Below are 72,089 nucleotides of genomic sequence, written 5' to 3'. Positions count from 1 at the left end.
GAGTCGATTTTGTTGTTTGGTGAATCTGAGACCTTATTTTGTGAATCTAAGACCTAGTTTAGTGAATCTTAGAGCTTGTTTTGTTAAACTTGGTCATCATAAGTGGTTAGAATCACCTTTTCTACTCTTTTACTTATTTTGTGAATCTTAGACCTTATTTTGTGAATCTCAGACCTTACTCAGTGAATCTTAACAAATGATGATAGTGTGATAATTAATTAAAATATAATAAACAGAAAACTTAAAAATCTTGTAATTTTTCATCACATAAAATTTCGCAGGTTCATGGCTTTCGAATTAACTAAACAACAACATTCAAAAATAAAATAAAATGAAAAGCTGAAAAATTAAACAAGATATGATATTTGTTTAGTTTATCAATCACCCCTATTTGTTCGAGGCAATGCACATAGAGCAATATTGATATAGCTATAGGTGCACCATTCATCTGCATCAGCGAGTGATCTTCCTGCGTGTTTAGATGAATATGGGACTCTTCTACATACTGGAGTGTAGTTAAAATATTTTGAATCAAGCCTTGATGCTACCCATAGAAAGGGCCCCTGAACTCGGGAATAGGTAGCCAGCCATTCAGATCTTGTACGCCCAAATTGCTCGAACTTCTCCTGCAACTTAAAAGCCTGTTTGCAGCTAGTGTCATTTGTGCCAAATTGAATTAGTACTAATCCCATAAAATGACAAGTCTGCTGCACATAATAACAGCACCAAAGACTCTATCTCATAACCTTGGCTCATTAAACAATCTGCCAATTTAGAGAGGTCAGGACAAACATACTTCCCTTTTTGATTCATATAACCTGGAACATTCGCCAAAACACAAGTATAGGGAAATACAAATAAATGAGACATTGTGTGCAATAGGGATTTTTGAAATGTTTTACAGAAGAGAGAAGAGAGGTTATTGGTATATACTATTATGTTTCAGAAATTAGATATTTATAGGCCTGGTATTTGGCACAACTGTCAACAGTGCCTGTTCACATTACCCATATATTAAATTTTTTGATTGAATGCTTGATTGTTCAATGTCCTTTTCTTGGGAATGGAACTGTTATTAACAAATCAACAAAAAATCCTCATACATACAACCTGACCTTTTCTTAAAAGTGAATTCATAATCTTCACCAAAATTTTTTTAATTATTTGAACTAATAATCTGATACTTTATTTAGTGAATCTCGGACTTTATTTGGTGAATCTCAGCCTATAGTTAGTGAATCTTGGGCCTTATTTTGTGAATCTCTATTGTTAAACGTTACTGATGCAATTTATTTATTTCTTATTGTGTGAATCAAAGACCCTAGTTTGTGAAACTAGAAGGTTATTTTGTGAAACTTAAATAACTAATATATACAACCTGGGTAAGATTAAAAACTGAACTAATAATCTGAACCAAAAAGTGAACTTGTGAATCTCAGTCCGTGTATTTGTGAATCCTAGATCTCTTTTTGTGAACCCTTTAGAGGAATGACCTATTCTGCTCTCTTCCTTGCTCAGATAATATTCTCAGACTTAATTTGTGAATCACAGACCTTAATTAGTGAATCTTAAACCTTGTTTTATGAATGTGAGATGTGACTTTGTGAACCTTTTATCTTCTTAGGTATTGATTCAAATGTCAACAACAACTCACACTGTAGTGTGACGCCTCGTGTTGGTTGTGCTGAGGTTCCTTGCTCTAATGTTGGTTCTCGTCAGGATGGTGAGGGTTCTACTGCTGTCTTAACAACCCCTACAATGCCAACTATTTCCACACCTACTACTTTGCTAACTTACACACCGGGTGGCACTGAGCAATGGATAAGTAGGATTGAAGAGAAGTTTACACCCGTGCTTGGCAAAACATTTGTGAACTTAGAGTCAGCAATGTTGTTCTATAAAATTTATGCTATTGCTTGTGGGTTTGAAGCAAGGAAGTCTTCAACTAAGAGGTTTAAAGATGGTACTATTCGAACAAAATGCATGGTTTGTCATCGTCAAGGTTTTAATAACAGGAAAAATCGTCCTCCCAAAGCTGATGCAAAAACAACAACTGTTGAAACTGGTGACAAAACAAAAGCTGGTGCAATAAGTGCAAATCGAAAAACAAAAACTGCTAAAACCAGTACAAAAAAGGGTGGAGTTGCAGGTGTAGGTGAAGCTGAGAGTTCCAATAAGCAAAGTGGTACAAGAATAACTAAAATTAGAAGGTGGGGTTGTGAAGCAATGATAAAATTCATGTACCATGAAAAGATGTACAAGATTGAACAATTCTGTGAGGGTCACAATCACCCAGTAACGCCTGTTAAAAATAGGGAATTTGAGAAACTTGCTCTTAATATAAATCAACTGAACGAATATCATAAGCAATTGATTATCCAAAATTCGAGATTGAATGTCGGGGCTAGTTTAACATACAATTTATGCAAGGAACAAGCAGAGGGTTTCGAAAATGTTGGAGCTACCCTTACGCAGTTCAAGAATTTCCAAAGGGAAGTAAAGTGTCTACTTAGTGACAAGGATGGACATATGTTCATCTCTCGTTTAGAAACCCTCCGAGAAACAAAAGGGTTGGTATTTTCATATGAAACAGATGCTGACAGTGCCTTGACAAGAATTTTTTGGACAAATGCGGAGTCCATCAGATGTTACGCATTGTTTGGTGATGCTATTTCATTCAATCCAACCTATGGAACGAACAAATATAACATGAAATTTGCACCTTTCACTGGCATTGACAATCACAAAAAGTCAATAACATTTGGATGCGTGCTTTTAGATCATGAAGACGATGACTCGTTTATTTGGGCATTTCAAATAGTTCTGAAAGCAATGGGTGGCAAAGAACCCAATTACATCATCAGTGACCAAGATGCCGGAATAATAAATGCAGTTTCAGGTGTGTTTGGAATATCTTACTTTTGTGAAACTGGTTATTTATTTGGTGAATCTTGAAGTTTATTTTGTGAATCATAGAGCGTGTTTTGTGAAAGTTAGATCTTGATTTGTAAAACACAAAGCTAATATTCTTAAACTTTAAGTTGTTCAAATTGCGTATTTTGTTATTTCTCTTATCTTGTGAATCTGAGACCTTGTTTTGTGAATCTCAGACCTTATCTTGAGAATCTCAGACCTTATCTTCTGAATCTCAGTCCTTGTTCAGTGAATCTTTGGGATGGTTATGTGAAACTTGGTTGTGGTTTAAAATCATCAATTTTACTCTTAATTTTGAGAATCTCAAACCTTATCTTGTGAATCTCAGACCTTGTTCAGTGAATCTTAGGGCTTGTTATGTGAAACTTGGTCGTGGTTTAAAATCATCTATTTTCCTCTTAATTTTGGTGAATCTCAGACGTTATCTTGTGAATCTCAGACCTTGTTCAGTGAATCTCAGGGCTTGTTATGTGAAACTTGGTCGTGGTTTCAAATCATCTATTTTGCTCTTAATTTTGTGAATCTCAGACCTTATCTTGTGAATCTCAGACCTTGTTCAGTGAATATCAGGGCTTGTTATGTGAAACTTGGTCGTGGTTTAAAATAATCTATTTTGCTCTTAATTTTGTGAATCTCAGACCTTATCTTGTGAATCTCAGGGCTTGTTCAGTGAATATCACTTGTTATGTGAAACTTGGTCGTGGTTTAAAATCATCTATTTTGCTCTTAATTTTGTGAATCTCAGACCTTATCTTGTGAATCTCAGGGCTTGTTCAGTGAATCTCAGGGCTTGTTATGTGAAACTTGGTCGTGGTTTAAAATCATCTATTTTGCTCTTAATTTTGTGAATCTCAGACCTTATCTTGTGCATCTCAGACCTTGTTCAGTGAATCTTTGGGCTTGTTATGTGAAACTTGGTCGTGGTTTAAAATCATCTATTTTCCTCTTAATTTTGGTGAATCTCATACGTTATCTTGTGAATCTCAGACCTTGTTCAGTGAATCTCAGGGCTTGTTATGTGAAACTTGGTCGTGGTTTAAAATCATCTATTTTGCTCTTAATTTTGTGAATCTCAGACCTTATCTTGTGAATCTCAGACCTTGTTCAGTGAATCTCAGGGCTTGTTATGTGAAACTTGGTCGTGGTTTAAAATCATCTATTTTGCTCTTAATTTTGTGAATCTCAGACCTTATCTTGTGAATCTCAGGGCTTGTTCAGTGAATCTCAGGGCTTGTTATGTGAAACTTGGCCGTGGTTTAAAATCATCTATTTTGCTCTTAATTTTGTGAATCTCAGACCTTATCTTGTGCATCTCAGACCTTGTTCAGTGAATCTTTGGGCTTGTTATGTGACACACAAAGCTAATATTCTTAAACTTGGTCATAAGTTGTTGAAATTGCCTATATTGTTATTTCTCTTATCTTGTGAATCTTAGACCTTGTTTAGTGAATCTTAGAGCTTGTTTTGTGACAAAAGATCTCTGACAATAGATAATGTGGATTTTGTGACTTGCAGCCGTGTTCAAAAAAGCAAGACATCGCTTTTGCATGTGGCACATCATGAAGAAAGTAACAGACAAGGTTGGGAGCACAATTTGCAAAGAGACTGATTTCTTAAGTCGTCTGAACAATGTTGTCTGGAGCGAGGACTTGGAGCCTGAGGAATTTGAACAGAATTGGGCTAAAGTCATTAGCGAGTTTTCGTTAGAAGAGAATAAATGGTTGACTGACAAGTTTACGGAACGAGATCAGTGGATACCCACTTATTTCAGGAATGTGCCGATGGGCAACATTTTAAAAACCACACAAAGATCAGAGAGTTCGAATAGCTTCTTCAAGAGATTTGAAAATAAATATGGGACTCTTGTAGAATTTTGGATGAGATTTGAGAGTGCCATGGACCAACAAAAGCACAATCTAAAGCTTCTTGAAGCACAGAGCCACAACTCAATGCCTGAAACCCTATTCGGGTCAAACTGGGAGGCCCATGCAGTGAAGGTCTATACACATGAAGTGTTCTTTGATTTCCAATAGGAGGTTAAATTTTCGGTAAATGCGTGTAGTGTTTGTGGATACACCCCACCAGATCCAGTAACTAACTTTGAAGTTTCAATTGTTGAGGACGCGAAAAAGTGAAAGAGATATGCAGTTTAGTACAATGGGAGAACAATGGATGTCCGTTGTGCATGTAAATTGTTTGAAAGGATAGGTATCTTATGCAAACACATCATTTGGATTTGCTCGGGAAAGTTTAAGGAAATTCCTGAGAAATACATTTTGCGTAGGTGGAGTAAGAATGCACTCAGAAACCCGGTTTATGATTTGAATGGAAATCTACTGGAAAACAATGATCTTACTGGTAATAGTAAGTTTGGAATGTCTCGGGTGTGGTCTGAGATATATGCAACTGTTGGTATGCTCAAAAGAAAAGAAGAAGAGTCAGATATGAGAGAGTTTGCCAAGCTAATAAAAGAATTCCGAGAGAAGTTGGAGCCAAACCCAAAGCCTTTGACCAAAGAACAAGAATTGGAGGCCCTTCTCAACTGCAAGGCTCCAAAAGAAATCAAGATCTTACCACCTAAAGTCTCTAGAAACAAAGGCAGTGGTAAAAGGATGGTGAGCAGCAAAAATAAGGCAATTATGAAGGCAAAAAAAACCAAAAAGGTTGTGTGCTAAGTGTAAACGCATGTCACACCACGATAAAATAAATTGTCCAAATGAGTATGCAGAGCATCCTCCTGAGAATCAAGTATGTATAATTCTACTCTTGTCTTTCCATTTTAGTGTTGCTTGAAAACGCAACTACTATTGTCTACTAATTCTTTTTTTTTGTAAAAAAAAAAAGTATCTAATAAAGGTTTGATTCTTCACATAGGGAGACACATCGGAAGAAGAGGAAGAAGAGGAAGAGGTTGACAATGAAGAATGATGTAATGAGGAAGAAGAGGAAGACGATTGAAGAAGACCAGTTTTAAGCTCGTTTTATTTTTGTCAACGTTGTGAATCCTGAACCGTATTTTATGAAACTGGAACGTAGAATTGTGAAACTTGGTTCTGAATCTACCATCAAGCGTGTTCTGTGAAACTTGGTCGTGGTTTAAAATCATCTATTTTGTGAATCTCAGACCTTAGCTTGTGAATCTCAGACCTTGTTCAGTGAATCTTAGGGCTTGTTCAGTGACACTTGGTCTCATACCTTATATTGTGAATCTCAGACCTTGTTCAGTGAATCTTAGGGCTTGTTCTGTGAAACTTGGTCGTGGTTTAAAATCATCTATTTTGCTCTTAATTTTGTGAATCTCAAACCTTATCTTGTGAATCTAAGACCTTGTTCAAAGAATCTTAGGGCTTGTTCTGTGACACTTGGTCTCAGACCTTATATTGTGAATCTCAGACCTTGTTCAGTGAATCTTAGGGCTTGTTCTGTGAAACTTGGTCGTGGTTTAAAATCATCTATTTTGCTCTTAATTTTGTGAATCTCGGACCTTATCTTGTGAATCTCGGACCTTGTTCGGTGAATCTTAGGGCTTGTTCTGTGACACTTGGTCTCGGACCTTATATTGTGAATCTCGGACCTTGTTCAGTGAATCTTAGGGCTTGTTCTGAGAAACTTGGTCGTGGTTTAAAATCATCTATTTTGCTCTTAATTTTGTGAATCTCAAACCTTATCTTGTGAATCTCAGACCTTGTTCAGTGAATATTAGGGCTTGTTCTGTGACACTTGGTCTCAGACCTTATATTGTGAATCTCAGACCTTGTTCAGTGAATCTTAGGGCTTGTTCTGTGAAACTTGGTCGTGGTTTAAAATCATCTATTTTGCTCTTAATTTTGTGAATCTCAGACTTTATCTTGTGAATCTCAGACCTTGTTCAGTGAATCTTACGGCTTGTTCTGTGACACTTGGTCTCAGACCTTATATTGTGAATCTCAGACCTTGTTCAGTGAATCTTAGGGCTTGTTCTGTGAAACTTGGTCGTGGTTTAAAATCATCTATTTTGCTCTTAATTTTGTGAATCTCAGACCTTATCTTGTGAATCTCAGACCTTTTGCTCAACTCATTGACAATGTCAATGTCAAACTTGGTCGTGCTTTAAAATCATCTACTTTACAACTATCAAAATATCTTTACAAGAGTTGATGAAGGCAACAATCTTTACAACTATCAAATATCTTTACAAGAGTTGAAATATCTTGCCTCGAACCATTTTTGCTCAACTCAATGTCAATGTCAAATTAGCTACATAAATCACATAAGTGACCCTGAAAAATTATTACGACTTTACAACAATCTTTACAGGAGCCTCGACCCACTTTTGCATATTATGACTTCACGGACAATTGTCTTCTTTAATTAAACACCTATACAACCAAAAACAAGTACAATCGAGTTATTTAAGAAAAATTGCCCAAGTTATGAAGAAATGAACTTCACATCATTTTTAAGACAATGAAGTGTACCTTTGTAGTATTTTTATCCCATCTAAGTAGTTCCAATATGATCGATTTTCGATATTGTGTCAAATTCTGCCAAGAGCAACATATATTAATGAAGTATATAGACAACGAACCTATCTTTATTTGGAGAATATCAAATCTTGTTTTGTGATTCTCAAACCTTGTTCAGGGAATCTCAGAGCTTGTTCAGTGAATCTCAGACCTTGCTGATTTTAAACCACTTATAATGACCAAGTTTCACCAAAAAAGCTCTGAGATTCACTGAACAATGTCTGAGGTTCACAAGATAAGCCTTTATTTACCTCAAAATATTCACTTTTGGTCCATAAACTATCATCATCCAAGGCACTCAACCACTTCAACAGAAAAACTCCACAATCATAACTAGACAAAAAAAAAAACAGTAAATGGCTCAAAATAATAACTATTGATCTGTTAATAAAAGGGAAAATATACATGCTTACATACCTTGTTGTTTGTTGAGGGACTTTGAGATTGACAAATTCGTACGTGTGCATGAACTCCAAAGATTTATATGACTTTAGCAAAATAGCTGAAACATGATGTACCTGAAAAAGAAAAGGCAATAACAAGATCAAAATATATTTTGGAATATACTTTCAAGAGAAAAGGCAATAACAATATTTTGGAAAAAAAAAATCATACAATCTCTTTGGCATGCTTGTTATCAGGATCCACATTAACAGCCACGCATGAGTCAAGGATGAAATTTTTTCCATGCTTTATATCACAGACACAAGCCCACCAATGCTGCGGCTCTGTGTTACTATGGAAAGGGATAAAAACCTGAGATCGTAAATGTCCAGGATTCACAAAATAAGGTCAAGGATTCACAAAACAAGGTCAAGGATTCACAAAAACAAGGTCAAGGATTCACAAAACAAGGTCACAAACTAAGGTCAAGGAGTTCACAAAAAAAGGTCCAGGATTGACAAAACAAGGTCCAAGATTCACAAAACAAGGTCCAGGATTCACGAATTATGTTCCAGGATTCACAAATAAGTTCACAAAATAATCTCCAAGATTCACAAAATAAGATCTAGGATTCACAAAATAAGGTCCAGGATTCACAAAATAAGGTCAAGGATTCACAAAACAAGTTCAAGGATTCACAAAACAAGGTCACAAAACTAAGTTCAAGGAGTTAACAAAATAAAGGTCCAGGATTCACAAAACAAGGTCCAGGATTCACGAATTATGTTCCAGGATTCACAATTAAGTGCACAAAATAATCTCCAAGATTCACAAAATAAGGTCCAGGATTCACAAAACAAGGTCAAGGATTCACAAAACAAGGTCAAGGATTCACAAAACAAGGTCACAAACTAAGGTCAAGGAGTTCACAAAATAAGGTCCAGGATTCACAAAACAAGGTCCAGGATTCACGAATTATGGTCCAGGATTCACAAATAAGTTCACAAAATAAATCTCCAAAGATTCACAAAATAAGGTCCAGGATTCACAAAAAAAGGTCCAGGATTCACAAAACAAGTTCCAGGATTCACGAAATAAGGTCCAGGATTCACATATAAGGTCCAGGATTCACAAATATCTGACCTTGTCGATATGACTACCAGCAAGTGGAGTGTAACTGTCCTTTATGTGTGCAGCCCAAATTTCGGGGTTGTTTTCTCGATGAAGACTCTACAAGTCACAAGAAGGCAATTTTAGAAACAAAGCAACTTAAAGAACGCAAAATACTCGAATATCAACATAGGATTTGAGACTAACAAATATTGTTGTTGGCAAGTAGAGTAAATTTCTTCTACTGAATGTGCACTTAATTCCAAATATATCAATGACCTACAAAATTAAATTTGTTAGGAAACATACACATCGAGTGACGTGAACAAAATGAAAACATGGGGAGTAAAAGGAAAATAATACTCAGGGGTTACTTACCTCATCCGTAATAAGGCCTTTCGGTCCAAGGCTACGCAAAGATGCTCTTGTGACATCCATCCACGGAGTGGACACCATAACGTCACTTCATTATTGATAAAATTCAATTAGTAGGTATATTTATTACAAAAAAAAAATCAAAAAATGAAAGCAAAAATATGGCATTACTGTATATTTTTCTTTGCTTTCTTTCGAACAAAATTCATCAATTCATTGTCAGTGTATCGAGGCCATTCTAGTACATCATTTTGTACTATTTCTCTGGATAGGTTCTCTTAATTGCACGCCCTCAACTCCTTACTGGCAGATGGTTTATCGAGGCCGGAAACAATTGGTGTAGAAGGAGGATCATTGTTCCCTACCACAGGAGGAGGAGTAGAAGTTGCAGTAGTAGCTAGAACAGTAACGGTGGGCTGAGTGGGCTCACTGTTCTCAGAACATGTAATAATTTGATCGCACGCCCTCAACTCCTTACTGGCATATGGTGTAGAAGGAGGATCACTGTTCCCTACAACAGGAGGAGGAGGAGGAGGAGAAGTTGCAGGAGTAGCTAGAACAGTAACAGTGGGGTGAGTGGGCTCATTGACGAAAGGGAAATCATCAATATCACTGGAACTTGTTTGCATATCTCTTTCACTTGTTCTCCTCCTATTGTACTCAATGCACCGTTCTTGATTATGATGATCATCCGCTACCACTGTGGGCTCAGAATGGTCAGGTTGTTCATCATTGACGGGAGAGGCATCATCACTGACGGGAGGGAAATCATCGATGCGATATTATGAGAGGGAGATAAAAGATGATCAGGTTGTTCATCAGCTTGAATACAAGATGTTGAAGGTTCACCAAGTCGTATGATTTGGCATTCTGGTTTTGGTGGTGAACGACGTGACTGTATTGGTTGCAAAGCTTCACCCATCACGTCCAATGCCTCCAACAATTCAGCTAGATTATCCCCACTATTACCCTCCACACTCTCCTGGACATTACCCTCCACACTCTCCTGTACATTACCCTCCTCATTATTGTCTTCTTGAGATAACTTAAAACCATCTGCAATACCATCTACAGCTGCAACTAGTTTAGAAACTGTTGCTGAGGAAGGTAGTTTGCTCAGAGCTTGGCTAACAAGATATTTGTACTCCATGAAAGCTTGAGCCATGACCTTTGCGGAAACTGCAAGTTTATTAACAAACTCGATAGTATCTTTGCTGAATTATTAGGTAGAAGAGGATCAACATTTGCGGAAAGAGCAAGTTTATTAATAAACTCAGTAGGAGGATCAGAAGGTTCTTCATCTTCAGAATGTTGTTGTTCACTTGTTCGCTTTGAAGACTGCCTAAACTCAATAGTAGGCAAAGGTGCGCTCGGTGGCTTTGAAGACTCCTTAAACTCAATAGTAGGCAAAAGTGCATGTGCCTTATGTTGAGTGATGACCAGTGGAGGCTCAATAGAACCCTTGCCGAAAGTTTTATTGTCCGAATTTTTGTCATTCACTTCCTGCTTAATTCTCTGGAATATAGCTTCTTTAGTCCAAGTTGAGAGCGTTGGAAACTGTCGGGTAACAAGGCGTGCTTTGTAGACACATCGGTCTAGATAAATAAAAACCAAGACCATAATAGGTCCACCAAACCAATTTTCTTTCAGCTTGTGTTTCTTCCACTCCTCCATTTGCCAAGACTCAACTTGGTCAGCCAATTTACGTTTGATAAAATTGCACCAGTTGAATTCGGAGATCAACTCAGTGTTTACCAAACTTTTAAGAAGTCTCAAACTTGCCATATTGCCTACAACACCGCCTAAAAGAGCATTGAAGATATAAATGATGAAAGTGCGTTTGAAATCATCTCCACCATCTCTTTGTGTAAAGAGCTTTTCCATAATGTGTTTGAGCTCAATGGAACTACCTTTGTATTGACTTTTGAACTCCTCCAAAAGAGACACATAAGAAGGGCACTTATCTCCAATTTTTGCTTCTTCGACAATGTTTGGACCCATTGGCAATCCCATGCACAGATGGATATCTTCCTCTAAAACAAGGAGTTTCCCATCACACAACGATCCTGTACAGGGGTCATAATTTGAAACTAGCCAGTACGCCAAGTCACCCGGAACAACATTTGTTTTAAGATGCAATAGAGAACCAAATCTCATTTCTTATATAGCTTCAATCTGCTTCTCTGATGGTGGATTCTCCTTATTGTTGAGAAAGTGGTAAAGCCCAGCAGGAGACATGCGAGTCCTCAACACACGCAGTCTCTCTTTGTAAATTCTTGTCTTTTTTGTAGGTGGCTCAGAGATTGGTTCAGTAGCTTCAGTAGAATCAGCAGGTGGTTGAACAGGTCGCTTCATTTTTGATGGCTTCCTATTATGCACCAAGTAAGGCAAAATAACATCAGAACTAAAATCCGAAATGTAAACATTTTAAGTAAGTTTGACAACAGAGAAGGTGATTTCATGCACTTATTAACAAGTATAACAATATTATCTTCCAGTTTCACAAAACAGGGTCTGAGATTCACACAATTAGGTCCTAGATTCACACAACTAGGTCCTAGATTCACGAAATACAAATGAGATGTAGCTACTGAAAAACTTAACCAACAATACATTTAAAAACTGGCAATAAATAAGGATAAGATAATGAAAACAGATAAGGTGATTTCATGCACTTTTTAACAAGTATAACAATATTATCTTCCAATTTCACAAAACAGGGTCTGAGATTCACACAATTAGGTCCTAGATTCACACAACTAGATCCTAGATAATCTCCAAGATTCACAAAATAAGGTCCAAAATTCACAAAATAAGGTCAAGGATTCACAAAACAAGGTCAAGGATTCACAAAACAAGGTCAAGGATTCACAAAACAAGGTCACAAACTAAGGTCAAGGAGTTCACAAAATAAGGTCCAGGATTCACAAAACAAGGTCCAGGATTCACGAATTATGTTCCAGGATTCACAAATAAGTTCACAAAATAAATCTCCAAAGATTCACAAAATAAGATCCAGGATTCACAAAATAAGGTCCAGGATTCACAAAATAAGATCCTAGATTCACGAAATGAAAATGAGATGTAGCTAACAAAAACTGGAAAAAACCCTAAACCCTAAACCCTTAGTAACAAAAACATTTAAAAACTGGCAAAGAACATGCATCCAAAGAACGATAAATTAATCACAAAACCATACGCAAAAGAATCGAAATATACTAAAAAAAAAACCTAAACCCTCACTAACAAAAACTGGCAAAAACCCTAAACCCTCAATAACAAAAACCTGCATAATAAAAACAATAATTTGACGAATTAAAGAAGTTGATTGAAAATTATGGTGAAAAATACGAAACAAAAGGAGGATGAATCGAAATTTGAGAAAGTAGATAGAAAAATACCTAATTTGCGGATGATAGCGAAGAAAAGCTAATGGCAGACGAAAAGCTCAATGATAATGGCGAAGAGGAGCAGTTAGTGAATATGGAAGTTGAAGTCAAATTTGAAAATTGCGAAATTGTGAAATTGCGAAATTGGTTAAATGAGCGAAATTGCGAAATTGAGACCACGTGGATCTTTACTTAAGAATACATGAAACTGGAGCATGAAATTGTGAAACTGGAGCATGAAATTGTGAAACTAAGTCTTGAATAGTTGATCTTCACTTAAGATGTTTGTTTCACTTAATGTTGTGAATCCTGGAACTTATCTTGTGAAACTGGAACATAAAATTATGAAACCTAGACCTGAATCCAGCATTAAGTATTTTTGTGATTTTGATCAAAATTTAGTCGATGTCATCGTTCCCCAATTTAGCCTGAATCCAGCATTGTTCCCCAATGAAATAAAACCTTTAGTTGATGACATGAAACATGTAATTGTACATAATACAGAAAAAGATGCGAATCAAATGAGAAGGCGGCTTGCATTAAACATCTTTGTCTCTTAATAAAAGACCGTCATACGAAGTACACCCGTCTCATCTTATGGTCAAATCCAAGTTTCTTGTAGCATTAAATTCTCGACTACTAAATACATTCTCGACTACTCAAATACAAGACTACAGACTAATCAAATCATGGTACCATTACAAACAAACAAGGTCATATGGCCAATTTCACCATTTCACCATTACACTGCTGAAGCAAGGGATGTCCGCCAGTGAACACATATCCATCGAAGAAAGATCATTTGCTTGCAAAAGACTGTCATGTCATCAATGAAACACCTATACCATGAAAAACAAGTAACAATTAACAGATGTTCACCAAAGTTTTGACGAAATGGACTTTGCATTAATTTTAAGTCAAGCAAGTGTACCGTTTTTGTATTTTTATCCCATTTAAGAAGTTCCAATATTATCTTCTTTTGATAGTCAGGCAATTTCTGCAAAAGAGATTTTCATACAGTATAGTATATATTTAATATGTAGCAATGGCAAAGTAGGAGGCAAAACCCGTAAATCTATACCTCAAAATATTCACTGTTGATCCATAAACTTTGATTGTCCAACGCATCCAACCATTTCAGCACAAACACTCCACAATCAAAACTACAAATAAATAAACATTTATGAGTAAAAGAAACATCTCATAATATAGCCTAAAAAACGAAGATACATGGTTACATACCATGTTTTTTTGTTGAGGGACTTGAAGGTTTTCAATTGGGTTCATGTACATCAACCGCAAAGGTTCAAATGCAGATGAACCACCACAAAGAACAGATGAAACTTGGTACAACTGGAACATGAAAAAGCCAATAGAACATAAGAATATGACAGGGATATATTTTTAAGAAACTAAAGATAAATACTCCAAAATTTTATGGGAAAAAATCATACAATCTCGTGGGCTGCGTGGTTATCAGGATCCGCATGTAAATCGGTGCTCGAGTCGAGGATGAAATTTACTTTTTGCTTTAAATCGCAAATGCAAGCCCACCAATGACGACACTTATCGTTAAACATAGGGATGAAAACCTGCAATAGACAAACCAATTAACAATACACATGAACGAAAATAAATAAAAAACAACATAAATAGTAGAAGAGGGATCTTTCACCTTTTCGATATTGCTCCCATCAAATGGAATGTAATCAGACTTCAGGTATTGACGCCAAATAGCTGGGTTGCGTACTTCATGAACGGTCTGTATGTGACAAAAATAGGACCATTTTAATAAACCAGAGAGGAGCAACATTAAGAAAGCAAATACTTGAATATCAACATCTAAAGGATTTGAAGCTCACATATACTGTGGTTGGCAAGTAGAGGAGATCTGATCTACCGAGTGTGGACTTCACTCCAAACATATCAATCACCTACAAAATCAAATTTAACAAAACATAGGCAAAGGATTCACAAAATAAGTTCCAGCATTCACAAAATAAGGTCCAGGATTCACAAAATAAGGTCCAAGATTCACAAAACAAGTTCCAGGATTCACAAAATAAGTTCACAAAATAAGTTCCAAGATTCACAAAACAAGTTCCAGGATTCACAAAATAAGTTCTAGGATTCACAAAACAAGTTCTAGGATTCACAAAAAAAGTAAAATGAAACATGAAAAGAAAAAGGAAAAGAAAATGATACTTACCTGATCCATAACAAAGCCACGTGGTCCAAGGGTCTGTAAAGCCTGTCTTGTGACTTCCATCCATGGAGTGGACACCATAGCGTCACTTAAATATTGAGGAAATGCAATTAGTCAATATCTCTCACAATATAACTTTTATATTGTAAAATCAAAGCAAAATCATTACAATTTAGTTTGTGCTGATTTTGATCTGCATACATAATCCAACAATTGCTGGTCACTGTAAAGAAGTGGTCGAGAGCCACTGCCACAATACGAACATATAACATTATTTAATCAACTAAAGTACTAAAAGGTTTTGCAAGAAAAATATGATAATATTAAAAGAAGAAGGTTCTTACAGCGGTACACGACTCCATTCTAGTGCATCTTTTTTCACTCTATCTCTTAATACGTTCTTACCACATGTAATAATCTGATAGCACACCCTCAGTGCAAAACGCTTCACCTGAATTTCCTATAAATGGAAAAAGGGGAATAATAATGTGTTGCAAACTTATAAAAATTTATATTTATCAATAAATAAATAGAGTTGAAAAAGTAATCTTACAGTAAATATGGTTATTGGACAATCACTTTTGGTTCCTTTGTAATTCTCCAATATGTTCAATAAATAGATGCCATTATCTATTTCATCAGAAGGTAAGTTTGATTTTGGGATAAACACTTCAGGCGTCCACAGAATACTTCTCAGTGCTGGGACCTTTTTTTTTTTGGTAACATGTGAGCATTTGTATTCCATATCTCAAAGAAGTATTACAATATCGTTCAAATCATCTATCATCAGAAATACTAAGTACAAAAACGACAACGTATGTGTAATCTACTTAGCCAAGGACAATCACTAGCCGTCACCACAGTAGCCATTTTGCAAACTAGCCTGTCATGCACATACTGTGAGATTCTTGAAACCAATAATTCAGGTCTGCTAAGCTGAAGAGTAAGCCTGCAAACATTCCTCTCATTCCAAATCATATAGTAAGTAACTATTCTTGCCAATCTGCTAGATTTCTTCCTGATCTTCGAGGAGCAATGATTAGAACCAGTGAAGCAAATATGAAAATATTCCTCAACACCTGCAATGACCCTAGCACTATAATCACACTCAGCAAACAAGTGGTCATGCGTTTCCTTTCCCACCTCACAGAGAGCACAAGTATCAGACAAGCAAACACCCAATCTGTGAAGCTTTACTCTAGTATTAAGAGCCTTCTTCTGAATCAACCAAGCAATAAAAGAATGCTTGGGTAGTAACCAATTATCCCACACATCCTTATACCATAGGACAGGGGGGTGTGAGCCCTGCATCCAATGGTATCCTGAACTGACACTGTAACCACCAGGAGATGCTACCCAGGTATTACCCTGATAGCCACCCTCCAGAATACCTCTAACTCTACATATATTCCTCCAATTCCAGTTGGAATCAGGAGGAGGTTGATAGTGAGCCCAGTCTGCCCCTTTCATATAGACATGGTCTATCCAAAGCACCCATAATCTATCTGCTTTAGTATACAACCAATGAACAAGCTTACCCACACTTGCTACATTCCACACCCCTGCATTCTTAATACCCAGTCCACCCTCCTTCTTACTGAAGCAAATATCATGCCAAGACACCAAGGGAGTCCTGTTATAGTCAGATTCACCACACCACAAGAAATTCCTACAAATTGCCTCTATTCTTTTGATGACTCCTTTAGGAATCAGGAAAATAGAAGCCCAATAATTATGTAAAGTATTGAATACGAGTTTATTAGCACAAGTCTACCAAAGCATAACTTAGCTTCCTTGCACCAATCCCCCTGACTTTAGAAACAATCTTCTCAATTAACACATTGCAATCACCTCTATTCAATCTACCAGGCTGGATAGGAATACCCAAATATTTAAAAGGAAGTTGACCCTCCTGGTAGCCGTAAAATCTGAATAATGTCGGTCTTCAAACTATCGGTGACTCCACAAAACACTACCTCGATTTAGAAGCATTAACTGTAAGCCCGATGCAGCAGAAAGTAGCCGACTCTGAGTATAAGCATGATGGACTGCACATCTCCCTTACTAAACATTAAGAGATCATCAGCAAAGAGCAGATGAGTAAGTTTCAGACTCTTACACAGAGGATGATACCTGAAATACCATTTTCTTGTTGCAAACTCCATTATCCTTGACAGATATTCCATACAGAGGCAAAACAGAAGAGGTGAAATAGGGTCACCCTGCCTTAAGCCCCTTCTTCCTTTAAAATAACCAAACTGTGCACCATTGAGATTAAGAGTAAATGAAGAAGTAGTTACACAAGTCATAATCATCTGCCTGAACTTCTCAGGGAACATAAGAGCACCAAGCATTTGATCTATAAAAGCCCATTCAATAGAATCATAAGCTTTTTGCAGATCAAGCTTAAACATGCATCTAGGAGAAGCATTTCCCCTATGGTAAAGTCTAACCAAATCTTGACAGATCAAAATATTTTCAAGAATGCTCCGGCCTTTAACAAAAGCCCCCTGATTCTTGCTGATTAGATCAGGTAACACAAGAGCCAACCTATTGCAAAGAATCTTAGAGATAGCTTTGTACAGCACATTACAGCATGAAATTGGCCTGAAATGCTTAACACTAGTAGGCCTGTCCAGTTTAGGAATTAAGGTAATAATAGTAGCATTCAACTGAACCAATAACTTCCCTGTTTCAAAAAAATTGATAACAGCTGCACACACATCAGTTCCTATCACATCCCAAGCATCCCTGAAAAACTGGCTAGTATAGCCATCAGGACAAGGTGACTTATCTTTAGGAATGCTAAAAATGCTATTCTTAACCTCTTCACTAGTAACAGGTCTATTGAGAATGTCCCAATGATCCTCATTACAACAAATACCCTTCCCGACAACATTAACATTAACCTCGTAGTAGTAGTACTTGACCCAAGTAACCCCGATAGTAATCTAAAAAAGCCTCGCTGAATAGAATCCCCATCGATGCACAAATTCCCATCCAGGTCCTCAATTTGAAACACTTTGTTGAGCATCATTCTCTTCTTAATGACATGATGAAAGTAGGAAGTATTAAGATCACCTTCCAAGGACCACTGCACCTTAGCTTTTTGAAGCAGAAAGCTATCCCTAGCAGATACTAAATCTCTCAACTCATGAGCCAAAGCAGCTTCTTGTTGAATGAGATCAGTGTCTCCAGGTTTATCAACTAAAGCCTTCTGAATATGTTCCAAAGCCAGACTAGCAACAGAAGTATTATTCTCCACATCTGAGAAACATTCTCTATTAATACTCTTCAGAATAGGTTTGAGAGCTTTGAGTTTTTTGATGACTGAAAACATTTTAGTCCCTCTATAGACAGAAGTCCAAGCCTGAGCAACAGATTCTTTAAAGCTAGGAGCAAGCCCCCACATATTAAAGTATTTGAATGACTTTTTCCCTCCAATATCAGCATTCCTGTCCACAATGGTGCAAGGACAATGATCAAACAAGCCTTCAGGGTGAAAATGAGCAAGGCTATTGGCAAACTCAGCTAGCCACTCCTGATTTCCCATAGCCCTATCCAATCTACTGTAGACCCTATCGATGGTTCTGTTTGTTAGACCAGGTAAACATAGCACCAAAGCATGGCAGGGATATCCTCCATACCACAAATAGACACACAATCTTGAAAATACTCCATTTCAGCATCAGTAGTATTTCCTCCTAACCTCTCAATAGGAGACAAAACAGTGTTGAAATCCCCAAGCCAAAGCCAAGGTGTACAACAAGTAGCAGAAATATTTTTGAGGGTATTCCATAATGCAATTCTCTCTTGCAACCCATTAAAAGCATAGATCATAGTAAGCTGGAATTTCTTATTATCCACTGTAGAATGAACTAACATGTGAATATGTTGAGCACTATAAGATATAAACTGAATATCAAAAAGATCAGGTTTCCAAAATACCCAAATTCTACTTCCCTTATGCCAACTGCAGTTAGTGGAGATACTCCAACCATCACAAATAGAGGTATTCCTATTCAATAAAACACTAGGCTTCAGTTTAGTTTCAAGCAAACCAAAAAGCCCTACCCCATTATTGTGCAAAAAAGATCTCACCACTCTCTGCTTATTCAGGTCATTAAGACCCCTAACATTCCAAAATCCTAAGCTATGCATTGATATTAGGATCTGGGGGGTCCTTACCACTCACAACAGCCTGCTCTTGTGGGACAGCATTACGATTCAGAGCATCCATAAATGTATAATTGCTAAACCTTCCTGATAACCTCACCCCCACCATACCCTCTTGTCTATTAAGTCTAATAATGTTTTTGACAGGAGTTGACTTTATGACAGGAGTAGGCCTACTGGCAGACAGTGGAGGGAAATGTTCAAGATGTAAAGTAGGAGGAGTAACCACTTCCTTAGACTGAATTGGGGGTTGTGTCACTGGCCTCCAAACTTTCTTCTGGGTTGGCTTACCAGGAACCTTAGGACCTTGAGAGTTAACTCCCCTCCTCCTAGGCTTCCTGCACTGAGAAGAATCATGCCCAATCCCTGTACAGCTTGTACAAGAAATAGGCCGCCATTCATACTCTATGGTAACATTAACCACATGCCCATTTTCATCTAAGAATCTGACTTTCTCAATGAGTTGCTGATCCATAGGTAGTTCAATCATAACCCTAGCAAAACTCAAACGAATTTTGTCTTGCGTCTCTATATCCATTTTAACATATTTTCCTACCAGGTTCGCAATTTGAGGCAAACACTTTCCCCAAAATTTCAAGGGAATTCCATATAGCTTCACCCAAACTGGAACAACAGCAACCTTTTCTTTAACCAATTCCATATCCTTAACCCAGGGTTTAACCACAACTGGTTTATTGTCATATAGATAATAACCAGACTTCAATAAAGCATCTTTCCCCCCAGGCTTAGTGAATCTTACGACAAAAACTCCATTATCCAAGAACGAAACACGATCAATTCCAAAACAATCCCATACCTTATATACATAATCCTCAACAAGATCCCAAGGAGGATTTGCTCCCAAAATGTAACAAATAACAGAGTTAGACCAAAAATCTACCTCTGTTTTGATATCTTCATGTGTAAACTGTAGTAAATCTGGGAATTCCTCCTCTTCATCGATAGTTTCCAAGATAGGTATATCCTTTCCACCCTTCCGCAGTGTCCAGACATCGCTTTCTACCGGTTCTCCTTCATTAAGATCCAACACCGGGATGCCCTGAATAACATTAATAGACTTTGTTTTCCCTGTATCAGAAGAAGAAGGACCCAAGTGACCACCTTTAGGGACATGTTTAGTAGAGGAGCCTACGACTGAAGCTTTGGATGAATGTAAAGCAGATTTTGTTGTTGAATTTAATGGTGAAAAGCGATTTGACATAGATTTCAGAGCCGTCATCGCTGTAATAGATTTGTTTAGGGTTTAAGAATTTAGAGCTTTTCTCTCTCTAGCTTTCTCTCTCATGATTTTTTTTTTGTGCTGGGACCTTTGGTTTAAGAAGCCGGATGAGCTTTTCTTTCTGTATGAACAAAAGAGAAATCTGTCTTTCTTAGCACAGGTATAAACAAAGGAAAATCATCTACTCGGACCTTGTTCGATGAATCTTACGACTTGTTACGTGAAACTTGGTCGTGGTTTAAAATCATCTATTTTGCTCTTAATTTTATGAATCGCAGACCTTATCTTGTGAATCTCGGACCTTGTTCGGTGAATCTTAGGGCTTGTTCTGTGAAACTTGGTCGTGGTTTAAAATCATCTATTTTGCTCTTAATTTTGTGAATGTCAGACCTTATCTTGTGAATCTCAGGCCTTGTTCAGTGAATCTTAGGGCTTGTTCTGTGAAACTTGGTCGTGGTTTAAAATCATCTACTTTGCTCTTAATTTTGTGAATCTCAGACCTTATCTTGTGAATCTCAGACCTTGTTCAGTGAATCTTAGGGCTTCTTTTTGTGAAACTTGGTCAACATAAGTAGTTAAAGTGATAAGATTCACAAACCTTAACTGTAGGCTTCACAAAATAAAGTCATACATTCACAAAGTCATTTCCTAGTAGAATCACAATAACACGCATTTTCATAAGCAAAATGGAAACAATAGGCGTGCCAAAGGTTGGATAAAACAAGAATAATCAACAGATCTGCCTTTCATAGGATGGATGATTTGCACTTTGCTACTTTTAGTTCTGAGGTCGATACAAATCAAGAAAGGTGGGCAGGAGGTGGAGATTATTGGAGCGCAAACCTGAAAAAGGACAAATAGTAAACTGAATTAAAAACACAAAAATGCAGTGAATAAAAAAGACAAAAATGAACTTAAGTTGAAATATAAGCAGGCCAAAATCAAAGACTTACAAGTTGAACTGCAGAAATGTCAACATTGGAGAGACACTGGGAACAAAAAAAATAAGATCAGTATGAGTAACGATTAGAAGTCAACATCATGTAAAATACACTCGGAGAATTGGATAAAGTACAGGGTAATAAGACTAACACTTTCATTTCTATACGGCACAAATAAACGAGAAGGGGAAGTCCGGGATTTGAATATCTCAGTACTATTTAAGATCTCACAATACACATCTATGACATGAGATGATATCCGATCGCCTTCAGGCACACTCTTCAATCGGCTCCTAGTCAAAGTCGACATTGACTTTGGAAAAGAATCTCCGTTTCATCATATGATTCGCCAAGTATAAAATCTAATACTTGTTTCTCAGCTTGATTCAAATCCCTAAAAACATTAAGATTTCTTTGCAAATAGGGCGATCGGAAAACTTCAGCTGGAACTACAACCCTCCTCTTACCACGACCCGGAACATCCTCTTCAATTGGTAAGGGAGATAAGGGAAATGGGATTGCAGCAGTAGTTGGGGTTTTGCAAGGAACACGGGCAATCGACTTTGCCAAATGACGGGGCGATCGACGAATATAAACATTACTTGACGGATCGTTCTTGTGCGGATGTTTTATCGATTGTTGAAGCAAGTGGAGTATCTGGTAGGCAAATAACACCAAGAGTTGTCTTCCGTACCCACGGTAGTAGGAGGAGTAGTAGTTTGTTATCTCAATAATTGTAGGCTCACGACGTCCTTGTCGGGAAGAACATCATCCAGAGCGGCGTGAGAGGATGTGTTCCCTACCAAAGGAGTGGGCTCGGTGAAAGGAGGGATGACATCCACAAGGAGGGATGACACGGCGACATATGTGTCGGACTCGGGCTCAGTTGAGACAACAAATGGTCATCATCTGCTAGCAGCCTAAAGGATGGGTATTCTGCATTTGGTGGTGGTGAATGATGTCGCGCTATTGGTTGCAAAGCTTCACCCATCGCATCCAATCCCGCCAACAAATCGGCCTCACCCACCCATAAAAATTATCCACATTCTCCCCACTTTCTCCACATTCTCCCACTTTCTCCACATTTTCCCCACCTTTCTCCACATTCTCCCCACCTTTCTCCACATTCTCATGAATATCGTCAACCACTTTGTCAGCGATATTCCCATCCACAATGTCCGACACCTTTTCCTCATTCTTCACATCGTTCACATTTTCAACATCATCATCTTGTTGAGATAACTTAAAACCTTCGCTATGCCGTCTCACAATGCAACTATTTTCTTCACCGTTGTTGTTGAAGGCGGTTTGGAGGAGCTTGACTAGCAAGTGATTTGAAGTTCGCAAAAGCTTGAGCCATTGCCATTGCGGAAGACGCAAGTTGATGGACAAACTCACCGATGCCTTCATTCCCGGTAGCGGTAATTTTTAGCGTCGACTTCGGATGCTTTATCTTGAATTGTTGACTTGGAAGACTCGACCGAGCTCAATCTTTGGAGGAGGAGGACACAATCGTGGAATATGGTGGTCAAGACCATTGGAGGCTCAATAGAACCCCTGCCAAAAGTTTTCTTGTCCGAATTTTTGTCATTCACTTTCTGCTTAACTCTCTTGGTTATAGCTTCTTTAGTCCAAGTTGAGAGCGTTGGAAACTGCCGAGTAACAAGGCGTACTTTGAAGACAAATCGGCCAAGATAAATGAAAACCAAGACCATAATAGGTCCACCAAACCAATTTTCTTTCGGCTTTTTGGTCTCCCACTCCTCCTTTTGCCAAGACTCAACTTGGGCGGCCAATTTGCGTTTGATGAAATTGCACCAGTTGAATTTGGAGATCAACTCAGTGTTTACCAAACTTTTAAGAAGTCTCAAACTAGCCCGATTGCCTACAACACCGCCTAAAAAAGCATTGAAGATATAAATGATGAAAGTGCGTTTGAAATCATCTCCACCATCTCTTTGTGTAGACAGCTTTTCCATAATGTGTCTGACTTCAATGGATCTACCTTGGTATTGACTTCTGAACTCCTCCAAAAGAGACACATAAGAAGGGCACTTATCTCCAATTTTTGCTTCTTCCACAATGTTTGGACCCATTGGCAATCCCATGCACAGATGGATATCTTCCTCTAAAACAAGCAGTTTCCCATCACACAACGATCCTGTACAGTGGTCATAATTTGAAACTAGCCAGTACGCCAACTGACCCGGAACAACATCTATTTTAAGATGAAATAGAGAACCAAATCCCATTTTTTGTATAGCTTCAATCTGCTTATCTGATGGTGGATTCTCCTTATTGTTTAGAAAGTGGTAAAGCCCGGAAGGAGACATCCGAGTCCTCAACACAGGCAGTCTGTCTTTGTAAATTCTTGTCTTTTTTGTAGGTGGCTTAGAGACGGTTCGGTAGCTTGATGGGTGCTTCATGAGAGTGGTGCGAACTTGATGACGTCCTCGGCACGTCGCTTCATCCTGGCTTGGCTTGATTCCTACAACTCGGTAAAACCTATTATTCACAAAGCAAAGGGAAATAAGTTCACAAAATAAAGAAACTTGGTCAGTAAGGTTTAGATTCTCATACCTTGTTTTTGTGAATCTCAGACATTGTTCAGTGAATCTAAGGGCTTGTTTTATGAAACTTGGTCATTATAAGTGGTTATAATCATCTATTTTACCCATACCTTTAATTGGTGAATTCACAGACCTTGTTTTGTGAATCTCAGACCTTGTTCAGTGAATCTAAGGGCTTGTTTTGTGAAACTTGGTCATTATTAGTAGTTAAAATCATCTATTTTGCTCATAACTTTATTTGGTGAATTCACATACCTTGTTTTGTGAATCTCAGACCTTATTCAGTGAATCTAAGTCCTTATTCAGACCTTCACAAAATAAGTTCACAAAATAAGTTTCAGGATTCACAAAATAATTTCCAGGATTCACATAATAAGTTGCAAGATTCACAAAAGAAGATCCCCAATTCACAAAATAAGGACACAAAATAAGTTGGTCATTATAAGTGCATGGAAGAATATGTAAGAAAACAAATACAAAATTAAATAGAAAGTCAGAAGTAAAGAACATTGCATTATACATAGAAAAGTGATCCATGCAAATATTTAAAACAAAAGTACAACATTACATGATAATTTATGTTATCCAAAATGTTAAACTAAGACGTACGTAATTATACAGAAGCTTGACACTACTACGAAATTATACAAAATAACAAAAGGGCAAAGTTAAAACCTTAAAGTGCAAAGCCCTAGTTACACAGATAGTATATTACAAACAAGGGACAACTCTAGGCTATATATGCATCATCATCAGAGGTAAGTCAAGAAAAGATATATCTCTACGAGTGAGTAGTAAGTCAGCAGCAATGCCAATAGCTATATCTCGTTCTTCACTCGGCGTAGCTTTTAAAACAATCAATGACTCATTAACTGCACTGCGTGCATCATCATCAAGAGCATTGACATGAGTACTCTGAGATGGAATTTTTGCTTGCATATAATGCAGTATGAATTTGGCAATCATATTCTCCGTCATGAAACATTTGCATGTTTGAAAGACTATGCTAGGACCCCTACGAATAGTCCGAACACCATTCATATCATTTATGTCTACAGAAAGCCAATATGACAAGGTGACCCCAGGTGCACTTTCGTGTATCAGAAATAGTTGAGCCCAATTTCGACAAACGAGCGCCATATTTGCTTTATCTTCCCTATGATTAATTTTTGAGAAGATTTTTTCCATAAGATCTTCATTATTGAAAACAGAATGACATGCTTGATAATGACGGCCAGGCACTATAACTTCCTTTAACGGCGAAAAAGAGAAATCCATAGTTTTTGTTTTTCATGACATAAAGTGCGCGAAATGACTTTTGATCTTCGTCAAGAAGATTAACAACACAACCATTGCACCAAGGTGTCATACTTGTCTATGAAACAAGTGAAATACAAATATTAGATAAACAGAAGAAATGTGAAAATACAAAACACAAATTCCTAGGTAGTTGGACTAACAAGTCGGAAAATAAACAAAGGTGAACGAGATTCTCGGACCTAGGAAGCACAAATTCCTCACAAAATTAAATCTAGGAAGCACAAAAACCGGGAAAATAAAAAGGTTTAGATTGTCAGACCTTGTTTGGTGAATCTCAGACCTTGTTTAGTGAATCTCAGACCTTGTTTTGTGAAACTTGGTTATTATAAGTGGTTAAAATCATCTGTTTTGCTCATTCCTTTATTTGGTGAATTCACGGACCATGTTTTGTGAATCTCAGGGCTTATTCAGTGAATCTAAGGGCTTGTTTTGTGAAACTTGGTCATTATAAGTGGTTAAAATCATCTATTTTGCTCATACCTTTATTTGGTGAATTCACAGACCCTGTTTTGTGAATCTCAGACCTTATTCAGTAAATCTAAGGGCTTGTTTTGTGAAACTTGGTCATTATAAGTGGTTAAAATCATCTATTTTGTTCTTTCCTTCTTAAGTTGGTTCTCTGCTTCTTTGTAATCTCAGACCTTATTCATTGAACACTCAAGTAACAACAACAGAAGACAAAGTAGCTAGTGTAATTTATGCAAAACTCTGTAATTATGCAAACCTTTGAATAATCGCAGACCTTATTCAATGAGAACTCAAGCAACAACAACAGAAGTAAGATTAAGTTTGAAGATAATATAACAATAAGCTACTGGTTTCACAAATTTACCTCCTAGATTCACAAAATAAGTTCTAGGTTTCACAAAAACAGCTAAACGAAATCTTAACAAACAGATGACAAAAATTAAGGTCAAGTTTGAAGATAATATAACAATAAGCTACTGGTTTCACAAATTTACCTTCTAGATTCACAAAATAAGTTCTAGGTTTCACAAAAACAGGTAAACGAATCTTAACAAACAGAAGACAAACATTAAGTCCAAGTGAAAAATGAACAATAAAAATGAAACTTCAATTCAAAGAAGTTTATAACCTAAATTTTAACTAATTAATGAAGTTTATAACCTAAACATTAAGCAGGTAAACATGAAATCCGCCATAACTAACAATGAACAATAACAATGAAACTTCAATTCAAAGAATAATTAAGCAGATAAGGAATGCATAAAAAATCGATGGAAGTCGAATGAAGGAAAATAGTGAAACAAGAGCAAAACTCCTTAATTAACCTAATTAATGAAGTTTATAACCTAAAATTTAACTAAATAAGCAAAAAAATCAAAATCTAGTAAAGAAATAGAAAGGAACATACGAAAAAGCGGAGAAATCGACTGCAATTGATTTTATGCGTTCCTCGTGTTCGATTATGCTCACAAAGCGATCAAAACCTGCATAATAACAACAATAATTTGACGAACTAAATAAGTTTAGAAATTAAACCAAAAAAATACGAAATGAAAGGAAGATGAATCGAAACTTAAATTAGTAGATCGAAAATACCTAATTTGTGATGATAATGCAGTACAAAACCTCAGCTCACTGATAACGGAGATCGAAAACTAAAGATAATGGCGGTTGGAAAGCTCAGTGATAATGGCGGACGGAAAGCTCAGTGATAATGGCGGACGAAGATGCTTTGAAGAGAGAGAAAGAGTGTTATTCAACGAAATGCGTAAATGAATGGTTATTCAATGAAATGTGTGTGTGTTTGTTGGAATTAAATAGGGGGCACGCGTGGCGTCATCTTATGAGTACATAATATTTAGATCCATGGTTTAGAATGAGTTCATTCTTTCACCCTAAGAAGGGTCTTTCACATGATTCAATTTACATATATATATATATATATATATATATATATATATATATATATATATAGTCAAGATCCGGTGAGAACGATCATTCGGTGAGAACGGTGAGAACAACCCTACTCCATTGGATGCGAATAAAATAAACGGCTGAGATCACCCCCACAACTCACCCCATAAATCTCATCTCCTTCCTCACAATCAAAACTAACACTTCACCAAAAAAAAAAATCATAACTAACACTGCCTGCAAGTCTGCAACCACGACAACAGCCAAAGGCCGCCGGCAACCAGCGCGACCAACGGCGGCGACATCACCATCCAGCCCAAAAGTCACTGTTGACGTCACAGACCACCTCGAACGACGCTGACGATATCACGAGGCACGCTAGACAACCCCAATCAACCACCCAGTTGTCGTCGTCACCACCGACGACACCCCCGCCCGTTACCAACTTTGTCGGCGACGATTAGAAATTTAATCGACCTGCATCTTTCTTCCTTTTTTTTTTCCCGCATTACGTCGGCAATACATTTTAATTGGGTTAATTATGAAGTTGCAGAGTAGCTTGTAATTCAAGTGGGTCAAATATTAAGCTGCAATAGGATTATAAATAAAAATTATCCTTCTTGAAATGATTTGTTTGGAAAAGAATGAAGAGTGGGAGAGAACTAAGCTGATGGTGTGCTTGTTGCTACCGTTCTATATACATTAGATTGCTGAATAAATGACGGTATTGTTCTTGTCAATGGGAGGATGCGTGGAGGGCGTAGGACAAAACGGGTTGGTATTTGGTAATATGATTAGGAGTTATAGAGTGATTAATTATGCAATTAGGGATGTATTTGCTCTTAGAAACACTAAAAATATTATTAGATGCACTAATTATACTATCAAATACATTAATGGTAATTGAGAAAAAAATGCACCTAATATAGAATAAAATGTATTTGCATTGTTATAAAATGTATCTGCAATTGAATTATCATCATCTGCTAGCATGGCCGCGTCAATCTTGTAACTCTTCTGACAATCATCTCCTATTTGCCCCTCCCATTTGCCCTTTTGTCTCACCTCACAAACTTATGACGGATTTTGTCCGTCACTAATGAGAATTTGTGTCGAAATATATATAGATGTATTTTTTCCATTTTTTTATATACTTAAAACTACTAAATGCGTAAAAATATGTGGTAGATACATCTTTATCATATCCTAGGTACACTTTTTAACCATTCAAATACATTTTTTCATATCCTAAATTCCTAGGTACACTCTCTTGCAATATTGATTTGATTCAGAACAAAATCAAAAATCAAAAAAGATAAATGAATCAAAAATTAAAAGTAACTAAAAGATAGTACATGAGTTATCAAATATTCAAGTGTGAGTGTATGAATTGGGTAACGCTGAAGGTAAAGATACTACTCTTTTATTAGACTGCCTCAGATTTACGCGCTACTATTAGTTTATTACAAACCACCTTATCATATGACTCCGACAAGTTTTCGACGTGGGTGATGACGACCACCCAATTTGATGTCAGGTCTTTTCGCTGGTGGTACGTCGGTGCGTGCACGGGGTTGAAGACGATAAGAGAGAAAGGATAAGGGGAGACGAGGTGTCAGTGATAGGGACTAATTCTCCGGCATATTTGAGTGTCGTCGCTTATGCAGGTCAGTGGTGATGTTGGGCGGCGTTGCCGGAATTCATCGACCGCAGTACTAGTAAGAGTGGGATGCCAGATGATGATGATGAGAAAAGTTGGGGGAAGGAGTAGTCAGTTAAGCGTGGGTACCTACTGTATAAGGGAGTTTTTAGCGGGGTCAATTAGTTAGACTTGGGGTATATATCCGTTCTCACCATTCTCACCGAGTGATCGTTCTCACCGGATCCTAAATCTATATATATATATATATATATATATATATATATAGGATCCGGTGAGAACGAATATTCGGTGAGAACGGTAAGAACGCATATCTACCATTAGATTAGACTAATAATGAAAGGCTGGGATTAATATTATAACAATCCCAAACACACGGAGACCACCCTTTTCCTCAAACATTTCATAATTTACTCCTGCCCCCAGATGTCGGAGCTTCGACTAGACACTCGTCGGAGAATTTCGCTACCGCCACTATATAATCGTCGGAGATCCGACCAAGTCCATCGTCGCCGTCCCCTCTTGTGTGCTCCTCTTACCAGTGTACCACAACTATCGTCCTACCGGCTCCGTCACATCGACAATAACAACTCCGGCATGTGATCGTGCTTCAAGAAGTGCAGTTTCCTCAGATCGAGGCTGAGGTTGCTCAAAGCGTTCGAAGTTGTAGTTTTGTTGTCATTTAATGTTGAATCCTTGGAATCCCATTTTGCGTTTCACATGCTTGATCAATTCATTTACTGATCGATTAAATTATTGAGTGACGAGGTAGCAGGCTACTGAATGTTTTGAATCTTTAGTCGAATTGGTGAACGGCAAACGGCAAGTCACTGGCGACAACCACCTCACATCCTCCCCTTCGTTGATTTCCCCGTCTATTTCAAAGTATCTACACTAATTTTTGATGTATCTAACCACTAATTTAATGTATCTTGACATAGATACACAAAATTAATCTCTAGGTACATTAAAATTGTTATGAGATGCATCAATATAGTAAGGAGATACATCAATTTCGTGTAAGGGTGATGGGAGATTGTTGATTAGTGTTGAACCAAGAGAGAATTTTGGTGGAGACTTCGGTGGTGACTGGGCTCAAGTAGTCGGGTGCAAAGGAGAGAATAAGGCAGTGGAAGCTTGATGCATGGTGGCGCGGAGGAGACAAAATAATGTTCATTTCTCATGATCGTCGAAATTTAATGCACGCCGGCGAGGTGATGTCGGACCTACGATAATGGCAACCCGAGGTGATGGAGTTTGATAGATGATAATGTAGTTTAGTGGAGTATTGTGTTACATACTTGTTCTCACCGTTCTCACTGAATGTTCGTTCTCACCGGATGGATTCGACTCTCTCTCTCTCTCTCTCTCTCTATATATATATATATATATATATATATATATATATATATATATATATATATATATATATATATATATATATATATATATATAATTCGGGAGTCGGAGTGCGAACTAAAGTGCGGTGCGAACTGCATTTAACTAACCAATTAAAGTCATTCTCAGGCGCGCTTTCTTATTTCTCTGCCCAACTAAAACAATTCAACACCCTCACACCACAAACCCACCATAAATACTCTACTTCCATCGCCTCTCACACATCCACCGTCAGCGCCAGTTCCACCGTCGACCACCATTTTCACCGCCGCTTCTACCACCATTCCCAAGGACGCATTTCAGTGTATTATAGAAGAAAGGTTAGTTTCATTTCTTATTTTAATCTCTGAAGATTTATTTAGTATTTTGAATCTATTCCATTGTGATGATTTAAGAAGTGTTTTTATGAGAAAACATAAGATTATAATCAAAAAATTGATTTGTAGTATGGATTCTAATTAAAAATTAGGGTTTATAAAAATTGGTCAAATTTCGTGGGGTTGTGGGGTTAGTTCAGGGATGCTGCTGGTGGTGGTACTGGCAGTAGGGGTGGTGGTGGTGGTGCTGGCAGTAGGTGTGGTGGTGGCCAGTTTGGTTGTCGTAGTTGATCTTTAGATCGTGGATACACGAAATACTAGCCCGGATACACATGGTATTACTACTGGATACACAAATCGATTTGTGTATCTAGTAGTAATACTATTTGTATCCGGTAGTAAACTTGTCTTCGTTCTCCCCCATTCGTATATGCCACTACTACCTGACTTCTCTCCCTTCATCCACTACCACCCCCACCACCACCCATCGGAGCTTTCAGACGACCACCGGAGGTGGTGCTATCCATCACCTGCCGCATAAAAAATAACAGCAAATCACCGCTCTTCTTGTTCACTCTCTTCGCCGGCGATCAAGTTAGGCGCTTTAATGTTGATGAAGACAAGTTTCAGGTTCTAAGCTTCTTAACTACTTCGCCGGTGTAATCAATTTTCTGAAATGTTAACTCGTTTGTCGTAGATCTGGTATTTAGATTGAATTTCAAAAAAAAAAAAATAACTGATTCCGGCGTACTGTTGTGCTCTTATTCCGACAGGATTCACGAGCTTGATTTCTTGATTTTGTTGTAATGTACTGATTTAATATGTGGAAAGTTAATGATTGAGATGTTGAACTTAGTTCCCTATAATTTTGATTATTGTTTGGCATTTCTAGTAATTTTGATTTGTTAGTTGGAGCCTGGAGTTAGCTTGTGACTTTATCAAGTGTCAACTTAAATTATTGATATATTGATTGATACTCTTTTTCATGCTGCTTGATTATAATGTAGTGATTAGGTGGTGGAGAGTTTACGATTTGGTTTTTCTATGTGTTTGTCACTTTGTTGATATGATCAATCAAAAGCTATGAGGTTGCTAACTAGGATTTGAGATAAATTTGTTTTACGTAAAATTGTCCGCTGAAAATGCAGCAATTTAGTTGGTATCAGTATTTGTCATCAGACTCACTAGTGATTGGCCTACTGTTTTAGCTACAGCAACCTTGACGTCATTGTTTAGAACTAGGTTAGCTAGGAAGACTGCCATGGATTTTTTAGTTTCAGGAGTTCCTGCAAGGATTACTTCAAGTAAACTGATCAAAAAGCAAACGTAAACTATTTGTCGGGATATACAGAAAAAACAAGTAAAAAACCTCTCAGTATTAGCATAAGAAGAGGCTCCAAGCTACCACTTTCAGCCATCTGCCGCACATTATTCTCGCTTTGTGCCAGATTATCCAGCATTTTATCAGCTTTCTAAACATTCCTCACATTTTCCGACTCACTGCCACTTATGCTAACTAAAATCAGTATTGCTCCTTGTTCCGAACCAATTTTTTAGCAAAGATTTTGGGATTTGGACAGCTCATAGAGCAAAGATATAGCTTCCTCTTTCTCCCTTTCTGTGTATCTAGCAAGCTAAAAGAGTGTATCTAGCTCGTCAGAGATGTGTATCTAGCAAGCTAAAAGAGTGTATCTAGCTCGTCATAGATGTGTATCTAGCAAGCTAAAAGAGTGTATCTAGCATGTCATAGATGTGTATCTAACAATAAAAAGGAGTGTATCTAGCGTGCAAGGTATATGTATCTAGCAAGCTAAAAGAGTGTATCTAGCATGTCATAGATGTGTATCCGACAATAAAAAGCAGTGTATCTAGCGTGCAAGGTATGTGTATCTAGTAAGGTAAAGGAGTGTATCTAGGATACGATGTATGTGTATCTAGGTTACCATAGATGTGTATCTATCAAGGTAAAAAAGTGTATCTACGTTGCTAGAGATGTGTATCTAGCAAGGTAGAGGAGTACATCTAGCTTGCAAGGTAAAGGTAGGACGTTACCTTTAGATAGACATATTATTACCCTTGAATACGTTACCTTTAGATAGACATATTACTACCCTCGGATACACATTGTATTAATACCAAGATATACTCATCAGTCATGTAACATACATAATGGGACACTCTTGTTGGAAACAAGGAGATTTTATGTTTGTTCATCCAAATAAATCCCAGTACAACGTAGTTTATGTGGAGTAGTTCATTATTGTTTAAAAGCTTGAAATTTTCATGTCGTCTGCCACTAATTTTGCTTTTATTTCAATCAAATGATATCATGTTGTAAATATGTTTCCTCCATTCTTAATATAGTGAGTGTATATGCATACTATACGTACACATGTAGTTGTAGAGCTATACATCGTAACTCACAAGTGCTTTACAGGTGGTCAAATAGATCGAGGAGATTTCAGAGATGGGAGGCGGTATTTATCCACAGTAAGGCCCCTTAGGGACTCGAATGACAAGGATAGGATAGAAGGATATGAACAAGGCTCGTAATAATGCCGCTTCGTTCAATATTCTTTGAATGAGCATGTGATGCTAGCTGGTGTATTCTCTTGCTGGCATAGCGTAGAAACAGTGCAACACTTGCTTATAACGCTGCTTGTAATGTTTCAATGCATAAAGAATTGGCGTAGCGTCTTCCCTTATTCTTCACGTCATGTGTCGTTAAGGAAGAGATTTGGGAAGGCAGACTGTTATGCACCGCTTAGGCTCCAAGTACTTCTTGACTGAGTGAGCGAAAGGATGTAGCGAGTGGGATGCTGCATAACTCCTTGACTGAGCACGTGGAATGATTAGGCCAGGCGAATCCTTTGATCACATATCCTTATGGTACGCATACTGGATTTAGCCGACTTCTGAAGCTTGCCCTTGACTTGCCTTACTGAAGTTCGTACCGCACCAAATTCATCTACCAGTTCAGTAACATTTGATCGGAGATACTCCAAAAAACTTTATGGGGACGAGTCTCTATACAGTCATATTGCCGCTCTTGCCTTGCGAGAATGACAGATTGAGAAGCTATTTATTCGAAATTTGTTTCCTCAGTGAACATACAAGCATGTTTTGTGAGCATTTTGTGTATAAATAGAATTGTTGCATTACTGCAATTAATCCATATTTGATATTTTTTTTTCGTGATTGATTTTGCACTCTTGTATAATCAAAAATTATAATCCTCTACAAACACAAAATTGTATTCATATCGTCTCCGAATCTATTTTAAAGACGATTAACAAATTAATCGTCAAAGATTGAAATTAAACATCGCATTGCTAATGCACCAAACTTATAGACAACCACAAATTCTCATTTGTGACGGACAAAATCCGTCACAAGCTTGTGACGTGAGACAAAGGGGCAAGTGTGACATTCTACCAGCTCTACATATGTCAATTTACCAACTTTTGATCTTATTAACCTCCATGAAAGTTTTTGCCTTGGGAGTTTAAGTCTAGGAATTTTTCTCTCTAAGAGTTCTACATTTCTGAGCAAGTCTGACTCAAAATGCTGTTGATCGGCTCGTTTCCCTTTCCCATTTTCAGAAGAATTTCTTGAGCAAATAGTCTGATTCAGGTTTGCTTTCCCATTTTGAGAAAAGTTTCTTGAGCAACTATTATCAGAATTAAGGCCCATTTTCCAATTTTCCGAAGAATTTCTTGAGCAGCTAATATCATTCAGGCCTGTACTCATCAACTTTTGTCCTGTACTTCGGGTGGAAGTGCTATGTATTTGAAATGGTATTGCTTTTCCATTTCCCCGATGAACCAGTAGAAGTTTGCCCGGTTTGGTCGGAGTAAATATCAGATGAAGTCGAACTGGAGTTAATATCAGATGACGTCGAACTGGTTTTGTCAAGTGACAGTGAAGACATATCTGACATAAGGTTAGATGAATTTGATGCACTTTTGCCTATTGAAACTGCAGTTGTTTCTGAATACAAATCTTCGGCCGTCAAGGCTTGATTCAAAACTTGTTCAAAATGCTTCAGTAGGCTCTCTGATTTTTTCTTCGAACAAGCAAAGACAGCATCATGGTTTAGATTCTGCATATAAGTCACCACCTGCTCCTCAAGCCAAATTACCTCCTCTTCCAACACCGCAATCTCTGCCACAAGTTCCAGCATCTGACATTAAAACAAATGTTCAGTCATTTAATGTCATTCTTGTTTCACCTTTTCAACACCATCGTCACACAACCAACTAGCCACCATCTTCATGTAAAGTGGCTGCAAAATGTTCAGTCATTCAATGTTCAGTCATTCAATGTCATTCTTGTTGTACGCTGATGTCTCTAGTGCTGTCTGAGGTGGGCGTTGATATTGTTAGTGGTTGTCAGGATAGTCGCTCCCACTGGTGGTGGTGGGTGAGGTGGTAACGGGTGGATACATAAAATTATACTCCAGGTACACATAATACTACTTAAACATACACAAATCCACATGTGTATCTGAATGTATAATATGTGTATCTGGACCAAGTAATGTGTGTATCTAGGTAATGTGGGCTTTGAATCAAAAGTGTTTGTGGTTGTTCAGGTGATCACCATTTTGAGAGTGACGGTAGTGGTCTGCACAGTGAAAGTGACGGTGGTCGGCCCAATGAGAGTTATTTCCACTAGTTTAGAAGATATACCCATTTGGGTTATTCGTTGTTGGGCTGTGTCGAATTCATCCTTTTGGTGATTTTGGTTATCAGGATTGCTGAATTACATACCAAAGAAAAAAAAAAGGCTATAATGAGACATACGAAAAAAGGAACATGCTATCAATAACAAGCCACAAGATCACAAATAATCACAATTAGACCATATTGGCTTCATATTATAGCACAACGATCAAGATCAAAACGTGAAAACCAGTTACCAAGAAGGAGCTGCCACTCTCGAAGCACGAAAAATATACATTTATTGGTTAAATTTTGATTTGCTAAAAGAAATATCTTAAGTTACACAAAATGTATCTACCCGAGTTTATTTAGCAAGCTAGAAGTATGTATCTAGCAACTTAAAGAGATGTACGGAGTATCTAGAAACTTAAAGGCAAGTATCCAGCGGCATCAGCAGCTTAGGTGTATCTGGCTAGCTACAGGAATGTATCTAGCCAACTAAAGGAGCCGCCTAAACCCTTTCCCTTACTATTGAGACGGGGTCAAAGACAACTAAACTGAACCCTAAGCATGTAGGGTAGTATGTGTATCTAACAAGGTGGAGATGTGTATCCATACAGTTTTAAGAACGTATCCGGAGGAGACAGAAATGTGATTGTATAATATTCATATATGCAAAAAAGTATGTGTATCTACAAATATATAGAAATGTATCTATACAGCCACAAAAGTGTATCCATATAGTTTTAACTTGGTTATGTACAAACATAATTGGCACAAAAGCAGTATCATGTTGAGCTAAATTCTTCCCATTAACATGAATAATTGACTGTTTAGACATACCAAATAATGCAGCCACAATATCATAAGAAACCAAGTAATTAGCATACAAATCGATTAGTAAACAAAAATTGATATACAAATCAACAATTCTAACCTTGTTGGATTAGAGTAACAATTTGTACAACGGATCATGTTTGCCGAACCAAATTGAATATACACTATCTTTACCTTCAGAAACAACATCCAGTCATCGCCCTTACAGAGGGTTTTAAAGATATCAACTACAGTGGAACATTGTGTGACAACTGAAAGTGCGGCGCTGCTTGTCCTCTCCTCCAAGCAGTGAAAGGCAGACACAGGAATCTCTACAGTACATCCGAATCTACAGATAGATTTTCAAAGAAAAAAAAGTGCAACAACAAAGACCATCAGTATGTTTATTGTTTAAATGTTAGATCTCTCCACCAAAAGGAACACTTACTCTCTCCATACATATATGCAGCAGCGTTACATATATTCATTAGAAAATAACAGAAAGAATAACAAGTTGAGAGGACAAAAGCAGTAATTTAATTGACATGTACAAAGACATGCCTAGGACAACAGTTGAAGAAGGGAGTTGGAGTACAGCCTTATTGTGTTTTTTTCTCAGTAGTGAACAAGACACAACATGACAAAGGGAAAGAGTAAAAGGCTGGCCAACTGAAATCGAATAATCAGATGCTAAACAAAATATAATATGATCTGGAGGAAAATAATCAGCAACAAACACAAAAACAAATTGTTCGAGTTATCCAACTCATAGTTTTGTCGAGAGTTACGGCCTGGGCTCTTGTTCAGAAAGTGATGTTGGTTAGTATTTTGCAATTCTGTATTTTATTTTGAACTTGGTGGTATCTTTAACCAAGTATTTTCTACTGTCTAATCCACACATACAAATCGATTAGTAAACATCGTAAATACAAAAACACTTCAATGATTCACGAGTAACACATAAATTTATCAAACAATGAAGTAGCGAAATTGATTGAAAACAACAACAAAATAGGAGAAATAATAAAGAAGAACCAAATTGTATACCTAGTATAGTAACGAAACAATATCAGATGTTATTGGCAATGGTAAGACACAGGTGGCTAAGTATAAAATTGTCGGGAAATTTAGAGCCAGAAAGTGGTATACCTCGACATTGTTCAAGATTTAATTTCGTCAGCGGACAACCAGAACATTGTCGTCAATTTTTCCGACAATGAACCCAATTCCGCAACACCGGAAACACTTTCAGCCTAGCAACACTCCGACTTCATCCCCACGACTACCACATAATATGTGTACCCAATAGTTTTAGCTTGTGTACCTAGTAGTATTCCCTTGTGTATCCGAGGTCATATTTTATGCAACCACCACTTAACCATAAATTACCACTGCCTACTTCCGCCATACCAAGTTACCAACACCACCACCAGGTCTGACCAACTTTACCCACGACTAACACTAGACTGACCACTGCCTATCACTAAGGCAAACACCACAGCCAGCAACGACCACGGACCACACCAGCCACTCATCCTCTTCGTCACCCCTATTTCGTATCACTACCACGAAACCACCACGCCCAACGCCTCTCCTTTCTCCACCACAACCGAAAACTCCATTAAACATCAAGCAACAGCACCTACAACTCCATTGCTGCTTATACTCGCGCCACCTCGTCACCATAGCTCGATCGACACGCTGACCATCCCATTCCGTCAAACCCAATCAGATCCAACTCATTCAACAAACCTGACCATCTTAGTTTTCGACAATTATTCGCTATTTTTTGTAGATCTGAGAATTAAGTATCAATTTTTCTTTATATATGTCCTTTTCGAAGGAGATTGTTGGTCGGAAAACGATACTGAGTTCGAAATGGGGAAGAGGAGACGGATCTGATGGCAGATTTTGATACTAAAATAGTTCTCATTGAGAATGTCAACATCGACGGTGCTTGGTGCTCTTGTAAGGGTGTAATTCCAGTAGGAGAGCTAGTGTTCAGCGTTCGGTGTTGCGTCGGTGATATGATTGGGTCACTAAACTCCGGCAACGGTGGAATTGGTGGCCGATAGTGAAGACAGGTGGTGGTGGATAAAGGTGAAGGAGGTTAGAAATTCGGGGATTACGTTTGAAGGAAGAGGAGAACTGGAGAAGTGAAAGGGTTTAATTTAAACCTTTGATTAATTTGATCCAAGCGCTGATAATTAGTTCGTAAGTTCGCACCGAACTTATCGTGCGAACTTACGAACTAGATAAGACATTGGAAAGATCAACAACCCACATTATACTTCTTGTAACTCAAACTAACTCTCGTACTATCACATAAACCCAAACTCCATATACCTTCATCCACTAAAATTAGATGCCAGGCCCACCACCACTACCACCTCCACCTGTCGTCATTGTCGGCCACAACCTCCACTATCGCCGGGGTTCCGTGATATCTGGCCGTCGATCACCATAAATCCGCCATTGTCGACCTGTTGTCACCCCCACAACCATAATTAAAGTGATTTTTACCTTAAATAGGATTTATTTGAATTGAAATGTCACAATAATGTCATTAATTCGGTTAGTTTTTTGTAATTATTCTTCATTTTTCATAGATCTATGATTTAGAATTTTAGATCACAATTTTTTTTTTTAAAATGAGATATATGGTGGTTGTGGATGGTGGTAGGACTGCGAAATGGAAGGTGACGAAGAGGATGAGGTGCTGGTGTTATACTCTGTGAGGAGGGTAACGAGTGTGGTTCGACGACCTGTAATTTTTGCCGGAGTTAATATCAAGGGCCGACCAATCACGCATGAACGACGCATATGCTTCTCCGTTTTGTACTTTTTTCTTCAAAATTTTGTGATTTAAAACTTAGATCTATAAAAAAGGATGTAAAATTTCACAAAAATATTTCTATTATTGATTTTGTCGGAAGATTTCGAGTCAATTGATGATATAGTTAGCTGGAATGGTTCTGGTAGTGGTGTGAATTAGGATTTAGATTTGTTGTTCTTGTGTTCCGGCGTCGTGGCGTCGGTGACGGCGACCGTGGGGTTGTTTAGGTGGATGACGGCGGTCAGAGGTGGCAAGGGTGGTGGTTATCGGCGTGTGTCTGAATAGCCAGCAGTGGTAAGGTGTCGTTGTTATGTCACCGGTAAAGTAAATCTAAACCAAGCTAAGCTAATAACTAAACTAATCTAACTACTAAACTTAGAGAGAATTATGAGAAATTGTGTATGTGAATGGTGTGTAAATTGGTAGGATTAGCACCCCTTATATAGGAAATAAGGGAGTAAAATTTGTAGAGGAATCTAAAATGGCATCCTAAGCACACTCTTAATTTTCCTTCAATTCTTGAGTAAAATTGCCAAGGGGATCCAATGTGAGCCATTAATCTCATATTTAAGCTTAACTTAAACACTCAATTTATCATCACATGAGAATCCTAAGAGCATCCCAAGTTGAGCATATTATGTAGAATTTTGTGGACTTGTAATGTGGGCTTCATTTTGCATTTGTATTTGTTGCACATCTACATTTTGGTCCATCATTTTGGCATTGTTAGTCCATGCACATCTTTCATGTTGGTCAATTCTCTTCCTTAGCTTAGCTACTTAGCTCATGCTTCTAGTAATTGCAAATATTGTAGAATTAAGCTCCTAAAAGCTTATCTACCTACAAAACATGACAAAACATACAAATAGAACTAGAAAACAAATATTAGCTCATTAACACTAAAGTTAGTGCCTAATACATATAAAATGGAGCTAAATATTGGGGTAAAAATATATATAATTTGGACCTATCAGAAGGCATGATGGGCCGGCATGCGGGACGGTCCAGTACGACCCAATGTCAACTCTACGTAGAGGCGAATAACGGGTCGGTGATGTCACGAGGTGATAATAGTGTTGGTGTTGGGGAAGAGGATCTTTTTGAGAAAGGTAATCAAGAATTGCTGCATTTGGATGTTGGTAATGGTAAATTGATTTGTTTTAGTTGTAAATTATGTTTAGCTTTAAAATTGAGAGGAAGTTTGTTAGTTTGTAGTTTTATTGTGCATTTGAGGTATCTTATGTAAATGGGTTGCAAGAATGCCTTTTTTTCTTTTCATTTTTTTTGTCCTCAATTTAGTTAGTAGTTAATTTGTAAAAAAAGGTCATGAAACGATTTGCGACTAAGGCTTATTGTTGTTTTGTGGTTCATGACATGAGTTGAAGTAGTTATAGTTTTATAGACGTATACATCGATACTTATACAAAGAATACAACGTAACCATAACTATAAAGATATGCAATATATGATACGATATTATCTTGATATTATTTCGATATTATTTTATCAAGTTTGAGGGTGATACTTTGATCGAGATTGCTTATAAGTATGTATCCTCCAACATAAAATCTCCTCAAATTTTTGTTCTTGATCTCCATTAACATGCTTTTCCTATGCTCATACCAATCCATATCAAACCTCAAATGCAGCTCAATAAGGTTGGGACACCTTTCTATTATGGCAGTAACTGATTCCCATTTATCTCATTCCCATTTATCTCTATACTCCAATTGATAGTCGAGAAACTTCAATCCTTCCATTCTGACTGAGTATTCTTGTATCATCATTGGACTCCCTAATATCAACGTTTTTAGGGTATTTGTTTAAAACAATTCCACCGGCAGTGGGTACATCAATCTGCCATACGGTTTTTTTCCAAGTATTTCAACCTTTTCTAGTCCTTTTGTACTCAAAAATCTAACCTAGTTTAAAAGATTGTCGGTGTTTTGTTGTTGAGTTTCCAGACAGAAACCAAACTCGGGTTTTTCATGATAGAGTCGAAATATTTTTATAAGGTTATTGGAGAAAAAACGAGACATGCTTAAGTTGACTTTTGTCAAATTCCTACTAACCTCAGCAAATCTTTTTGCTGTCAATACAAAATTGACTAGATGTTGATGATTGAGATGATCCATGATATCTAAAATCAAATCATTTGAAAGCCCACTCATCCTATCGATTCCTGCATTTATTAATAAATTCATAGTTATTTTTGTTGGCGCTCGTAGTTAAAAGTTTGTCTTGTTTAAAACGGGTATAATCCGTTTAAGTTTAAGATGGATCAAATATAAATCACCCAACATTTAAAATGCAATTTAAAATGTAATGCACACTCCATTATAAAATTTATATTTTAAAAACTACCTAAACCCAATTATACGTAGTCAAAGTTCCTCAAAAAAAAAGTTCTTGCCATGACATTCATTCCTTTACTCTCTCGCACAAAGCAAAATCCCCCAAATTTCATAATTCTATTGTGTATATTAATTCCATGCAGTTGTTGAAGCTATGTTGAATTTTTAATAATTTACAATTTTAATCTATTAAGTATTAACTCAATGATATGTTTGATATTTATGATATCATTTTTTTTAATGTATTTTTGCAATTTGGATCTACCTAAAGTATTTATTTTATAAATTTATATGGTGAATAAAAATTTTAGAAAAACACATATGTAAATGGAAAATTTAAAAAGTGACAGAAAATTACAAATAAATGTCATTTCAATGTTGGTACAATAAATTTGTTTTTCTTTTTCTTAAATGGGCCTACCACTATTCCAAAAAGAGTCATGCTATATTCTTTAAAAAAAATCATGCTATATTGATAAGTTGTTGACGTAGGTCTTTAAAAATGCAATAAATGTTTTTGTATTTATAAATGTAAAATCATTGCAAAATACTAACAAATATAGCTATATTCGTGACAAAATACTAATAAATTGTGGCAAAAGTATAGTAAATTTCGGTCATATATATAACAATAAATATATATTTTGACGATATATTATGACAATATCCGTATTGATTAATAAATTGTTTTATTATTATAAGCCTTTTTTTCCATAAAACCATATTCTCTTCCGTTATTAATCCCGAACTAAATTTAGTTCATTTTTCAGGAATGCTTCTTTTTCTCTAATTTTCATCTGGCTTGAACTTGAACTTTGATTGTAGCTCGGAAGATGGAACACTTCATATTTACATCTACATAGTATAAAAGTCAAGTTTGTTTTTCTTGACTTTTGATTGGCGACTGAATCAAGGGATTGCGAATTTTTTTTTTTGTGATATATGTCCCCCATGATCATTGAGTGAATTAATTACCCTCTCTCATTTTATATTCTATCACTAATTATTCATAAGCAATTCTCTCCTCCCTTTAAAACTCCAACAAAATTAGATTAAAATCTCAAAAATATATTTCCATGAAAATTAAATTATGAGCTCTTTAATACAAGATTAAATTTTTAAAAAATCATATACTACAAATGTATTACCTCAAACCAAAAAAATTACAAAAAAATATATATAAATTATAACATAATTAGCTTAAAATCTCAAAAAAAAAACACACCTTTCATAAAAATTGAAATCATATATATTTATATTCTTAAAACTTACTCCCTCCACACACCTATTTTCACCCCATTTCATTAAAATATACCTCACATATAATAGAGAAATGGGGTGAAAACTTATGTATGGAGAGAGTAATATTTATCATTGACATTAGCTTCCTTCTATTATGGAAAGAATCGTATAAGAATAAAATACCATTCAGTTGAGGGACAGAATAGATACAGCAACAAAATAAAAACCACGGCAGCAAACCTGTAAAACTCGGCAAACATGTCTTTATCACTGACATAAGACAGAAGCTTAACCGCCTATAGAGATAAAATTAGATTGTTTTTAATGGTCTACGGAACAACAATTAAAGACATCAACAGGTAAACAAAACAACATGTTTGTATGTTACTTTCTCAAGAAAACCGTCGATGACTTCATCTCCAAGTTCCTTGCTATCCCCTAGTAGTTCAGCACTATAACTACCAGAGACACCCTTATTCAGAAAACCCACAAAAGCTTTTTTCAGTGCCTACAATTTTATCATAGTGCACAAATGTTAGCGTAAAATATTGAAGCCAAGAATGAAGCTAATAGCAAAACCCTGTCCACAGATTTATTGAAAAAATTAGACCTTTTTAAAGATGGCGTCGCTTTGAAAAGGTTCAGTAACGTAAGTTATGACGCTGTCATTCAACTCGATTACTTTTCTGATGAAAACCTGCTGAAAGCAAAAATGTCAATACAAATTTCAACGAAACTCATACATAACGCCATAAAATCGCTGAATCGGTGACATGCATGTTGCTCATGTGAACTTCCAGCGTTCTCAGCCTGCAAAAAAAGTCGTATCAGAATGAGTTCAAACTGCAATATGTAATTTTTTCAATGAGTATCTTTTTTATAATTGTGAATCCTCACCTTGCTCAATGCAGCATGTTCAGCCTGTTGTATCAAAGTTGTTCCCTCATCGGTAATATACTGCAAGGAAACACATGTATCAGAAAAGCGATTAGGAGACAATCAACGCTTGCTCTCTCAAATAAATCAAAAATCCATATACCTGCTTAAAGATACTACCAATGAGTTCCAGGCCTTCAGAAACTTCACTGTAAAGTCTGTAGATTCTGGAAAGGTCATCTACCTGACCATATGCAGGAAGCCACATATCAATTTCTATTGCCAAGAATAAAAGCAGTGTGAATAAAAGTAAGTAAAATTACCTTGTTATCTTTCAGCAGGGCGCAACATCCTAAATTCTCCTTCTCTTAGCAACTTTGTTCCGTAAACCAGTAACAACTCGTTTTGAACTTGCTGAAAACCAAAGAAATGAGTCGGTGAAGCCACAAAACAAGCAAAACCACAGAAACATTCGCAGAGCACGGAAGTAACACAAAAACAGAATCACATCAGATATGATCAGGTAAAATTCACCTCCAAAAGTTTCTGCCTATGGTCAGAACGTAAATAGTGATTCACCAAATCCGTTTCTTTCTCGAGGCATTCTTCAACCTGCATGAACCAAAAGTGAGCTATAAAGCAAATTTAAAACCCTCAAAAAATAGGAAAATCACTTCGGAACTGTTTCCAGACTCACCTTCAGCATGTATTTTGAACATGAGTCCTCCAGAATCCATTTTGAGGCGTTTGTTGAATAGTAAGCAACGGTATCTTCAAAGATAGGCGTTTTAAAATCGTTTACATAGTAATACATTGATCCCATCCAGATATCAACATATACACGGCGTACATTCTTTAACAATGCTCTGTCAATTTGCCCGCCCTCTCTTTCTACATGAATCTACACAGGGAAACAAAGTCAAGACATAAAATAAAATTTATCAACGAAAAAGAATACAATCGTTACAAATATTCTAGCCACAAGCATACCAAAGATATAACAGCATCCCTGGCTTTGCCAGATATTTCTTGATAAACCTGATAATAAAGTTAAAAAATTGATAACCGCTCTCAACTTGGAAACACGTAGAAGAAAAACAATAATGTTTATATAATAATTGATATGAAAGTGAGAAGTTATATTTACTTAAAACTAAATGTGTTTTTCAACTTACCAGTTCATGGAAGCAAGTGTAGCCAACTTGATACAATGAAGGAAACGATCGTCTAGGAATAAAATCGCAGTCAAGATACTGGAAGAAACGAGACAACAATTTAACCATTTCTTTACGATTTGACCATCTGTTCACAAGTTCTCTCAAGAAAAACTCATCACGCTTCTCCCTCAATGAAGACAAAACCTGAAGAGGCCATGATGGAAGAGTGTTTTAACGTTTCAAGTACAGAGAAACTGCATAAAAGAGAAGCGTACATTTCCCATACACAGAAAATATAATGCAACATATATCAAAACTAGCAAACTGGGATGAATTTAAAGAGGAAAATACACAACCCCAAGTCCAAGTGGGATTGCTGTACAGACAATCATAATCATAATCATAATTTCATCAACGCAAATCGGAAGAACCCAAAAAGGGCAGAACATTCTCACTTTTCGTTCAAGTAATCCACGAATACTTGTTTGTATTTGTCGTACAGTTGCTGAGAATAAGCATGCAGACGTTTTTGAGTACACATGTTGGAGATAGTCCTGAAAGAAAACATAGAGACTCAACAACATAACAATAATGTGTGATCCAAGTAACAACTTGCTGGTAAATAATAACATAAGACACGTACAGACAAAGCGACATCTCCTCCTCGGAGGAGAATGGTGCCTCCGCCAATCCTTCTAAGATCCATTCCAACTTTCTGATCCCCATCTCTATGACCTCCCATCCTTGTTCAAACTTTAAAATCTTACGATTTTTCGTTAAAAAATCCATCCCAACACTCTCACACCACAAACAAACCTTACATGACCAAATTAAAAACTGATCCATACTAGCTGAAGAGTAGCTGAAACCTAAAAAGTTACCTAAACCTGAAAAGCTAACTGAAACCTCCTGAAAAGGTAATTGATAAGGTAGCTGAAAGGTTAGAAGCTGATAAGGTAACTGATTATAAAAAAAATATTTGTCAAACTAGCTGGAAAGGTAGCTGATTTTTGGTGAAATGACGTAAAAGAATATAATAATTATTTAATATTATAGATTGAAAGGATAATAAATGGAAGACAATTTATTTCAGTTACCTGAAATCCCAAATGCTACTCTAGATAACATTTCATTTCAGGTAGCTTATTTAACCAAATAAGCTACTTGCCAAACACGTAAAAAAAATCAGGTAACTGAAATTTTGATCAAATAAACTACTTTTGTAACACCCCGTAATTTCGGACCGTTAAAATATTTCGGAAGTAATTTATTAATCAAGTAAAATTTGATATTAACGTATTTGAAGTAAAAATAATTCAAAGAAATATAATTCTATTATATTTTGAAGTAAAGTATTTATTTTGATAGTTTCGAAATGTTTAAAAATAGTTTAAACCGTGTAAAAATCTTTTAATTCGAAATAAGGGCATATCGGAAAAAAATGACAACTCTTTTGAAAATTGGGCAAACGATTTTGGAAATGGGTCGTATGAGTACTCAATCTTCTAGTAATCTCGTGTTTAAGAACTTTGGTCTTGTCGGAATTTGCATTTGACAAACGGTTTTAATTATTATCGAAACGAGCCAAAACCGACTCGTAAAATCCCGACTAAAACCCGCTCCCTTCCTCCTTTCCTCTCCTATCCCGCGGCACCCCCTCCTTTCCCCTTCTTTTTTCTGATTTTTCTTACCAACTTCATCTTCCTCTATGTTCTAAAACCTTCCAAAACACCATTTTTATACAACTTAAGCTTTTTAAGCCAAATTTCGCCATAACTTCCTCATTTCTTGTCGGATTTTCATAAAATTTATATTTCCGGAATCCTCTCTTCGAGATCTACAACCTAGTATGTTTTAATTTCAGTTTTCATTAAGTTGTTTTAAGACGAATTTGGGTAATTTCGGTATTTTATACTTATTATTGTGTTTTTATTGTTTATTTAGGTGAAGATTTGGAGGACGAGTTTGGGGACTCGTATATTGTCGAAGATAGTGGCTAGTTGCTTGTTAGGGTTTGGTTTTCAAGGTGCTAATTGCTCATTTTCTAGCTTAAGGTAACATATTTCGAGTTACTCGACGAATAATCGTCACATTCTTTGCTTTTTGTGTGATTTTGTGTAAGTTAATTGAGTAGTTTAATTCACATGATAATATGGGTTAATTTCATGTCTAATTCATGTCTTTTGTTAGTTTAAGTTCACATATTAGAATGGAAATGAATTGGGTACGATTAAGTAATGCTTAAAACGGTGTTAAAATGAATAAAAATGGAGAAACGGAGGTAGTGGGGGTGGCGGCCAGCAGGCCCAGCAGGCCCGGCAGGCCCAGGCAGGCCCACGGCAGGCCCTGGGTTGGCCCGGGTCAGCCCGTTGCTTGTTTCGCGGTTTTTCATGCAATATTTGTCATTTCGGGTTCATTAATGTTATAGTTAGTATAAGTTACATATGAGTACACTTTTGAATTGAATCATATTAGTAGTAAAAATTATGTTAATGGTAAAAATTATGTTTATATTGGTAGTTGCACATGTTAGGGTAGATTATAAAATGAAATTGTAATGATTAGGCTCAAAATGAATTTTATAGCGATAATTGTAATGTTTTGATGATTGTCTGAAAATGAGCCTTAGTCCCTTTGATGATTCGATGTCGATTAATTGAGTGATTGGTCAGCCGCAATTTAACCCGTACCTGTCGCAGGACTGGGGTTGCGGGTAAAAATTCGGTTGGATGAAATTTTATATGAATTTGATAATCGGCCTTTTTCTTGTTTTAGGCCATTTATTATATTTTTATTTCACATGTGTAGTTAGTTGATTTGAGTAGCTTCTTATATTGTAGAAACGGCCCTAGATTCCCTGAAACCTTTAATATTGTTAAATTGCTAGAATTGGAATTGGTATTGAATACTTCTTGCGGGTTGTTGTGTTTGTCATAGATAGGTCTTTATAGTCTTTGACGTATATGTTCAACTTTGCTTAATAGCCTTTGTGTTCCTGACTTGGTGGGATTATATCCAAGTTGGGGCATGACCTCGTTACTTATTTTGATAGTAAGTGGTCAGCTTAAGTACTAGCCAACCCTTTGGTGGACTCCTTAGGGTACTCACTTTGTTTTAGAAAAATTGTGGGTCTTGGGTGCGGTGGTGTGTATCCGCATGTCTAGGTCTGCAAGATTTTTAGGCTAGGCTTGTGTTGTGTCTTGGCCATGTTTTATTAATATTAACCGCCGAGCCAAGATACCGGTTCGATTACCTTCCCTACCTCGTGGTATAGACTCGAGTTCTGAGTGACTATTGACGGGACTAAGAACTTATGCCTGTCTTTGATATATTGCCCTTTCTTGTATGGTGATTTTATGAATTGTAATAGGTGAGATGTAAGCCGGTTACAATTGATAAAGTTTGGATTACTGCTTGTTATATGTTTCACATGATAGTTTAATTTGGTCGATTTAGTATTCATAGGTTAGAATACTTGTTAGTTAAATTGTTCATCATGTTGTTTACATGTTTCATTACATGTTACATTAAATATGACGTTTCGTGGGTGGGAGGACTCGAAGTTACTCCCCACTGAATTGTGGCTTTCGTGTTTGTATAAAATGCGATTGACGGGTTGATGATGCTTAGTTGGGGTTCACGGACGAGCTAGTGAGCAAGAGAACCTTGGACTTAGTTTGGTTTTATTTTGTAGAAACCTTTAACTTTTGGTTGTGTATATTTTGAAGGGACATATGTCTCCCTCTTCTATTTTGGTTTGTATTACTATAATTCCTTGTCCTTAGCATAGTTATGTAAATTAGTTTATTAGCTTTTACAGGTTTTTGGCACTCTTAAGTTGGAGATGGTTGTGAATGGTTTAGGAAAATTTTAAAAATTACAGGTTTTGTCTAGTTGAACCAATTACAAACATATCCTGTCAGTTTTTCTGTAGATTTTACGTGGTTATTTATCGCTAAATTTAAGGGTGTCACAGTTGGTATCAGAGCTTGTTGCTCCCGACGCACGTTTGTGCACCCCACTTAAAATCACTTGACCTTTAAATAATAAACTTGAGAGATGGGTAGGATGGGTAGAGATAGGATTTTATGTGGTAGTCTGTTTGTGATTGCTATTTGTTAGGTTTTAACCAATGTTCTTGACACGTCTGTCGCGTACCTGTCAAAAATAAAACCTAACGGTCTCAACTAAAAATGTAGTAGAGGCAGTCGAGTATCGAATCCTCAGGGAGGTAATGCAACTACAGCTGTCTATTCTAATCCTATGGTAACAATGGGGGTTGATCGAATTTTTGGTTCTAAACTACGGAGTAAAAGGAAGAGAAATAAAGAGAAGAGCAGATAAACAGGAGAAATGATTTAAACTATCAATAAGAGGGGGACATGTCGGGAACTCGGTTCACTACGGTAGTTCAACAACTTAGCAGTAAATGACTCAGACGAACTAATGCGAGACGGATATTAGAAGGTCCTTTCGGTCCACTTCCCACCCTAAAATACCACTAACTTAACTTTCGTCCTCATTAGGGTAGTCTCTTTTATAGCGGGCCTATTTAGTCCAATCTTTCGATCCAGGATTAATTGTAGCCAGATTAATGGGTGACATAGAAGCGTGCACTCAACTAGGTCGAGAATTACAGTTATATTGCTATAGTGACAGGGTCTCTTAATCAATTCGTCTAATTCATTCACTACGTCGTCATTATTCTACCGCAGATCCCCTAGTCCCAACATGAAGGGGTTTAGCTACTCATATTCGTAATAAAACTAACAGCAAACAAGATTCCAGCAGAAGACATGACGAAATAACGATAAAATGCGATAATAGGAATTAGGGCAGAAAGAATGATAACAAAAACAAGAATTAAAACAACAAGAAGGTTAATTATTATTAGGAGAAGAGAGAATTACAATCCAAGCAAATTCCGGCGTAAAGAACTCGAAATCCGAGTGAAGCAATCCAACGTCGAAAAGTAACAGTGTCTAATGTGAAACTTAGAGAGTAAAAAGAGGTGCTAAAAGAATAGATAAAAAGATGACAAATAACCTAGTAAAAACGTAGGTTAAATAGCCAAAAACAAAGTGTTTATGCGGAAATACTTAAAACACGGACTGATTAAAGCCCATAGAGTCGAAATCCTCTCGATCGAGTAGGCAAAACCACTCGATCGACCAATGTTTCAGCAGAAGTCCCTCGATCGACCAGAAGGGCACTCGATCGAGGACTTGGTCAGGTGCAGATTACTCGATCGAGGAAGGAACCTCTCGATCGAGTCTTGGGGAGCTTAGGGACCATTCGATCGTCCTATAAATTGCTCGATAGACCACCTGGGTCTTCAATTCAGCTTACGTCTTCACTCAAATACCTCGTAATGCGTGCAACGACACTTCTAAGTGCAACATCTCACTCTGGGACAATCCCGTCTCCTCTAAATGCATGCAAAAAGGACGGAAAAGAGCATGGTTCCGCTACTTTCGCGATCATTCCTACAAAAAGGACAAAATACACCAAAGTAGCCAATTCGGGGCAAAATACCATAACAATAGTATAGAAATGCATAGAAATACGTGCTGAAATAGACCAAAAAGACTATACATTAGGCACGTATCAAATCTCCCCAAACCAAACCTTTACTCGCCCTCGAGTAAACTCAGAACTAAACTAATGGAACGGAAATGATAACTCAGAGCTAGCTTAACTTGTCTACTTGAACCAATTTAATGCAACGAAAATCAACGGTTAAAGCTAAGCAGCCAATACGCAAACGAATTATAAGCTGTTCAGGAATAAAGCTGACCTATCGACCTTGCAAGACCAACAAAACTGGACTCTCACGTGGTCACTCTTCTCTCATGAAGCAAAGGGCAAATGTAATATGTAAAAGAGAGAAGAAAAGACAGTCACTCGCCTAACTGCGACCTACATAGCATGCATGCAACAAAGATGAAAGACAATTCAAGTACTAATGCACAAATTCCAACCAACAATGTCCGTCACAACCGAGGGTATGCAAACAATATGGGAATAGTGAGGTTCAGGTGAGAAAAGGCAAACAAGTTATGGGAATGTGGAGGTAAAAGCGTCAAGCTAGTTCCTAACAGGACCATAATGAAACCATCCGGATCTCAAACTGACTGAAAAGCTAAGTACTAGTGCCCTTCACTTGGCACAAAACTCACTAGACTCAAACACAATCTCCTCAAAAATATAGAATAAGAGTGGAGGAGTCAGACGGTCACAAAATTCCCTTTTTTAAACACATCGTCTGAAACAACTAACTGAAACAACCAACCCTCTTGTCGATTATACATCTTCGAACATCTTCTCAACTCTGACAAGAGGGGACAACATTTTACACAATTTCTCTTTCTTCTTTTTTTTCGTTCCAGCTCTCTATTTCTGTTTTTTTTTTTCATTTTTCATTTTTTTTCTTCTTTCTTTCTTTCACGTTTTCTTTCTCTTTTTTTTTCAATACTCTTTTTTCTTTCTTTCCTCCTTCCTTAATACAACACCAACTCCAACAAGAAAGACAGGCCAAACTGCAATGGTAGACATACCACAAAAGGACAAACTAACTAGCTTGACTAGGCAGGCTTAGTTTGGAATGTAGCTAATGGGTCAAAAAGGCAAGTTTTGGCTAAAGTGGAGCTAAATGGGTGAAGATATATAAAGAAAGGGGAATTTGCAAGACCCTCCCTGCATGTGACACCAACCTCAGACCCGAATATGTGCATTTGACGAGAAATTGAATGTCATAAATGTGCAAATGAGACAAACATGCTATGCAAGGAGTACTACTCTCAAAATTCCTAATGAACTGGTCATGAATGTCACCGATTATGGCTCTAAAACTCGAATTTTTAAGTAGTTCGCCGGTTTATAGGTCAAGTCTAAACATCGGCTATTATTTGAACAGAAATTAAGTAGACTATGCGTATGACAAGGCTGAAAACCATCGATAAAGTGCAAGGCTCAAGTAATATGACAAGCTATAGTGCAATTTCATCACGGGAATCTACCGTTCCGACTCAACCTAAATGCAAAAATAAACGTGAAATTTTTTGAATTTTTAACAATTTCTAATTTTTTTTTTTGGATTTTGATTTTTATGAAAATAAACAACAAATGCAAACTGAAAAATTAAACGTGAATGCAAAAACAAATGCAGATGCAGACTCAAAAGGATGCAATACCCTCCCCAAACCAAAACGGACAACGCCCTCGTTGTCCTCCAGCATACACCAGCAGAAAAATGGGGGATGGGAGTATACAACCAACAAAAGAGAAATAAATAAAGGAGACAAAATAAAAAGAGTGAGAGGACATACAAAGCACGAACTTCCCCAAACCAGCCAGAAAACTGGGGAAGTGAGTAGACCAGTAGCTACTCGTCGTCGGCACCGCCGTCTCTCAGGTACTCCGACTCAACAAAACGGTCTCCCCAAACCAGCAACAAACAAGGGGGAGACTCGGTCGTCATCTCCAGTGATCCTCCTGGGGCGGGTGCGAACGGAGGGTCGCTCTGCTCCTCTCTGGCGGCTCGGTGCCGCTGCTCTGCCCGTAATCGCACCTCTCGTGCTACACGCCTCCTCCACCTCCTCCTCTGAGTCAGAAGAAAGTGGAGGGTACCCGTCCGCTGGGTATCGGTAGAAGGAAGGATGCGGCCACCCCTCTGGAATCGGTCGCCGGGCTCGGATATGGAACTCGTAGAGCGGGAATACAGCCAAAGCCATATCCCGCCTCATCTCAGTAATGTACCTGCACATATCCGAAAGCACGGCATCACGACGCCCTTGGTCCATGACCTCGGGCGCCTCTAAGACAGGAGGGCAGACAAAATTGGCCGGAAAGGCCGGATCGAAAGGAGGTGGAGTGAGTGAAGGTAGAGGTGTGGGAGACTGTGTGGGTGTAGGCTGAGGCGTGGGGGTCGGTCCAGCCTGGGCCTGAGTCTGAGCCTGGGAGCTAGAAGAGGCTCCGGCCTCCCGCTTCCTCTTCCTGGAAGAAGAAGGAGGAGTGAAGGTAAGGTGGTAGGTAGGTGGAGGTGGCCTCGCTCCCTCGGCGAGAGAGAGGAGAGCGGTAAAAGTGGGGGAAGGGTAGAGCACGGCAAGGTAACGGACGTGGAACCACGGATCTTCCACGTCCTCGCGCCCCTTCGCCTTTGGGAACCGGTCAAGACACCATGGCATCCGGTCAAGGTGAGCCATCTCATCGGGTGAAGTGAGTGAAGGGTCAGTGGGGTAAAGGTGGCGGGCGATCCTAGTCACTAGCCCGCCACGCACAACAAGCTGCGGTCTTGACCCGAGTCCCAATTCCGTTCCAATCTTTGAGCTACCGGATAGGCAATGTTTAGAACAAACGGGGTACCGTAGTCAATGTTGAGGTACCCCGCGAGAATCGCTAGCTCGGTGTTGGTCACGTTATTGGGCTCGGGCGCCCAAAAATGGTCTCTCCTAACGAGACGCAAGTAATAACGGGCGCGGGTAAGTGAACGTGAGCTCCCTTCCGTGTCCGGAAGGGGGTGTGAAAAGAGCGACCCAAAGTGGTGAAGGAGATCTCTAGGTGGGGCGGTGGGACCGTCACTAACTAGTCCCAAAACCTGCCCAAACTCGGCCAAGGTCCGGTGGTGCGACTCGTTGCGAGTCGAAAGTGAATGCGAGAACTGGAGTGGTCAGCAGTGTAAGAGTCGGTGTCAAAGGAAAAGGAGCTAAAGAACTCGTACGTAAGGGTACGAATGGTAGCCTCCTGCATGGTAATCAAACCCGACATACCCGTCCCGTTTAACAAACTACAGACCTCCTCGTAAATGCCTAAGGTCTCCAGGTCAGTCTCCGCAAGGAAACGGGTGGAGGAGAGGGGGCAACGAAGTAAGGCGGCTAACCGTTTCCGGTGAGCCTCTGAAGTGAAACGTACCGTAGGCATCTTCGGTAGAGGTGTGAGAGCGCCCTCTCTCGTAACAACAGCCTCAGAAGGGCTGGAAGTGATGGCTAATGGCTAGCTGCTTTGGTGTGGTCTCGGTGGCACCATACCAGGCTGCGGAAAACGGGGCCTGAATCCGCAGTCCAGTAAAGAGAAAGGCCTGGTAGGAGTGATGGCCTGTGAAGCCTGAACCGAGCTCCCGGCTGAGCTAGCCGCGGAGTAGACTGTCCCTGCAGCTGAGACAAGTAAAACTGGTGCTGCAGTGGTGACCAAGGCGGAGCTAGTGGCAACAGCAGGGGCCACTGACTTGCTCACGGAAGAGCTGGAGGACGTACTAGTAGAAGAAAGAGAACTCGCGTCCATCCTGTAAAGTATCAAAGGGCATGGCTAAGAGAAGATGCTGCTAACCGTGGTTAAAACAACCCGCTAACCAACATGTGACAGCAAAAAGAATGGTCCTATTGGTCAAGAAACCGACTTCCAGCATACATGGCCCAAGAATTCCTCAAAAAATTCGAAATGCAGCATGTGAGTGGTGATAATATGATAAAATAATGACTGCAAAAGGGTTAATACAGCATGAAAACCAGAAATTGGGGCATGTATGACCCTGGGCAGTCGAGAATAACCACTCACAGCACGGGATTTCCCAATAATTTACATCAAGTAATGGCGATAGGGGACGGGGAACAGATAACAGCAGCAAAAGGCAGTCAAGAGCTGCAGTTAGGCATAGCATGGCAGCGTAAAACCGTCTTACAGTCGATAAATTTCGACTCATAGGAACCCTAATCGCGGAAATCGCGCAAAATTCGAATTAATCATGCAAAAACAGTGAGGAATTGCGAAAGTATCATCAACAAGCTAATCAAGGGCAAATGAACACAAATAAGTCGAAACAAGATCGACTAGACATGGATTTTCGAGCCCTAAATCAAATCACCTCAAAAAAAATCGAATTAAATGAAGAGAAAATGCAAAGAGTGTGATAGAAACACTTACTTGATGATGATTATCCTACAACAAGCAATTAAACTTCAAGTAACAAGCAACAAAGGCGGATTTTTAATCGAAAAACCCGCAAACCCTAATTCTCTTTGAAAACCGTGAAAACGAGCACAAAAGAGGGGAAAAACAGGGGGCTATTGAAGAATTAATTGCTAGTGATAGAATGTAGGTGGCGGATTTGATGATTTTGGGCAAAAAATGGGGATTTGGGGGAAATGGGAATCGCAATTAAGAGGGAGTTAGACGGAATTTAGGGGTTAAATGAAATAGAATTAGGAAAGTAAAGAGTTTTAAGAAAGAAAACTCCCGTCTCCTGTTCATTTCACTCGATCGAGTGATTTTAAGTCACTCGATCGAGGAGTTTTTGATGTCCCTCTGCTCGATCGAGTAACAGTCCTCTCGATCGATCAATTCCTCTGTGGCCTTCCTCGATCGAGTAACCAGCGAGCTCGATCGAACCATTTTTCACTCGATCGAGTACAAAAAGTACTCGATCGAGGACTTCCTCGTGTAGACTTCTTCGAATTTCCGTCTTTATTTCCTCGAAATGCGTGACATTTCCCCAAACCTGCATAAAACACATCCCAAAATACCAAATATGCAGAAACACAGTCTATAGTCTTAATCTATGCTAAAAATTGTCTAACTAATTATCCTAATTAAAAACGTAATTAAGAAATTCAAAAGAAATTCAACGAATATCTATTACAAGTTGTTACACGGGGCATTTTCCCGTTTAATTCCCATTAGCTTTCAGTAGCCCCTTGGTAGGCTTCTGACTGGAGGACGTCACTTCGGCGATACTGACCGTCCTCTTTGACTTCCATGAGCTTGAATTACTGTTCGCAAGAGGAGGAGGAACATAGTTCCAATCTATGTAGGTTCGAACTGTCTTCGTTCTCGCCCCTCTGTCATCTTCTTTGGCATCCTTTGCTCCAGCTTGATTGATAGTGGTGGCACCCTGTCCCTTGACAACTCCCTTCTTGCCTTCATCTGTACCTGCAGTAAGGAAAACAGACGACTTTTCCTCCTTTTTGCTCTCAGTGTGAGGCGGAGGGTTAGCAATAACAACAAGATCCTCCAAATTATCATCTGGGGTGTCAATAATAGGGTCAACAGAAGAGAGGGCATTGCAAGGCTGAGCTTGCATGGGAGCCCTCAGGAACTTGGACTGATGAAAGGTCAGCTCCTCATCCCCTACCTGAAATGTCAAAGTCTTCCCACTGACATCTATCACTTGCACGGGCGGTGGATGAAATGGTCTCCCTAAAATGATAGGGGTGTGCACATCTTCGGGGATATCTAAGACGACAAAATCAACGGGAATAAAGAACTTCCCGATCCGAACAGGTACGTCTTCTGCTACTCCTAGTGGCCGTGATAGACTACGGTCGGCCATCTGGACAGTCATGTTGGTGCAACTCAGTTTTGTCACACCAAGTCTCTTAGCTAGAGACAAAGGTAAAACACTTACGCTAGCGCCTAAATCGCATAGCGCGTTATCAATCAATTGCATTCCTATGTGACAAGGGATCGAAAAACTACCCGGGTCTGATTGCTTAACAGGTAGCTTATTTTGAGATAGGGCTGACCCCATCTCAGTCAAGGCTACGGTCTCATTATCATTAATGGTCCTCTTACGTGCTAAAATCTCTTTCATAAATTTCAAGTAAGAAGGTACCTTAGTTAGCAATTCAGTGAACGGCACGGAAACTTCCAAACTCTTCAAAAGCTCAACAAATTTGCTAAACTGTTGATTAATCTTGGTATTCTGCAGCGCCCTCGGGAAGGGAACGATGGTGGAATCTCGAGTCCCTTATTTCTCGCTTCCAAAGTGTCTTCCGGAGCAAGTTCGGTATCCTTTGGGCGCTTCTTACCTCTCGAACGAGGTCTTTACGTGATTCCTCGCTTAAACGAGCACTAGCGGCTCTCGAATAAGCTTCCGTCGAATATCACTCGATCGAGTATCATGCTCACTCGATCGAGCACTTTCTTTAGCAGCTTCAGTCGATCGAGCAACATTCCCACTCGATCGACCATCTTCAGCTTCCAGTTCACTCGATCGAGCAGGAAGATTACTCGATCGACCAGATTCTTCACTATTTCCACTCGATCGACCACCTAATTTCAGTCGATCGAGTAATCTTCTTTCGTCGTCGTGAGCCCCTTTTTCTTAACGAACACTTTCATCATCGATTCTGACTATTTCCGTGTCCGATTTCTTCATTTCTGGTCCCTCATAAGAGAGACCGCTTCTCAACTCTATCAGATGCACCGTCTCATTTGGGTTCTTGTCATTTTGAGTTGGCAAATGACCGGGCTTCCTCGAAGATTGATTTTCAGCCAGTTGAGCAACTTGAGTCTCAAGTGCCTTGAATGCCGTGTCCTTCTGTTGTAATTGCTTTGCAATGGACTGCATCATGGACTTTAACTCGCCCATCTCACTCACCCCACTAGATGACGAAGCACCTTGGTTAGGAGGGTTGAAAGACGGAGGCTTCTGATAGCCTTGTTGCTTCTGGTGTGGAGGAATATAGGGCTGCTGCTGCTGATTTGGAGTGGCAGTGGGATTGAGTACGTTGTTCTGGTTACTCCACCTCAAATTGGGGTGGATATTTGGCTCGTAATGAGTGTTGTTTTGCCTGTAGTGTTGAAAGGCAGCACATTGCTCATAAGGACTAGGACAATAATCAGCGACATGTCCATCTACCCCACATCTCGTACAGACGAAAGGACCGTCTGTCATGGCATTAACCTGGTACATCCCTGGCTTGAGAGCTCCCCCTAGTTCATACTTGTCGAACCTAGCAGTAAGGGCTTCTAATGCGGCTACTGAAGAGGATTCAGCAGCTCTCCTTTGGTTTCCTCTTGAATTCCCGTATTCAGCCCTATGAGTGGCTAAATCATCTATGATTTTCCATCCTTTTGTTGGCCCCAAGTTGTCAGAAAATCGACCGTTGGCTGCCGCATCTAGTATAGCTCTCTGATCATCATATAAACCATTGTAAAAATGGTTGCACAGACTCCATTTTTCGAAACCGTGGTGCGGTATGGTTCACACTAGTTTCTTAAATCGAAGCCATGCCTCGTGGAAGTTCTCGTCGGGCCCTTGTTTGAAACTGGTTATCTGGGCTCTGATGGCTATGGTTCTCGAAGCAGAGAAGTACTTTTTATAGAACGCCAATGCTAGCGTATTCCAATCTGTTATGCCGTGAGCAGCTCGGTCTAAATCCCTGTACCACTCCCTTGCAGCATCGCGGAGTGAAAAGATGAACATAGTTTCTTTGATCTGATCAGCTGTCACGCCAGTGGGTGGAGGTATGGAGCAGCAGTAGTCAATGAAAGTCTCCATATACTGAGCTGCATCTTCCTTCGCAGCTCCCCCAAACTGGTTTTTCTCGACCATGCTAATGTAAGAAGGCTTCGGTTCGAACTTCCTCGCATCCCCTGGTAATTCGAACCCTTTATAGAGATTGTCAGCCGTGGGCTCGGAGTGACTAGCGATGGTTGCTTCCTCAGCCATCTCGGGAAATTCTGGGAAAGTAATAGATTCAAGTGATGAATTGGAAACTGGAGAAGACGGTGGATTCTCCTCGAAAAGCTCGTTCTCGTAAAAGCTACTGCGAGAACTGGGCTCTTCCTCTGCCTGTTCTTGAAATAGTCTCCTTTTAACGTGCAGAGATCTCTCAATCTCGGGATCAAAAGGTAGTAGTGGACCACCTTGCGACCTGCGCATAAGAAGAAACTACAGACAAGAATGAGAATAGTCCAAGGAACTGGTGTCCCTTAGACCGAAAAAAGAATTAAAACGAAACAACTAGTAAATTGAACAATTGCCTCCCCGGCAACGGCGCCAAAATTTGACACGTCCGTCGCGTGCACATCAAAAATAAAACCTAACGGTCTCAACTAAAAATGTAGTAGAGGCAGTCGAGTATCGAATCCTCAGGGAGGTAATGCAACTACAGCTGTCTATTCTAATCCTATGGTAACAATGGGGGTTGATCGAATTTTTGGTTCTAAACTACGAAGTAAAAGGAAGAGAAATAAAGAGAAGAACAGATAAACAGGAGAAATGATTTAAACTATCAATAAGAGGGGGACATGTCGGGAACTCGGTTCACTACGGTAGTTCAACAACTTAGCAGTAAATGACTCAGACGAACTAATGCGAGACGGATATTAGAAGGTCCTTTCGGTCCACTTCCCACCCTAAAATACCACTAACTTAACTTTCGTCCTCATTAGGGTAGTCTACTGTTTATAGCAGGCCTATTTAGTCCAATCTTTCGATCCAGGATTAATTGTAGCCAGATTAATGGGTGACATAGAAGCGTGCACTCAACTAGGTCGAGAATTACAGTTATATTGCTATAGTGACAGGGTCTCTTAATCAATTCGTCTAATTCATTCACTACGTCGTCATTATTCTACCGCAGATCCCCTAGTCCCAACATGAAGGGGTTTAGCTACTCATATTCGTAATAAAACTAACAGCAAACAAGATTCCAGCAGAAGACATGACGAAATAACGATAAAATGCGATAATAGGAATTAGGGCAGAAAGAATGATAACAAAAACAAGAATTAAAACAACAAGAAGGTTAATTATTATTAGGAGAAGAGAGAATTACAATCCAAGCAAATTCCGGCGTAAAGAACTCGAAATCCGAGTGAAGCAATCCAACGTCGAAAAGTAACAGTGTCTAATGTGAAACTTAGAGAGTAAAAAGAGGTGCTAAAAGAATAGATAAAAAGATGACAAATAACCTAGTAAAAACGTAGGTTAAATAGCCAAAAACAAAGTGTTTATGCGGAAATACTTAAAACACGGACTGATTAAAGCCCATAGAGTCGAAATCCTCTCGATCGAGTAGGCAAAAACACTCGATCGACCAATGTTTCAGCAGAAGTCCCTCGATCGACCAGCAGGGCACTCGATCGAGGACTTGGTCAGGTGCAGATTACTCGATCGAGGAAGGAACCTCTCGATCGAGTCTTGGGGAGCTTAGGGACCATTCGATCGTCCTATAAACTGCTCGATAGACCACCTGGGTCTTCAATTCAGCTTACGTCTTCACTCAAATACCTCGTAATGCGTGCAACGACACTTCCAAGTGCAACATCTCACACTGGGACAATCCCGTCTCCTCTAAATGCATGCAAAAAGGACGGAAAAGAGCATGGTTCCGCTACTTTCGCGATCATTCCTACAAAAAGGACAAAATACACCAAAGTAGCCAATTCGGGGCAAAATACCATAACAATAGTATAGAAATGCATAGAAATACGTGCTGAAATAGACCAAAAAGACTATACATTAGGCACGTATCAGTTCTCTTCTGCAAGATGGCTCTTCAAGAAATGTAGATAATGCAATCTTACAAGCTAGGTTTGTTGATTGTTAGTTATTAATTTTGGTGCCGTTAAAGATTGGTTATGCCAAATGAAGAATGCTTCCACTTTCCCGATATTTCTTTCCGTATTCAGTGTATCTTACCTTAACCTTCCAATCTCGTTGTTTATTCGTCTTTCAAATTCCTCTTCTCTCGACTTGGTAACTACTCTTTAATTCTTTCTCCCGATTCATCCTTAGTTCGTTTTCTTCTTATAATAAAAGTCCATGTGGACACCTTCCTTTTATTCCGCAAGATAGTCCCCTTGTTCAAGAGAACCCGGTTTTGAAGGAATGTAACATTGGAGGGCGTGAACGAGTTGAGAAATTGATTGTTTAAGGTTTGAGTTGTATAGGAGAATATAACTTGGGATCCTTTGGTTAGTCTTGTTAGTTGTGCTTGATATGAGAGGCTAGTGAGTTGAGAAACACCATGGGATTTATGTCTATTGAGAGCTTGTTTGTTATAGATGATTGAGCATGGGTACTACCTTAGCACATAAGATGGAATGAACCTAGGCTACTTCATTTGAGAGTCTCGATGTTTCTTGTGGAGAATTAAAGGAATGATAGTTAGCCTAATCCTTGTAGGCCTTGAAAGGAATACAATAGGACATTGACGTTGCTTAATGGTTTGGTATCGTACTTTGGAATTAGCTAGTTTGTTAAACCTTTTGAGTTGACCAAATCTAGTATAGAGTAGCCCTTGTTGACCTTTCGAAATTTGAGAACACGTGGTTGACCTTATTAATCATATCTGAATTTGGGAATTTTGGTGGAATGTTGTTCGATGTAGTTCGTGAGTTCAAAGAGGTGATTTTAATTTATGGTATCGGAGACTAGAAGTATTAAGTGGTGAGATAATGGAGTAAACAAGCCATGGTACTTGGGGATGACATAGTAAGTGAAGTTCAATGACGAGAATTGTAAAGGAGGACAGGTTTGTTAAACCTTTGCTTCTAGTTTTACTTTTGCACAGTTTGAGGACAGGTTTTTGAGAGGAAGACTTGAGTACTCTCATTTTGGAGGTTATGGCTACGATATATGATAATTTTCAGCCAAAGGAGCACCACCTTCCAAAGGGGCAACAGTTACCTACCCCTTCTACCGGTAAATTCGAGTTTCGTTCCTCTTATATTGATTTAGTGGAACGGAATCGATTCGGGGTCTACCGAGATGAAGACCCCTTGAAACATATGGAAATTTTCACGGACTATTGCTGTTCAATACCTATACCGGAGGGGGTAACTCAAGATGAAGTAAAGGGGTTCATGTTCTTATACTCCTTGAAGGATTCGGCGCGAGATTGGTATCGCTACCTCGATAGAGTAGCAGCTGGAGTCACTGATTGGACATCTTTAGCACTAGCTTTCTACAAGAAGTACTTCCCGCTTTCGAAGACTGATGCCTTGAAGGGTAAAATCACGAGTTTTCAGCAAGGAGCCGACGAAGATTTTTGTGAAGCATGGGGACGTTTCAAAAGTTTGGTCCGAGCTGTCCCTCATCATGGTTTCCAGCAATGGTATCTTTGCAATCTATTTTACAATGCTTTATATGATGATTACAAAGTCATTTTGGATGCAGCTGCTAATGGTAGATTCCAAAATAATACCGGTCAAAGTAAAGGTTGGAACACCATTGAGGAGATGGCAGTCCATAAAGCTGAGTTTGGAAGTTCACGCGGTAAGTCACGAAAGCAAAGTGACGACATGACTGCTGTGGTGTCACTCATAACTTCCATTTCTACCCGTCTCGAGAAACTCGAGACTTCTGAAGCTTCCAAAGGGAAAGTCGAAGTTCCTATTCAAAACTCAGATGAGGTCGAGAAGTTAAGAGAGATGGTCCAACTCCTTTTGGTTCAAGTGGCGAATATGGAAGCAGCCGGGATTGAGTCCTCACAGAATTTTGTGAAACAATTGGAGAATATGGAGGCTAAGCAAGCCGCTAATTCTTCAATTAAATGTGAAGGGCCGGTTGAGACGATCAATGCCATAAATCTCAGAAGTGGCCTTTCTTATGAAAGCCCCGACGAGCAAAAGGAAGACTCGGGAAATGATGAAGAAGCTCGTTTGAATTCTGATGCAAAAACGATTCTGAATGCCAGTGATTCTGGTCGATCGACCGACATTCCCAGTCGATCGACTGAATTGTCAGACAAAATAGTTTCTGGTCATAAACTATGCATACCTAGCACATCCAGTCGATCGACTACCCATACCAGTCGATCGACTGAATCTCCAGAGCAGGATGCAAATCCGTCAACTAGTTTGCAAGATTCATCACTCATTGATGGTTTGACGGGGGTTTTAAACCTACGGAAGCCGAAGGTTACTGATCCTACGGCCAGTGTTGCAGTCCCGTATCCGGAGCGTTTGAAGGCTACCAAGCTGGAGCGTAAGTTTGGTAAGTTTCTGGAGATGGTCCAGAATCTCGAGGTAACGGTTCCTTTCACTGATTTAATTACCCAGGTACCCTCTTACGCAAAATTTATGAAAGATATCTTGAATCGTAAGAGAAATTTTCGTGATGATGGTAATGTAGCGTTTGTGGAGGAATGTAATGTTCTTTCACAAGTTAATGTGCCACCTAAATTAAAGGACCCGGGTAGTTTTTCAATTCCTTGCACTATAGGTAACCACGTAATTGGAAAGGCCCTTTGTGACTTAGGGGCCAGCGTTAGTGTCATGCCGTATTCTGTTTGCGAAAGGTTAAACATTGGTAGACTTAAGGTGACCGATATTACCGTTCAAATGGCAAATAGATCGACTCGAGACCTATAGGTGTTCTAGAGGATGTACCGTTCGAGTGGGTAAGTTTTTTATTCCTGTCGATTTCGTTGTTTTGGACATTGCGGAGGATAGTCAGATACCTATTATTTTAGGCAGACCGTTCTTACATACAAATGGGGTGTGATAGATGTCAAACGCGGAACCATCACCTTAGAGGTAGGGGATGACACCATTGAGTTCGATCTTGCTCACAAGGCAACCGAACTCGCTTGATGAGGATACGTGTTATTCTATTGATGTTGTTGACAGGATAGTTACTTGTAATTGGAGAGAATCCTTAGCCAAGGATCCCTTAGCCGATCTAACCCATTTAGATGAGTGTGCGGGTAATACAATGGAGAATCTTTGAGGAGCCGATGCTTTGGTTGCCTCAATGGAGAGCTACGAGCTCAATGGAGAAGAAGATGAGATGCTTTTGAGCCTGGCCAACGACAACTTGGTGAACACTTGCTACACCATTGAAGCCGATTCTGTCTATCTTTGTAGAGGTAAAGGTGCCGAGTGTAAGCCACTTCCCCTAATCTTAAGTATGTTTTTCTAGATGATACGGAGCGACCCAGCTATTGTTAGCTCTAAGCTTAACGATGACCACTGTATTTTGATGTGTGTGCTTAAGAAAAACAGGAAGGCTTTGGGTTACTCTTTGGATGACATTAAGGGCATCAACCCCGATGTTTGTATGCACAGGATAGAGTTGGAAGAAGGCCACAAGCCTTATAGACGGGTCAACGCAAGTTGAACCCAAAGATGCGAGGAAGTTGTTATGGCGAGGTGATGAAACTACTTGATGCGGGTATTATTTATACATTGGCAACTCCAAGTGGGTTAGCCCGATTCGGGTAGTCCCGAAGAAAGGAGGGACTACCGTGGTTAAAAATGATAAAAATGAATTAATACCAACTCGAGTAGTGACGGGGTGGCGGATGTGCATTGATTACGAGACGCTTAAATGCCGCCACCAAGAAAGACCATTTCCCCCTCCCTTTTGTTGACCAAATGACTGAAAGACTTGCTTCTAACAAATTTTTCTGTTTTCTAGACGGATATTCAGGGTTCTTTCAGATCCCTATTCATCCGGACGATCAGAGCAAGACTACTTTCACCTGTCCACAGGGTGTTTTTGCGTATCGTAGAATGACTTTTGGATTGTGTAACGCCCCTGCTACCTTTCAGAGGTGCATGATGGGGATTTTCTCTGATTATATAGAAAACATCATGGAGGTATTCATGGATGATTTCTCAGTTTATGGTAATGACTTTGATCGTTGTTTAGCTAATCTTGATAAAGTCATGCAGCGTTGTATAGATGTTAATCTTGTTTTAAACTGGGAAAAGTGTCAGTTTATGGTCAATGAAGGAGTTGTGTTAGGGCATCTGATTTCTGATAAAGGTATACATGTTGACAAAGCAAAGGTGCAGGTGATTGAGCAATTACCTCCTCCCGTGAATGTTAAAGGAGTGAGGAGTTTCCTAGGTCACGCTGGTTTCTACCGGCGTTTCATTAGGGATTTTTCAAAAATTGCTAAACCACTTACACAATTGCTTCTTAAGGATGTCAGTCTTTGAATTTACTTGATGAGTGCCATGTCGCTTTTAACGAGGTTAAAGGAGGCCCTAGTTTCCGCGCCAATCATTCAAACGATTGGGACCTCCCATTTGAGATCATGTGTGATGCCAGCGATTATGCTATCGGTGCAGTCCTGGGACAGCGAAAGAATAAAGCTTTGAATGCCATATACTATGCGAGCCGAACTCTGGATGAGGCTCAAGTCAACTATTTTACCACTGAGAAAGAGTTTCTAGCTGTTGTTTTTGCCTTAGACAAATTTCGGTCTTATTTGTTAGGCTCTAAAGTTATTGTTTACACCGACCATGCAAATTGAAGACTCTCTTTATTAAGAAAGATGCAAAGCCAAGGCTTTTGAGGTGGATACTCCTTTTACAGGAGTTTGATTTGGAGATCAAAGATAAGAAAGGAGCAGAGAATGTGGTAGCTGACCACTTATCTCGTCTGCAGCTGATAGAAAGGGAGGATTCTTTGCCTATTAATGATTCCTTTCCTGATGAGAGTTTGTTAGCTATTACTACTTCAGGATCTTATCCACCTCCGTGGTTTTGCTTGATTTTGCTAACTTTGCTTTGTGACGGGTAGGATACCACCCGAGCTTTCATGGCGGAAAGAAGCGGTTTGCCTATGATGCTAGGCAATATTTTTGGGATGATCCTTATGTTTTCAAGGAATGCGCAGACGGTCTCATCCGGAGATGCGTGCCTCAGTGGGAGGTGAAGGATATCCTAGAGGCTTGCCACTCTTCTGCTTATGGTGGTCATCACGGTCCGTCCAGGACCGTAGCTAAGGTACTTCAATCTGGTTTCTATTGGCCAACTTTGCATGCGGATTGTCGCATTTGTTCTTGAATGCGATGCTTGTCAAAGATCGGGGAATATTTCCAAGAGACATGAGATGCCACAGGTAGGCATTCTTGAGGTCGAGATTTTCGATGTCTGGGGCATTGATTATCAAGGACCTTTTCCGAGCAGTCAAGGTAATAAATATATCCTCGTAGCTGTAAATTATGTGTCCAAGTGGGTAGAAGCTATTGCTACTCCCCACTGCGATGCAAAAGCCGTGATTAAATTGTTTAAAAAGATTATTTTCCCTCGTTTTGGTGTCCCTCGGGTTGTCATTAGCGATGGGGGAATGCATTTTAAAGAGAAACAACTTAGTGCTTTATTGACTAAATTCGGTGTCCAACATCGTAGAGGTTTGGGGTATCATCCCCAAACTAGTGGTCAGGTTGAGGTTTCTAACAGAGAGTTGAAAGAAGTCTTAGCTAAAGTTGTTTCTAAATCACGGAAAGATTGGAGTCTTAAGTTGGATGATGTCTTATGGGCTTATAGAACTGCGTTTAAAACGCCAATCGGGATGTCACCGTACCGATTGATTTATGGTAAGACATGTCATTTACCTGTTGAGTTAGAGCGTAAGTCTTGGTGGGCTATTTGTGATTTGAATTTGGATCCTAACCTCTCTCGTGAGAAACGCATGACACAGCTGAATGAGCTAGAGGAATTTAGGCTGCTGGCCTATGACAATGCAAGGATCTACAAGGAAAAATCAAAGCGCTGGCACGACAAGAGAATCATCAAGCGCGAGTTCAATATTGGCGATAAGGTACTTCTTTTTAATGCTCGTATCCGTCTATTTCCTGGTAAGCTGAAATCCAGGTGGACCGGTCCCTATACGGTTACAGCTGTCACAAAGTTCGGATCAGTTGAATTGGAGACCTCTGCTGGAGAAAGGTTCAAGGTAAATGGCCAATATGTGAAGCACTACCATGGATCAGATGCATATGTTGGGAAGGTCGAGGTTCTGTACTTCGACCCGCTATCAGATGATGTAAAGTGAGGTAACAAGGTCGTGCGGGACCTCTTAAACCAGCGCTAACTGGGAGGCAACCCAGGTTGTAGTTATTTTGTAACTTAGGATTTCAATTTTGTTTTTCATTCAATTTGCATTTTAAGTTTTACTTGTTTTGTTTCCGTTCGTTTCATGCATTTGCAATTTCTTGGTTTGGGAAAATTGTACGCCTTTGATGATTTCTGCAGGAATTTATTTTATGCAAAGTGCGTAAGTGGTTTACTGGATTTTTGCGAGAAAAAGACAGAAAGTTTTGATGGCAAAATGAATATTGACGAATTAAATTCCAATTGCCAGCTCAAACAGTCGATCGACTAGGATGTTCAGTCGATCGACTGAAGCGAGGAGTATAGAGGCTACTGTGCATAGAGTAGTGGTCGATCGACTGGGTCACATAGTCGATCGACCGCCAAGGAGAGTCCAGAAGCAATGATTTTGAAGGATCAGTCGATCGACCAAGTGAACTGGTCGATCGACCATCCCTTGAGTTCGAGAGGAAGTTAATAAGGGGAGTTTACATCCTTCTTTTCTCATTCATTCACTTCCCAAAAATCTGAAAAAACAAAAGAAACCCTAAGTTCCCTCCCCCTGCTGCGATTCTCACCTCATTCCCGTCTTAATCACTTGATTTTTATCGCTTTAATCTTCAAAGTTCATCAAGGCATGTTTCTAATTTTATCTTTATGCTATTTATTCGAGTCTTGCTGAAGTTCCATGTGAAATCTTCGAGTAATGTGCCTTGAGATGACAAAAATCGATTTGGGGAAAACGATTTTAGGATATGATTCCTGGTCTTTTATGTACTTTAATTGCTTAATCTAGGCTTTTCCCTATGATTTTCGACTCTAATTAGCAATTAGAAGATGGTTATTTCTGTTTTCCCCTAAATTTCGAAACCCTAATTTGCGCGGATCATCTGATTTTGATTCGGGTTCTAGAAATTGAAACTTGAGTTAGTTATTGTTGCTAATTTGATACTTTTTGCAGGAATCACAATGACGAAGGGAAAAGCACAAATGCAAGAGGGACAGTCGAGTCAAAGGCCTGCTAAGCGGCCGCGCGGACCGCCTCTGATGATAGAGACCACTACGGATAGTCTACCTGACTATCCGCAGGTTATCTTTGAAAAACCTATTCAGCGCGCTAAATTCTCTTTCTTTGCTTCGTGCAGCAAAGGTCACTACTACCGGTTTCTCCACAAAGACACTTTGGAGAAACTAGGCTGTTATGAGTCGGTCGTGTCCCTGCTAAATGGGACGGGTATGATAGGTCTGGTGGACATGTCTGAGTTCACCTATTATGTGATGACCCTTGAATTCTTTTCCTCTTACGCTTTTGATTCCGAAGCCTTTGAGGCTGATGAGACCAAACCCTGCATTTCCTTTCGACTTTTTAATGTTAATTATTCTCTGACACTTGCTGATTTTGCGGGTTTTCTGGGTCTTCACTCCGAGGGTAGCACCTCAGACCCCTCTGACACTCACCGGGCCATGTGGTCCTGCATTGGTGACACTTACGGGTCGAGGAGGACGGGCACTTCCGTCCACTTGCCCCCTCTTCGTTATTTTCTGCGGCTAATGGGTAATACCATTTTTGGCCGTAAAGAGTCGAATAATGTTAATAATATTGAGCTTTCGATTTTGGCGGGTTATCTGAACGTTGAGCGTCGGAGAGCCCGCATCTATAACATTGCCTACTTGACCGCCGCTCACTTTCAGACTGTAAGTGAGGGCGGCTTGACCACCATTGCCTGTGGCGGTTTGGTGACACGTATCGCCAACCGCCTTGTTTTACTTTTTCCTCGACAAGAGGATCTCATTGACCCAGAGCTGCGTTTTATGGACCTCCCTTACGCGAGGGGTGTCTATTGGGTCGATAGACAGATGCGGTGGAAGATTGACTCTTTCATCTGTGACCGCATCCCTGTCACCGGATACCCTCCTGTCTTGCCCCTCACCACTGTTGAGGGGACTGCTAGGCCGCCCTTGCCTAGTTACAGGCTTCCTTTGGTGGGGGCCACGCCTTCTGCTAGCACTTCGAGGAGGGCTCATGCCTCCTCTTCACAGGCACCCCCTACCTCCACTGCTCCCACTGCTGGCACCTCCACTTTTCGACCACCTACTCCCTTAGTTATCCCTCCGGTCATGGACCAGAGGGCAATGTCAAGTGTCTTGGGTGATTTGTGCAGGAGCTTCAACGAGTACAGATTGGACACGGCCATCGCCCTGTTCCCGGTCTACGACGAGCTAGCTCGAGGAGGGCTGCTTCTACAGGGTGACTGGGCTCACCCTTCTTACTTCGTTCCTCCTGTGGGTGGCTACCCTCAGGCTGCTAGGAGACCCCCTCCTACTACCACCACTACTGGTCCCTCCACTTCCAGGAGACCCACTCCCTCCGTTTCCAGGAGAGTTACTCCTGCTGCTGAGGAGGAGGAGAGTGAGTCGGGGTCTGACGAGGACGGAGACCCTTCTTACGAGGGTGGAGATTAGATGCTGGTGACCTCCCCGTTTTTGGCTGGTTTGGGGAGGTCGTATTTTGTGAGTTGTTTTCCTTTTTCTTTTCGCTTCCTTTTACTTTTTATGCTTTTATTCTCCCATTTTTCTGCTGGTGACTTGCTGTTGAGCACAATGAGGACATTGTGCGTTTTGGTTTGGGGAGGGTATTTGCATATGCATTTTGTTTTGCATCTGCATTTGTTTTTTATTGCATTTCAGTCACATGTTTAGTGCATTTCTGTTTGCATTTGTTTTTATTTTCACCATTCAAAAAAAAAAAAAAAAAACAAAAACAAAGAAAAAAAATTGAAAAAATGCATAAAAGACCAAAAATATCACGTTTACTTTTGCATATAGTTGAGTCGGATTGGAGTTTTTAATGATGATTTTGCACTATTAGTCAAATATGCCATTCCTTGCCTCTTCATAGCTGCTTAGCAAGAATTAAAAGCGATATCTCAAATTTTGTTGTGGAATCCATTTGGGGCAATTAGACTTGACTCATTACTTTTGGCAAACTACTTATACCTTCTGAGATATAGAGCCTATAACTGGTGACATTTATGACCGGTTAATTTAGGATTGAGAGTAGTTACTCCCTGCATTTCATGTTTTGCATGTGTATGAGTTTCGATTGCTTGTTGCCTATACGCATTGGTTTGTGGTCGGTATTGCATGTTTGGAGAATTATTGCATCATCCCCTTTCTCATTTTACCCCATTAACTCCACTATAAACCAAAACTGCCAGTTGCCCTCAACTACACCCCATACTTAGCCTACCTTGTGCCAAGCTAGGAAGTAGTAGAGGAATTTTGGTGTATTAAGCTGTTTTGGTTCGCTCTTGTAATGTTGGAGCGGGTATTTTTGAGAAGTAAAGGATTTGCTTCAGCTTGAAAGAAAAAAAAAAAAAAATTTTCAGAAAGATGAAAAAAAAAGAGGAAGCTGTTGGGCAGAATGTTCTGAAGTGTGCAGGGTGGTCGATCGACAGCCCTCATTGGTCGATCGACCACCAGTTCGAATTTTGAAAAAAAATGAATGAAAAAAAAAAAAAAAAAGAAAAAAGAGAGAAACAGAAATAGGAAATGAAAAAAAAAGGAGTCTCTTGAAAATAATAAGTCTTGGCTGAAAAAAGACACGCCTCATATGCTTATCTCTTGAATTGGAGGCGTTCGTTTGGATTTTTGTGTTGCCTAGTCAATAAGGCATGGTCTTTTTGATGGGTTGGAAGAACGGGATTCGGTTTCTAATGGTTCGTTAGGTACTAGCTTGGCTCTTACCTTCACTTTTCCATATTTGTTTTGCCCCTTCTTTCCCACTTAGCCTCACATATCCAAATTTTGCAATAATTCGGCATGTGATAGTCATTGACGGTGGTTATGCGTATGTACGGTGAATAGAATCATTACTCATGCTAGTCAAGCATACATGCTTTGTCGGTCGCAGTCTAGGTGAGAGACTATTCTTCTCTTCTCTCTCTTTTACATATCATCTTACCATTTGCCTTGCTGAGAGAAGAGCGATCCGGGAGAGTCCGATTGTGTGAGTCTTTCAAGGTCGAATGCCCGATCTAATTCTATGATATGCATAAATTTGTTCGCTTAATTTAAGCTCTGCAATAGTTAACTTTGGGCATTAAATGGTTCGGCATTGACTTGTAGTTAGCTCTGAAATGTTCTCCTCTCCAGTTAGTTTCTATACGGGTCATAGTGCTTGCTTGGGGACAAGCAAGGTTTGGTTTGGGGAGATTTGTTACGTGCATATTCTATACACTTTATCTGTGGTTTTGGCACGTATTTCCATGCATAATTGGTAGCTTAAGGCTACTATTTCTCCCGAAACGGTTTACTTTGCATTTTCTATGATTTATTGTAGGAATGCGTGGAAGTAGGCTAAATCAAGCCAAGTTCGTCCTCCGGAAGCGAGTTCAGGGAAGCCAAGAGGAAGGAGAGCTCATTCACTCACCTTGGGATGCGTGCAAGAAGTGAAGAGTTGTTTGGAAGCATCAAGGAGCCACTGCACAGCATTTTCAGTCGATCAACTAAGACTTTCAGTCGATCGACCACTGGAGCTCAGACAGAAGCTACTGTTCCGCATGTTCAGTCGATCGACCGTGATGACCAGTCGATCGACTTGATTTCGAGCTGATGTTTAATTTTCCGTGTTAGACTTTTAAAAGCCCAACTTGTAATTAACTTTCGGGATCTTTTTATCAGTGGAACGCAGCAACTCTTAGGTTATGCTATTCATTCTGGAAAAAACTTAGTTTTCAGATCTAGCTTGAGACGGAAACCTTGGGTTCGAATGCTTTGTTCTTGTTATTCAATTAGTAAGCCTTTATGCAATTCTTCTTTGTTCTTATTTTTGCTTGTTAAATTTAATTCTTGTTTCATCAATTAATTTCAGTAATTAAATTTCTCTTCTTTGTTCTAGTTAGATTCCATCATGTTGAATTTGTCCTTATTTATTAATTTCGCAATTAGTATAGTCGTGATTATGCGTAGGTAACTCTTTTGATTGGGAATAAGGTGAGCCATGGTATTAAATTAGGATAGTTGTGTAGCATGAGTTCTTCCGTATTGGTTTTGTCATCTTTTGATGGATTTCGTTGCTAGGTCGAAAGATTAGTAATTTGATTTATCGCTAGATTTAGAATTTCTCTTGAGTGAAAACTTTGATAAATTCTAGGGAATTATTAGACCGTGAGGTTATTTGAGCTTTGATCGAAAGACTAGCTTATTTTCCCTGAGACCGTATCGTGAGGTCTCTGCTGCTTAACTGACCTGTTATTTGCCATGGTGAACCGAAATTCCCGATCCTCTTTTTATCTTGTTAAGAATTTTCATTTTATCAATTAGCCTGTTAGTCAATCAATTTCAAACTCCCAATTAATTGTTACCTTTTTAGACTGAAAAATAGCAAACAAAATCAACCTTGTCTCTCTGTGGTTCGACCCTTACTATCGCTAGCTATAGTTTTAGTTTGGAATTATAAATTTAATTTTGGTACTAAACGACGGTATCAAGATACTTTGGGACTTGGATGGTAACAAATGAATTTGTGTGGTGAATTGATTTTGGCTCTTAGAACCAATTGAGTTGAGGAATACCTACCATTGTGGAGTCCTTGTTAGTCCTATGATTTGGTAGACTTTTGGGGCTTTGTTGAGCACCTTAGTGATGTAACCTTATCATATCGATCATAAGCTTTGATGAGTGTTTGGTAAGCGGTAACCCTTTCATTGTGCCGCTTCTATTCTCCTTTCCTTCTCTTTAACGTTCGTTGAACCTTGTTTTTATGCCAAATTTTACGTATCTTCTTCTTGCCCGAGATATCTTCTTAACTCGAATACCTCTTATTTTTGTCAACCGTTATCTTTACGGACCGACTCCTTAGTTTCCTAACTTGTCAGATTCATGCACCCTTCGGAAATGTTTTACCGTTTCTCTATTCCGTTATCACTCCTTATCTCCTTAGTACAGTTGATACCTTGTTGACCATGTTTACAGAGTTAGTGAGATGTGATTTGAGGATATAGGATTGACTAAATAGTCGAGTTTGTGATTGGCTTCCATAATCACTTTGGATATGAGGGTTTGATAATGTATATGTTACCGTGTGAGAAATGTTAAATGTGGGATTATTAGTTGGTTTTAGTGAGTGATATTGATTACTACTTGAGGTATGGTATGAGAGTGAGAGTAAGCTACATTATT

At 38.9% G+C, this 72,089-nt stretch overlaps 2 protein-coding genes, 1 long non-coding RNA gene, 1 other non-coding gene and 1 pseudogene across 4 annotated transcripts; 1 reads left to right on the top strand and 4 right to left on the bottom strand.

The window, feature by feature from the left end:
- Positions 1 to 13,524: 13,524 nt before the first annotated feature.
- On the bottom strand, positions 13,525 to 18,982 carry LOC141638972 (uncharacterized). Its single transcript, XM_074448159.1, has 14 exons — positions 18,978 to 18,982; positions 18,580 to 18,876; positions 17,813 to 18,493; positions 17,037 to 17,747; positions 15,762 to 16,536; positions 15,457 to 15,609; positions 15,248 to 15,363; positions 15,105 to 15,150; positions 14,373 to 14,459; positions 14,152 to 14,289; positions 13,989 to 14,050; positions 13,779 to 13,860; positions 13,629 to 13,694; positions 13,525 to 13,536 (listed from the first exon to the last, which is right to left on the bottom strand). Exons 1-14 carry the CDS (start codon positions 18,980 to 18,982, stop codon positions 13,525 to 13,527), a joined length of 3,231 nt encoding a protein of 1,076 aa, XP_074304260.1.
- An 11,238-nt stretch (positions 18,983 to 30,220) lies between these two features.
- Positions 30,221 to 33,722, top strand: LOC141642586 (uncharacterized). Its single transcript, XR_012543354.1, has 2 exons — positions 30,221 to 30,409; positions 32,844 to 33,722. It is a non-coding gene; the product is annotated as an uncharacterized LOC141642586 (long non-coding RNA).
- LOC141642585 (uncharacterized) lies at positions 33,627 to 38,249 on the bottom strand. The gene is made up of 3 exons (XM_074451418.1): positions 37,036 to 38,249; positions 36,082 to 36,235; positions 33,627 to 34,589 (listed from the first exon to the last, which is right to left on the bottom strand). The coding sequence occupies exons 1-3, from the start codon at positions 37,041 to 37,043 to the stop codon at positions 34,188 to 34,190; spliced, it is 564 nt and encodes a 187-aa protein (XP_074307519.1). The 5' UTR covers positions 37,044 to 38,249; the 3' UTR covers positions 33,627 to 34,187.
- Positions 38,250 to 39,538: 1,289 nt separating this feature from the next.
- Positions 39,539 to 45,197, bottom strand: LOC141638962 (cullin-1-like; annotated as a pseudogene).
- A 15,877-nt stretch (positions 45,198 to 61,074) lies between these two features.
- LOC141645110 (small nucleolar RNA R71) lies at positions 61,075 to 61,183 on the bottom strand. The gene has a single exon (XR_012544700.1). It is a non-coding gene; the product is annotated as a small nucleolar RNA R71 (small nucleolar RNA).
- Between the last annotated feature and the right edge of the window lie 10,906 nt (positions 61,184 to 72,089).

This window comes from Silene latifolia, chromosome 2 (assembly GCF_048544455.1).
Source record: "Silene latifolia isolate original U9 population chromosome 2, ASM4854445v1, whole genome shotgun sequence".
In the NCBI taxonomy this organism is placed as follows: domain Eukaryota; kingdom Viridiplantae; phylum Streptophyta; class Magnoliopsida; order Caryophyllales; family Caryophyllaceae; genus Silene; species Silene latifolia.
The sequence above is the reverse complement of the archived record's forward strand: the minus strand, read 5'-3'. Positions and strand labels throughout refer to the sequence as shown.

Coding starts and splice junctions, on each gene's coding strand:
- LOC141638972 (XM_074448159.1), bottom strand. Junction 15,151..15,247: donor GAATGGAGTCGTGTACCGCT/GTAAGAACCTTC, acceptor GTATTGTGGCAG/TGGCTCTCGACCACTTCTTT. Junction 13,695..13,778: donor TCAACAGTGAATATTTTGAG/GTATAGATTTAC, acceptor TCTCTTTTGCAG/AAATTGCCTGACTATCAAAA.
- LOC141642585 (XM_074451418.1), bottom strand. Junction 34,590..36,081: donor ACTGGATGTTGTTTCTGAAG/GTAAAGATAGTG, acceptor TTTTAATGTCAG/ATGCTGGAACTTGTGGCAGA.